Source organism: Chrysemys picta, chromosome 1 (assembly GCF_011386835.1).
Source record: "Chrysemys picta bellii isolate R12L10 chromosome 1, ASM1138683v2, whole genome shotgun sequence".
NCBI classification, from domain to species: domain Eukaryota; kingdom Metazoa; phylum Chordata; order Testudines; family Emydidae; genus Chrysemys; species Chrysemys picta.
In genome coordinates, this window is record NC_088791.1 from 340,580,803 (window position 1) to 340,652,891 (window position 72,089).

General features: G+C 47.0%; 1 long non-coding RNA gene across 2 annotated transcripts; it reads right to left on the reverse strand.

Annotated features, from left to right (window-relative positions):
* Window positions 1–1,849: 1,849 nt before the first annotated feature.
* Window positions 1,850–38,905, reverse strand: LOC122173725 (uncharacterized). Of its 2 annotated transcripts, none has more exons than XR_010597912.1 (4): window positions 38,805–38,905; window positions 33,881–33,958; window positions 5,329–5,644; window positions 1,850–2,234 (listed from the first exon to the last, which is right to left on the reverse strand). It is a non-coding gene; the product is annotated as an uncharacterized LOC122173725 (long non-coding RNA). The 2 variants fall into 2 exon arrangements; XR_010597911.1 differs by lacking the exon at window positions 38,805–38,905 and adding an exon at window positions 34,511–34,574.
* Window positions 38,906–72,089: the final 33,184 nt, after the last annotated feature.

Here is a 72,089-nt window from a genome sequence, read left to right on the forward strand (position 1 = left end):
GACAGTGAGTGATGAGCAAGTGAAGTTCCAGCCCTGCAGGACTTGCAGAACGAGGCGAATTCGCCCAAACATTCTCAGGAGTCTATGTTCAGATCGACCAATGTAGTTGCTTCGCACGCCCTCGTGCCCTTCTCATGCATTCGTTTTCCACCACTGTTTGAGCACCTGACTTTCAGCGAGCGAGTGTGCGCGCTAAGCTCTCACGCTCAAGTATTGGCACCAGTATGGAATGATGATCCTGTTACTGCCAAGTATCATATGGTGCTTGTCTCTGAGTATGTGTTTCCCTCCAATTCAGCTGCCTTGCGAAACCAAGTCTCCTTAGTACTTATGTGTCAAGTGAAAACTCCCGAATATGTTGTGGAAAACACCTTTTGTTTTTTAGGGGGGGGGAGTGTACGCTAAGTTAAGGGTACTCAGACTAATACCTAGCTCTTATCTTACCCATGGTAACAAATTAGCCCTACCAAAGGACCCAATCGAATGCCCACGTAAGTGGTCCTCTGGGGAACTGGATCAGCCTCAAAGCCTTTTTATAGTAGGTAAGTAGTAGTATCTCAAATTTGCAAATAGGGAAATGGAGCCATAGGTCCAGACTGCTCTCACGTCTGGTTTACCACAGTGTAACACCATTGACCTCAGCAGAGTTAAGCCCGACTTACATCATCTAACTGAAAGCAAACACCAGACCTGTAGCAGTTAGGTGACTGGTCTGAGGCCGCAGTGGGGAAGGTAGCAGTGGAATAAGAGCTCAGGAAAGCCTGCCTGACAGACCGCACAGCCACCGCTCCTCATGCCCATCACCTCAAGGGACCAGGAAGAAGATGTTTCTCCACAGCTGGCTGGGTGCATTCTGAGAATGTAGCAACTTGCTCTGAACCATCAGATGCTGGACATTGGGAGGCGTAGGGTACCAGACTGAATGGGCAAATGGTACAATCTGCTATGGAAAAAGCCTGTATGCATGGGAGAGTCAAAACCAGTAGTACAAGGGCCTCAAGTGGATGTGAAATACAGAGTGCAATTGGGGGGCAAAGTAAGTTACTGCAGCCCTGGAAATGGGGGATGGATAGCTTAGCGGTTTGAGCATTGGCCTGCTAAACGCAGGGTTGTAAGTTCAATCCTTGAGGGGACCATTTAGGGATCTGGGGCAAAAATCTGTCTGGGGATTGGTCCTGCTTTGAGCAGGGGGTTGGACTAGATGACCACCTGAGGTCCCTTCCAACCCTGACATTCTATGATTTCTCCTCACTGATCTGACCTCTTATATCAGTAGAGCCAATCTCAGTTGCATATTTAGCAGTGAAAGTGGCAGTGAATGAGATTTCTGCTGCAGAATTAGTGTAAATTATACCACAGGGATCAACACTGTAAATAAAAGATTCAAAGCAACAAATGGGGGAAACTTTTGCCTGTGACATCTGAAACATCGGGCATCAAGCTCTTCTCCAAACTAAAACGTCCAGCCATGAAAAAAATCCAAGAGAAACAGAGGAATTTCGCTAAACCTTTGCAAAAATACATTCACCTCTGCCAGTAAAAGCCATTCCTTCACGGCGCCATTGGGATAATTCACCCTGTGTCTTGTTCATCTGTCACCCCACGGGCTTGGGGGAGGGTGGGGGGAGGATTTGTGTGTGTTTTCAGCACTGGTCTGTATGTGTGTATATATATAAAGAGAGGCCCAGATTTTGGCAGAAGTCCCTGACTGGAATGAAATAAAACTTTGTTTTGTTTAAGTGATCTGGTTGTGAGGGGGAAAGAGAGAGAGAGAAGGGAAACAAATAAAGATAGTTAAAAAAGTGAGTGTGAAAGAAATACTCAAGGGAGGCAAATAAAGGACTTTTTTATTGCTAATAACACGTGTTCGGGCATGTGCTTTGCACATTGTTAACCCACCTTGAAACCGGTAGATTTTTTTAAATCTGTCTTCTGGATATTGAGTTATTACAATTGAAATATGAAAAAAATTGCTTTAAAATATCTCTTTTACAGTTCGCACAGAAACCCTGAAGGATGATGGGTGATTTCATTCCTTGCTGTGGTTATATTCATAAATCGCCCCAATGGGTCGGGTTGGCTGCATACATGCTGCTGCCTGTGCATCGGGGTTATACTAACAGGGTGGATGGTTTCAGCAGCTGTCACGCTGATGGTTGCTGTTCATTTCACCAGGCTGGTTCTGCTCTCAGAAACCAAACAGGATGGAATTTTATGGCAGTGGGGGAATAAACCTGCAGAGGGAATAGAGAGTAGAGGTCAGATTCATTCTGGCAGCAGGAACATTCCTGCTTGCAACAAGTAGCAGGTAAGGCCCCAATTCAGGAAAGCATCCCTACACCAGGATGCACTTAAGCACATACTTAAGTATGCCTCTAAACAGCGATGGATTTAAGAAATGCTTAAGTGCTTTCCTTGAATAGGGCTTTAAATATTTGCAAGTCACTGCCACCCAGGATTTAATTTGTGGGGTGTTCAGGACTGCAGTTGTGTGCCTGATGTATGTACTCACGAATAACTGAGTGCAAAAGAGGCCAAGGCTGGCTATAGCCCTTGGTAACTCCCTAATTTGCAAGAACAATGGCAATAGGGCCCTGGAACGTTGAAATTCATTTGTCCTGCAGGGAGGTTTCTTTCGCTGCAGGGTGAATCCCATTGAATAACACTGAGCTCCTGTATTTAAAAAAAGGCATTGCCTTCCTGCAGGACAGGTGCAATATTAGGGCTGTGATTATGTGCAGTCTGGAATGGAACTCTAGAAAACCTGCCCTATGGCTGTTTTTCTTTTAAATTTGCGTGCGATTGTAAAAGTAAGGGGATCACTAGTCTCTGCCAGAGCCAGATATAATGCAGGAATTCACACAGACCAGCCGCTCCTGTGTTTCTTCACTTTCTCCTCAATCCCAGACAGAACATCAGTTCCATGTAAATTTCCCCAACGTACTTCTGCCAATGCATCCCAGACCAGCGTAGGATAGAGCAAACCAACCTGTTATTCTATTATCTTTTCAGCTGGAAACAAACACACTGAGAAAGACTGTTCTTATGGCATTTGCTGGACAACTGGAAACCTCATGAAAAAGCCAGTTCTTGGAGATTTACAGCCCTGTTTTGCAGACCCAAAGAGTCTTGTATTTACGGCACAGAACAAAAAGACTCAGATAAGTATGCAAAGCTTTTGGTGCTTCCCTACCACACACCAAGCCTCTAAATGTTTTGAGTTTCACTCGTCACCAGACCCTACTGTGACGTTACTGACATAACCTGTGTCCGTATAAATCATTGTCGCAACCACCGTTGTATATTTGCATCAAGTATTGTACAAAGGTTGTCATGTAAGGTGTCTATGGAAAGGTTATGATTTGCTAATTATGATTATGCTATCTGTGTGTGTATCATTTTTGTAGTTGAGGTTATGAATATTGACTATGTATTTGTATACTGATGTGTTTTGATTCTGAAGTAGCCGTAGTAAAGCATTTGGTCAGCTTCTTGAGAAAGAAGTTTTCAAGTTAAGGGCCCAATCAAGAAACACTTGACTGACAATAGACCTTGGGAGACTCCAATCCACATAAGAAGTCTTCCTGGGAACATTCAAGATTACAGGTGGCAGCCATGTTAAGTACTGAGTCATGCATGAACATGTGACTTGGCCATGTGACTCCAGACTCCATTTTGCTTTAGTTTTCCACAGTCAGAACAAAGAGGTGTTCTTACACCTGGAAGAGACTATAAAAGGCAGCTGCCTCCTCTCCATTTTGTCTTCAATCCTGCTTCTAACCTCTGGAGGGACTTTGCTACAAACGGAAGCTCTAAACAAAGGACTGAATGACCCATCCCTGCTGTGGATGTACTCCAGAGACTTGATTTGAACCTGCAGTTTATTCCATCACTGTTACAAGCCTGAACCAAGAACTTTGCCATTACTGTATGTAATTGATTCCATTTCACCAATTCTAGCTCTCATCTATCTCTTTTTCCTTTTATGAATAAACCTTTAGATTTTAGATTCTAAACAGCGTGATTTGTGGGTAAGATCTAATTTGTACATTAACCTGGATCTGGGGCTTTGGGATTGGGAGAACCTTTTTCTTTTACTGGGGTATTGGTTTTCATAACCATTCATCCACATAATGAGTGGCATCGGTGGGGATACTGGGAAACTGGAGTGTCTAAGGGAATTGCTTGTGTGACTTGTGGTTAGCCAGTGGGGTAAAACCAAAGTCTTCTCTGTTGGGCTGGTTTGGTTTGGTTTGGTTTGCTTTAATAGTAAAGGGACTCCAGCCTTGGGCTGTAACTGCCCTGCTTTAAGCAAGTTGTCCTGAATTGACACTCTTAGTTGTGTCCCACCAGAACCAGCCTCGTTACACCTACTTGAAATCCACCACCGGTTACTCCAAGCGTCAGTGTCCCAATGAAGTGAACCTACTTAACTAGAATGATGGTTTCATGATATCAAACAACCCCCTTACCAACCCATCCAACAATTCTTCTGTCCGGTTACCATAACAACAGACATCCACACAGGGCCTTTCACTCCAAATGCTCGACAAACACTGCAAACTGCATATTTCAAGGATCAAATGACGTTAATGCAAAATTAAGGTTGCATAGTAGAAAATCACAATTACACAGGTTGTGGCCATGCATCACTCCCGCAAGCAAAAGCCACCCCAAGAGAAAGCTCAGTGGCTAAGGGGAAGGTGGGCCCTGCCCTGCCCCTCCACTCCAGCCAGCAATGCTAGCCAGGTGCAAATGGTGCCTACACCTCCCTAGTTGTATAGATTGCTAATATGCTGGCCAGAGAGGTTAATGAAGCAATGACAACAGTGGGTGCTAGGGAAACAGGCAACAACCAAGTCAATCGTGCTGGAGGCGAACTGTGCAAACATTTTTAAATAAACCCTTAATTGAGCCCTGGTTTGCTACCCAGCAGTTCCCCTGGGACAACCTTTGCGGTACCCGCCTCAGTCATTCTCTAGGTGCGCTAGTGAAGCATTGGTGATTGGCGGTGTCGCCCAAGTTTTGCTTTGGGGATTCATTGAAGCCTGAAATTCAGTGGATGTGAACGCCCCATGAAATAAAGTTCCCCAAGGTCCAGGCATACCTGACCCACTGAACTTTGCCCAGCTCCAGCCTGCAGTTTGTCCATCGCGTCTGAATGACAGCACAGCGCCAGCTGACACCAGGCTGGGGCACTGATTCGTAGCTGACTCACCAATAGCCACAATTTTCCCCTTGAGGTTTCCTTTCAGGTAGCGACCCTGTCTAGCAGCAAAGGTCACATCCCTAGCTGTAATGGCTGCTGTCGTGTGTTTCAATGCATACCTCTTCCGGGAAGCATCTGCTCACGCATGGTGAAGTCCAATCTCACAAAGGAACCTTGGGCTAGAGGCAGGCAGATATAGTATTTCAGACATGTCCCATGTCCCACCGTGGAACAGGTTAATCATGGACTAGATGAAAATGACAGTGTTGTTTGGCCGAAGCGAAGTCATTCACTGATGTGGTGCTTTGCACCCTTCATCTCGAATTTGGTGCCAGACGATGGCTCGTGGCATTCTGCCCACTGAGCTGTTTGCGAGCTACTGGCCGGTGTGGAGAAAGTCAGACAGAATCATTATTCTCCATCGTTCATTGAGCTCTGCAAGGAAAAACAGCCACAATCAATGGACAAATCTCAGCAGTGGTTTGTCAGGTTGGCTGGGAGTCAGCAGCCCCAGTGGAAGTAGCACAGCTACCGTATTACTATGTCTTAGCTTTCTCCTTCCAGTCAAAGAGAGACAAAACGCAGGGCTCTTAGAGCTGACAGCAAACCAAAGTGCTGCTTCTTCAGTGCTCGGAAACACTCTCTGTTAAAGTGAAAGCCAGAGATGGGCATGAGACACAGCGTATGGACCCCAAAGCTCAAGTGGTTTCAGGTCCAGGGTTATGGTTTGACCCTTCCCAGAGCTATGGGCCAGCCACAAAGTTCAGATCCAGGTCGAGATATGAACTTCCTCCACACTCAGCGGTAGGCCCATCTACAATAAAACACCACCGTTCAATGAAGCTGTCCTGTTATAAAGGTCTGGTGGATAGGGCACTGGACTGAGACTCAGGACACTGGGATTCAATTTCCAGCTCAACCACTGGTTTCCAGTATGACCTTGGGCAGGACACTCAATCTGCTCTGTGCCTCAGTTCCCCATCTGTAAAATGGGACAATGCTTCCCTACCCTACAAGGGGTTTGCGGAGGATAAAAATCCATTCATGAAGGGGAGGCAGTGTTGCCAAGTGGTTAGAGCACTGGCCCGAGACCTGGGTTCTATTCCTGGCTCAGCCACTGGCCTGCTGGGTGACCTTGGGCAAGTCACTTTACCTTCATGCTCCTTAGTTTCCCATCTGTAAAATGGAGACAAAGATATTGATCTCCTTTGTAAAGTGGTTTAAGATCTATGCAGAAAAAGCGATCTTTAAGAATTAGGTATTATTAAGTAACTTACCCAAAGCTACAGAGTAAATCACTGTCAGAGCTAGGGTTAGACTGCAGGCATCCCTGACTCCCAGTTTGATGCTTAGTAGACTAGATGACGCTGCTTCTGTCATGGTCTTGCCCAAATTTTGGCCTTGAAAATAGATGATAGATCAGCAACTGGCGCTAACGCTGATCCCTACTCCCTACTGGGAACGTGCCATCTTCTGTTCTCTGGTCTCAACTAGCAAGAGAGATGTAGCTCTGTCTAGTTTCGATAAGCCGTGAAAAATTTGGATGCTTATCCAGACTGCAAATCTTGGTTAAACACCAAGTGTAAAATCTCCCTCTGGGTGGTGGTGGTGGTGGTGTTTGTGATTCCAACCCAGCCTGGAAGTAGGGAGTTTAGAATTGCTTAAAGTTGACAAAAATGGGGAGGAGACACTTCTCTGAACCATGCGCTCTTCAGAAACGATTCCGAGTGACGGCGCGGGTCAGTAATTACCATAGCCCAGCTTGCTCAGCCAGGACCAGTCACTGACAGCGGGCATTGGATGGGGCAGAGCAAGCTGCTATTGTGGCATTTTCCTCTTCCTGCCCCCTCTCTGTAACTCACTACTGCTGAATTACTGGCCGTCACCCCTCCCTGCCCCAGCTAACGGCAGGTAACTGAGGCAGACAAAAACTCTTCCAAAAACCTAGAACGAAGATGCCAGAGACAGTGAAGCTGAATAGGAGGAGGACTCACTATAACCTAATTCCCCACAGGGACATTAATTCAGCTCACAGCCCGTGATATCTTTTATATGCTGGTGACACGCCGTTGTATTTCTCCTTTCCCCTGTATATCCATAACCCTGTCTTGTCCCTGTTTCCTCAAGGATGAAAGCCGATTACCTCCGATTAAATATTCACTTCTCTTCAGACCCCTCCCAAATGCCTTCGTTTTCTCTGCCCTCTTTTCTAGGTTGATTGTCACAACTGTAGTGGTCACTCCTTACGAATGGCGCCCACGGGACATAAGTCCAGGATTTGCAGTATTCCCAGGTAGCCCCAGTGCTAAGTATTTACGGAATTTTTGGCAATACTGGTGTACAGTAAGTTAATTTAAGACAACACTGGCAAGTTTTTAAAGGGTCCCTTATGTTTAGAGTTGAATATCAGCTTTCTTCCTCCTGCCACATTCCCCGTGTGCAGACCTCGCCTCATAAACATCTCACAGGGCCCCAAGTTTAACTTTGATACAGCAAGATTTCTGGAACATGCTCGTGACCTCACACCTTGACTTCTGCAATGATATTTACAGTGCAGTGTTTCCAAGAGAATTGAGGCCAGCTTCAGGGTAACGCATACTCAGCTAAACAAGGAACAGCATCTGAAGTCAACCCAGTCCTGATGCCCCACTTAGCGAGCCTGGCTGCATTCTTTGTCCCAGGATACGTCTACATTGCAGTCAGAGGCGTGGCTGCAGTTCAGGGAAGCAAACCCGTGCCAGCTTTAATCGAGCTTGTATGGCTAAAAATAGCAGTGACAACGTCGTGGCATGTGTGGGGGCTGTGTCGGAATTGCAAGCTCTCACTTTAAGAATGTGTGTGGAGGGGGGGTGGGGGGGTTCCCCTGCTCCTGCTTGCAGGCTAGAGAGGCTCTGCAGGGACGTATGCAGAGTCAGACGGCAAAAAGCCAGTCTAAAACAAGGGTGTGTGTCAAGCTGTCTGGAGTGGCTCATGCCATAAGGACCAACTTCAGGGCAGACTGTTAAGAAGCAGGGCACAACCCCCACATTGGGTGTGTTCTACACTGAGATCTCACCAACCTGGTGTCAAGTGAACTCCTCAAACACTACAACAGCTTTACCACGGGCGTCACAGGCAGTCCCCTTGGGCACTCCTCTGTCCTGCTACCCAGGCAAGCCTGCCTGTGTGATAGATGGCCCCTTATACCAGTGGTTCTCAACCAGGAGTACACATACCCATGGGGGTACACAGAGGTCTTCCAGGGGATACATCAACTCATCTAGATATTTGCCTAGTTTTACCACAGGCTACGTAAAAAGTACTAGTGAAGTCAGTACAAACTAAAATTTAATACAGACAGAGACTTATTTATACTGCTCTATATACACTATAAACTGAAATGTGAGAACAATATTTATATGCCAATTGATTTATTTTATAACTATATGATAAAAATGAGAGCGTCAGCAATTTTTCGGTAATAGACATAAAAATACAGAAGTGTCACAGTGCACTGATTTTGTAAGCAAGTAGGTTTTTAAAGGAGGTGAAACTGGGGATATGCAAGACAAATCAGCCTCCTGAAAGGAACCCAGTAGTCTGGAAAGGTTGAGAGCCACTGCCTTATACCACTAATCACAGGAATATTCAGGTTACTCCCAGTCCCAAAGGCCCAGTCACTTACTCCATGTCAATTGCACCTCAGAGCTCAAACCAAAGACAACACTTGTTGCCAGTCATATAATAAATTAAAGATTTATTCACTAAGAAAAGAAATGAGAGGTATTTACAAGGTTAAAGCAGGTAAGTCAATGAGTTGAGTATTAGGTTTCAAAAAGTGCTAGAAGCTGCTGTAATGAGCAAGCTCTGTGTCCTTTAGGGCTAACCCAAGCTGAGCGGCTGGGAATCCCATGCTTATGCTTAGAAGTCTTGGCCTCTCCCTGAGTCGAGTAGCATAGGGACACAGTTCCTTCTGGCCAGGGATTTTTAGTTCCTTCCTCCACAGTTCAAACTGATGGCGCCCGTCTCCTCTTCATCAGTATGGGGGTGGGGGGCAATCAAGAAAGTCTTTGTCCTTTGATGTTTCACATTGGCTCATTTGGTTTCAGTGGGCCTTCTGGTGCCCAGGATCAACTCTTTCCATTAATTAATGCTTCTTTCCTTTCCGACGAGTTACCCAGTTACAGAAGTTTACAATGCAAACACTCAGTATAACTTTATACCATGGAAAGCAGACATGATGAGATCAATACATGCAGCATCCTACAAGCATTTCATCAAGTCTAAACCCTAAACACATTCTTATAAAGTTAACATCTATTTTAACAGTGCTAACCCACAGGTGAGCCAGACTGGTTTCCAGCTATGCCTTGTTCAGTGAGGTGCAAGGGCCTTGGCATGAGCTGGCACCTCTTCTGCAAGCATTACAGGGTGAATTGGTCATCACTGCCTTAGGGAGCAGCTTGCTTTGTCTCTCTCTGGTCTTGGTTACTGGGTAGTATTGTTGTGGATTATAAGAATAAAAAGTAGTGTTAAGTTGCAAAAAAGAACTAGATATAATCCTGGAGGGTAGGTCCATCAATGGCTATTAGATTGGCAAGGATGGTGACCCTAGCCTCTGTTTGTCAGAAGCTGGGAATGAGCGACAGGATGGATCACATGATGATTACCTGTTCTGTTCATTCCTTCTGGGGCACCTGGCATTAGCCACGGTCAGAAGACAGGATACTGGGCTAGCTGGACCTGTGTTCTGACCCAGTATGGCCGTTCTTATGCTCTTAACCTTCCAGCAAGAGAGAGTGTTTTATGTTTGTATCCAGTTTCTCTATGTGTATACTGTGAACATAACAGCACACAATGCAGCATGAATTGCACAAACCCATCCAGGAGTCTGGCTACTTATTCATGTTGCTAGCCCAGACTAGGGTTTGTGCCGCCGCATCTTCCCTGTTATTTTTAGCCACATGAGCTAAATTACAGCCAGCGCAAGTCTGCTGACTGAGCTGCAATCATACATCTGATTGCAACATAGACAGCCCTTCGATCTCTGCAACTCTGCGCGCACGAGACAACAGGAAGCATGGCACTGAAGAGTGACCTCCAGGCTGTGCGGCAACTTTGAAGTTCCTGCTGATGCTTAACACTTGATGGCACATGCACTGGGCTTTCAAAATCTTCACCTCAGCCGCACTAATCAGCCCAACCTCTGCTCCTGGCCTTTTTCATTTTTAAGGCTAGAAATTGCATCCGAATGTTTGGGTGCAAGCATCGGATCCGAAACAGGGATATGCTCTAGTTCAAACTAGAATTAATTCACACAAGCCCTAGGGCCTGCTTTCAGGTGTGAAAGTAACTTTCAACACTTACCAGTACGGGGGCCGGCTCTGGCTGCCAGAAGGGGCGGGGCCTCAAGTGGAAGGGGCGGGGCATCAGCGTCCCCCAGCCAGCCCATCTGCACTGCCTGGCCCGCGCCGCCTGGAGCTCCAGCGGCGATTTAAAGGGCCTGTGGCTCTGGCCAGAGCCACAGGCCCTTTTAAATCATGGCCCCGGGGCAATTGCTCCTTTTGCCCCCTCCCCCCCCGTCGGCAGCCCACGGGGGGGGGGGGGGGGCAAAATGGGCAGCACTTTAAGCAGGGTCCTTTGCCGCAGCAGCGCTTTAATGTTGCAGCCCCTTTTGTGCCCCTCCATCGGCAGCCCTGCCGCTAGGGACCCGGCAGGACTGCTGATGTGGGGGGTGGGCGCAAAAGGGGTAGCGTCATGACATCCACTGAGTACAGGCCAGTACCGACGTCCACTTTTTACCAGTATGCTGTACTGGCTCACTTTCACCCCTGCCTGCTTTGTACAACCTAGAGCATCACAAAGGTCCGTTGTGGCCTTATAATCTATGAAAAATCAGCCTCCTGGACCTTCAGTCTTTTTCACAGAACGGCTCAAATTGCTGCTGATTGGCCACGGCTGCTGTTGATTTCCCTCTCACTAAACTGAATGGACATTGTTCACCATGACTTACAGTGAGAGGGTCAAATTGATCTTCAAAATCAATCGACTTGTGCCTGCTTTCACAGGGGGTGAATTTGGCCCCAAGGGTTGAAAAGATGCAAGGAAAGCTTGCTGATGACAACTAAAACGCTCTCCGGAGAACATGTGGTGCCCTCCCCCTCGTTAGTTCCTTTCGCGCCTTCTTTTTTCGTTAGCAATGTAGCCTCCCCGTTTGCTTTGTCCCCTGTAACCGGTGCTCCATTTACCAAGATCATTCTTTTCCCCGGAGCCACATTAAGCCACTCTCAGAGACACCATCTCAGCATTTTTATATCCCGCCTTTTAGCACTGTAATGCAAGCAGGGGGTTTTACATCCCAGCTCTTCTCCGTCACATGCAGCTTCGCTGATCCAAGTGAGGGATGGAGGCGTGTCATTGATGTCAAGCCTTTCATTCAGAAGAGGAAAGCCAATAAATTCTGCAGCAGCCCGTCTTGCTCTTCAAGGATTTTTCATCCCTGTTTGAAACCTCAGCCACTTTTCCAGCCCCATTGGAGTCAGACAATGATTTCTTCCCTGCAGCTCTTGCCTTGTTCCTTTCATGTTTTTCCACTGGAGAAAAAACAATGCCACCATCCCTGCAACAAGAATATGAAGATTGATCATTTTCCCCAACAGAAAATGACTTCATTCATTCGTTCTCTGCAAAAAAATTAAATCAGCAGTGACCCTTATAAAAAAAAAAATCGGATGGGCCAGATAAATCAGCGAAGTTCCACTGACTTCAGAGGAGCTATACAAACTTACATCAACTGAGTATCTGGCCTGTCGACGCTGGGTCTTCTTTCCCTTCACACAACAATAATACACCTCTCCCTCGATCTAACGCGACCCGATAGAACATGAATTCGGATACAATGCGGTAAAGCAGTGCTCCGGGGGGGCGGGGCTGCGCACTCCGGTGGATCAAAGCAAGTTCTATATAACACGGTTTCATCTATAATGTGGTAAATTTTTTTGGCTCCCGAGGACAGCGTTATATCGAGGTAGAGGTGTAGTATGAAATAAACCAGTGATTCTCAAGCAAGGGTACACATACCCCTGGGGGTACACAGAGGTCTTCCAGGGGGGACCCCAACTCCTCTAGATATTTGCCTAGGTTTACAACAGGCTACATAAAAAGCACTAGTCAAGTTGGTACAAACTAAAATTTCATACGATAATGACCGGTTTATACTGCTCTATACGTTGAAATTTAAGTACAATATTTATATTCCAATTGATTTACTATATGGTACATTATTTTTGAAAACTCCTGGCGATCGGGGGAGGTCCCAGATGACTGGAAAAAGGCTAATGTAGTGCCCATCTTTAAAAAAGGGAAGGAGGAGGATCCGGGGAACTACAGGCCAGTCAGCCTCACCTCAGTCCCTGGAAAAATCATGGAGCAGGTCCTCAAGGAATCAATTATGAAACATTTAGAGGAGAGGAAAGTGATCAGGAACAGTCAGCATGGATTCACGAAGGGGAAGTCGTGCCTGACTAACCTAATTGCCTTCTATGATGAGATAACTGGCTCTGTGGATGAGGGGAAAGCAGTGGATGTGTTATTCCTTGACTTTAGCAAAGCTTTTGATACGGTCTCCCACAGTATTCTTGCCGCCAAGTTAAAGAAGTATGGGCTGGATGAATGGACTGTAAGGTGGATAGAAAGCTGGCTAGATCATCGGGCTCAACGGGTAGTGATCAATGGCTCCATGTCTAGTTGGCAGCCGGTTTCAAGCGGAGTGCCCCAAGGGTCGGTTCTGGGGCCGGTTTTGTTTAATATCTTTATTAATGATCTGGAGGATGGTGTGGACTGCACTCTCAGCAAGTTTGCAGATGACACTAAACTAGGAGGCGTGGTAGATACACTAGAGGGTAGGGATCGGATACAGAGGGACCTAGACAAATTAGAGGATTGGGCCGAAAAAAACCTGATGAGGTTCAACAAGGACAAGTGCAGAGTCCTGCACTTAGGACGGAAGAATCCCATGCACTGCTACAGACTAGGGACCGAATGGCTAGGTAGCAGTTCTGCAGAAAAGGACCTAGGGGTCACAGTGGACGAGAAGCTGGATATGAGTCAACAGTGTGCTCTTGTTGCCAAGAAGGCTAACGGCATTTTGGGCTGTATAAGTAGGGGCATTGCCAGCAGATCGAGGAACGTGATCGTTCCCCTTTATTCGACATTGGTGAGGCCTCATCTGGAATACTGTGTCCAGTTTTGGGCCCCACACTACAAGAAGGATGTGGAAAAATTGGAAAGAGTCCAGCGGAGGGCAACAAAAATGATTAGGGGTCTGGAGCACATGACTTATGAGGAGAGGCTGAGGGAACTGGGATTGTTTAGTCTCCAGAAGAGAAGAATGAGGGGGGATTTGATAGCAGCCTTCAACTACCTGAAGGGGGGTTCTAAAGAGGATGGAGCTCGGCTGTTCTCAGTGGTGGCAGATGACAGAACAAGGAGCAGTGGTCTCAAGTTGCAGTGGGGGAGGTCCAGGTTGGATATCAGGAAAAACTATTTCACTAGGAGGGTGGTGAAACACTGGAATGTGTTACCTAGGGAGGTGGTGGAGTCTCCTTCCTTGGAGGTTTTTAAGGCCCGGCTTGACAAAGCCCTGGCTGGGATGATTTAGCTGGGAATTGGTCCTGCTTTGAGCAGGGGGTTGGACTAGATGACCTCTTGAGGTCCCTTCCAACTCTGATATTCTATGATTCTATGTGGGCCAGGACCCTTGCTGGTGCCGGGGAGAAAGAGGGAAAGGGTTGGTGGGTCTGGCAAGGCTCCCTACCCAGCTCCATGTGTCCCTGCAGTTCCTAGGCAGTGGAGGGGCTGGGGGCACCATTCAATGCTCCCACCACAAGTGCCGGCTGCGCAGCTCCCATTAGCCAGGAACCGCAGTCAATGGGCAGGGGCGGGAGCTGCGGGGGTGGGCAGTGCGTGGTGCACTGGCCCCTCCGCCGCCTAGGAGCTGCAGAGCCATGCCAGTGAGAGCCAGGGGAGCCCCCCACCCCAAGGTAAGAGCTCCCTCGGACCCGCCAACTCCCCCCCCCCCAGCCTTGAGCCCTCTCGCGCACACCCACACTGCTGCTGCTGGCTGACTAATAGTGGCAATTAAGGATAGTTTTCTATTTCTAAAATTGGATTCACAAGACACTGTTTTATCAAGACACCACCCTGACCCCTCTACCTGTTCATTGCACTCCTTTCCCTCTACCCTTTGTTTGCCTAGAAGTTGTAGGCTTGCTTCAGGAATTACTGGGTGAAATTGCATGGCCTGTGTTATACACATCAGACTGGACTACTTAATAGACCTTCTGGTCTTAAAAAATCTATGGAAAAGGCTTGGGACAGGAGTCATGCCTTCCTTTAGGTCTGGGAAGCACCTAGCACATTGCGGGTACTACAGAAAACAATAACTTAAATGCTGCTGCTCCGTGCTACTTCCTTTATTTTTTAGCCCTAAGGAGGCCAACACCTAAAATGCTGGAAGTCGGAGCTGGCGCATTTCATCAGCAGCTGCCTTCGCTGCTCCTTTTTTACTGCATTTATGGAAATCATATGCAATGCCCCCGTAAGCAGGCAACTGACTTCGTGACAGCTCTCTTGCCCTGATGCAAGTGTAACCCACTTGGTGTGGTGCTCTGTCCCCCTCTAGTGGTGATGGCAGGGCCACAGAGAGAGGCTCATGGGTTTACATGCAGCGGTCTCAGAGCATGCAGGCAAGTTCAGGCTGTTCACACGCACACAGGCTTGGGCAAGAGCAAACCCTGACTCATCAGGCATCGTGCATGTGTAACCCACTGGCCAGGGTCAGTGCATGCTACACCCACCAGTGGGTTACACATGTGCAAGTCAGGTACACGCTAAAGCCACATCTTAGCATGCAGGGGTTTGAAAGTCTGGACCATGGTACTCATCCATGAAACATCTGAACAGCCTGGATGGGTACGTACTCATGTCCCTACCTTCTCCCACTGCCCTGCTCTACTTTTAGCAGGATAGCTCGATCAGAGTGACTGTCTCCTCAAACTGGGAATCTGCCCCTAGTAATAAAATGGAAGGCAGAAAACCTTCCCAACCACGAAAAGGCAAAATCTAGAGGCCACAGTGGGTTTCTTTAATGTAGTGGGTGCCATGACCCCTGGGTCTCAACCCAGATCCACAGAGTTCCTGGAGAAACAGAGTCATCACACTCCAACCCACCATCCAATGGTGGACTAGAACCAGGCCTCCTTGAAGCCCAGCTCAGATAGAAGGCTCCATCTCTGGGCCCTGATTGGTGGAACACCAGAGCTCCTGATTGACTTGTTCCTCTGACTTAAGCCATGAGGAAGAACAGGAAATCGTCTGTACAACTGGGTTCCACCCTGCTTTGGACTGCTCACCTGGTATTACCTGCTCCTGACCTCCCCTCTTCTGCTGGTTTCTTGCATCAGCCTATTTACTGGTATCCGACTTGTGCTTCCTGATTTCCAGATCATCTCCTGACCCTCACCCCTGGTTTCCTGACTTAGTCAGATACTCAGTTCCTGTGCTCCTGTTCTGAACCCTGGCTGGCATGGGAACCCAGCTCCTGCCCTGTGCTAGCCACTAGACCTGGCCATCCTGTCTTGGGCTTGACAGTTGGTACTTGAAATTAATTTAGTGCTGGCAAAATGTGCCAAGTCTACAGAGGCCTTCAGTCCCTTCGGCTATTTAGCCACGGAATAGACAACATGGGCAGCTGATGTACATGTCTGGCCTATGTTTCCTCAGCAACCAGCCTCAATCCTGACCAGCCGGGGCCCCACCGAGTGATGAGAGAGTAGAACAATCTGCATGGCTATTTACTGCTTGGCCTCCTTGCACTGAAATTGCTAACAATAGGGGCCAATGAGTGCCTTTGTGATGGTCATTGCTGCAACGTGGATATTTGTGCAGTGGTCTAAGCCAAAGCCCATTGAAGTCAATGGAAGTGTTTACAGTACACTGACTTCAGGTCTTAGGAACCACACTGAGGTACCAACTCATGACACACAAGCCACCAAAGAGCAATCTGATGGTGAGCGAGCGAAGCTGTGCACACCATGAGCACCAGGAATGTGTCTCGATGTAAGGTTTGAACAACAGGAAACTGGCAGGCTTTCAGCGTGAAAAGGCACAAACCCTAACAAAAACACACCACCTCTGAATGCAGATAAATCAGGTGCTAGAAGATTAACTTTTCACCAGTTAAATGCAAACAGCTTTGCTCTCATATGGTAACTGCAAAACATTTATTGCAATGACTCTGAGGTTCCTACAATGACAATTATTTAAATGGATGTGAGCGTGGAGGGCATCAGTTAAAGATATTTGCCAGAATCAGCCTATGTTTAAGTTATGCTGACAGCAACTGCATAATGACAGCGCAGAATCCAGATGTTACAAAAGAAGGAATACCTCAGATGGGTCTCTGCTTTTTCTCCCTGGGACCTAGTTATTTAAACAATGGGCCAGATTCTCAGCTGGTTTAAATCAGCATAGCTCCATTGAAGTCAATGGAGCTACACCATCTGAAGATCTGGCCCCTTAACTTTAAAAACCTGGAGGGAAATCTTGGCTTCATTGAAGTGAATGGCAAAATTCCCCATACACTTCCCTGGAGCCAGGATTTTGCTCCTGGGGAAAACATACCAAATGGGGAAGTCCCATCAGCTATCACTCTCTTTCCCTCCCTATTACTATCTCTGCATTCTCGCTCCTTTCTTGCCAGTCTTTTCTGGTCCCCGGTATTGGACTCAAATCACAAGACTCTCTAAAACCAGTGCTACAACTTCAATACAATCCAAGCACCCCCATAAAGAGCTAAACAACATAGCGGGAGCTTGTGACTGAAAGCACCCCCTGTAGTCACGCCCAACACGCTATTGTAATAATCTTTGTACAAAATATGCTTTCTGAGGCATCATTTGAAAACTAACGCACTGGTCAATCATAGCATGAGGAAATGCGTGTAGCAACATTCTCTGTCAAGTTCTAAACACGAGCTAAAATTCGGTCTGAAATGTGTTTACCAGACAAGTCAGGGTAAACCAGTTTTTCAGAGACTAAGCACAAGCTTAGAGCCATGACCTCTAGGCAGGTGCCTTCAAAGTTGCTGGGCACTCAAGTGGCCATTTTTTGGCAAGGAAGGGGAGCAGGAACAAACAGATCTGCATCTTACCAAACAACAACACAGAACCTCTGTCACCACGAGATACCATGACTCAAATTAATTCCCACTGTGAGGTTAATCTAGGGGTAACCCTTAGGGCAATGCATTTTCAAAAGAGACTGAACTATAAAAATGAGGGTGCAAAACCAGCCCAAGTTATCTCTCCCTATCCATCTCTCTCCCTTTCACCTAAGACGACAAAACAAACAGACTTCGGGAGCAGATCCTGGCCTGAGCATTTGGTCAGCAAGGTTACTGGGAACATGTGGTAAAGGACTTCTCCTTGAACCAAGTCTAGTTTATGTTTTAGTAGTAGGAAGTGTTTTATCTTTATTTCTCTTGTAATCCAGGAGACGGCCAGACAGTGCAGAACACACATTTTGGGAGGAAATCTGGGACTGGGAGTGTGTTGAGATCACCCTGCAAGTGATAACCAAGGCTGGTGGAAGCCAAAGTGTGACTGGCAGGCTGCAGCTACACACAGACACTCAGGGTGTTACCTGCATGCTGGAAGGCTGTTTGCGAACAGCCCAGGTGGGAGCTACAGCAACTAAGCAACATGAGGCACCCAAGTTTGCAGGGCAGAGGTGAGACACAGCCCTTCACTGGTGTGGATTGCACAATGGAATGTCACGGAGATGAAATGTTGATCACACTCATTCTGGATAGTCACTGCCCATCTCATATTTATGCAGCTGTGTCATCTTGTTGTTGTTATAACTGAAGCTAAACAGGCTAGGACAGGGTCAGTACTTGGATGAGAGACCTACACGCTCTGCTCAGGTGCTGATGGTGGTCTGTAGTGGCACTCAACCAATGTCCTACCATGTTATTAGAGGACAGAGCTGCTGAAGGTGCCCTTTCTGGTGAGATATGGAGCTAGTGGCATCTGTTGGAAGAGTAACACGGTATGAAAAAGATTAGCCTGTTTTTTTTTCTGACCAAATTTCAGCAAGGGTAATTACATACTACAGTAACTCCTCACTTAACACAGGTTTCAGAGTAGCAGCCGTGTTAGTCTGTATCCGCAAAAAGAACAGGAGTACTTGTGGCACCTTAGAGACTAACAAATTTATTAGAGCATAAGCTTTTTTGTCTGGATGCATATGCATCCGAAGAAGTGGGCTGTAGCCCACGAAAGCTTATGCTCTAATAAATTTGTTAGTCTCTAAGGTGCCACAAGTACTCCTGTTCTTTTCACTTAACACTGTAGTTATGTTCCTGAAAAATGTGACTTTAAGCAAAACGATGTTAAGCGAATCCAATTTCCCCATAAGAATTAATGTAAATAGGGAGGGTTAGGTTTCAGAGAAATTTTCTCCAGACAAAAAACTATATATTATATAGATATACACACAGTATACATTTTAAACAAACAATTGAATACTGTTCACAGCTATGATGATTGTGAAGCTTGGTTGAGGTGGTGAAGTTAGAGGGTGGAAGAGGGTGGGATATTTCCCAGGGAATGCCTTGCTGCTAAATCAGTGGTTCTCAAACTTTTGTACTGGTGATCCCTTTCACATAGCAAGTCTCTGAGTGCAACCTCCCCCCCTATAAATTAAAAATATTTTTTTATATATTTAACAGCATTATTATAAATGCTGGAGGCAAAGCAGGGTTTGGGGTGGACGCTGACAGCTCGTGACCCCCCATGTAATAACCTCGTGACCCCCTGAGGGGTCCCGACCCCCAGTTTGAGAACCCCTGTGCTAAAGGATGAACTAGCACTGGGCTGAGCCCTCAAGGGTTAATACATTGTTGTTAATGTAGCCTCTCACTCTACAAGGCAGCAGGAATGGAGGGGAGGGGAGACAGCACAGCAGACAGAGACAGACACACACACCTTGTGTGTGGGAGAGACAGAGAAATGCACACTGCCCCTTTAAGTAAGCTGACCCACTCTTAAGTGCATTGTCTTGGATCAGGAAGTTGAGACAGCAGCTGCTGCCCCAGGCTCTCTGTCTCTCTCCATCTGTGTCCCCTCCCTGCTCTATATGGAGAAGGGGTAAGCAGGGTGTAGGAGCAGGGGGGAAGAGGGACACCCTGGCATTAGCCCCCCACACACCGCACAGCAAGCAGGAGTCTTGGGGAGCAGCTCCAAGGCAGAGGACAGGAGCAGCATATGGCAGTGGGGGGAGGGACAGCTGCAATTGCTAGCCTGCTGGGCAGCTGCGGCACAGGGAATTTAGGGGAGCGGGGAGCTGATAGGGGGGCTGCCGGTCCACGCCCCCACCAGCTAGCTGCAACGGGCTGCTCTTCCTGCAAGCAGTGGACAAAGCAGGCGGCTGCCAAAGACGTTAGAAGGGAGCATTGCACAACTTTAAACGAGCATGTTCCCTAATTCATCAGCAACGTTACAACGTTAACCAGGACGACTTTAAGTGAGGGGTTACTGTACAGATTCTTCTCGAAGTTTTGACTGGACTCTGTGGTAGCGGTTATATATTCGTTTAAGCTTGTAATGAGCTTTGGGAACCTTCGGGATGAAGCTTCATGTAAAGTATCATTATTGCAATCAGTCTGCTAACAATGCTCAGTCTAAATATTTATAGTACATTGGTTCTAGCTCCGATCTCACGGTGCCATGGGCTCTGATGCTGGCAATGGCTTGCTGTGAAATCCAAGACCATTCTGGCAGGCACTTATGTTTTGATCCTTATACTAAGGATACTAACAAACAGGAAACTATGAATTAACAAGGGCCAAATCATAAGCTAGTGGTAAATTCCAACTGACCTCAATGGAGCTGCACGGATTTATAGCAGCTGAGGATCTGGTCCTGCATAGTTACATTTACTTAAATATATCGAGATTTAATTTTTGTTGCTGTTTACAACATTACTACGTAGCCAGGAAGTAATCAGCTCAGGCCATTATCATTATTTGCATTGCAGTGGCACTTTGGAGCCCCAGTCATGGATCGGGACCCACTGTGCTACGTACTGTACAAACACAGAACCAAAAGATGGTCCCTTCTTCAAAGAACTTACAGTCTAAGTACTTCATCGACAAGTGTGGACAAAGGAAAACCCGCAGCCCAGCTTTCTGCCATCTTCCCACCGCCGTCAAATGGATTCAGATGAATTTCGGAGGAAGACGCTGTGAAAGCAGCTACAATTTCGAACACTGTTGGATTGTGACAAACGACTCACTAGCTCAGAGGAGAAGTAGCAGCAGGAGGGGCGGTGGTACCACTGACCCCTGAGCCACCGAGGTGATGGGCAAGTGCTTCCAAGCCCATCAAAGCAGGGAAAAGTAACCACATTAATTTGACCAAATGCCTATGCTGTGAGCATTAACGGGTAACAAGATCCAGCACGATGTCAACCACCGCTGTGCAAAGAATGCACAGGGAGAGGCAGAAGGGGAAGGAGAGAGAGAGAGAGGACCAAGAAGAAAGAAAAAATCCAGACTGAGCCATTCCCTAGATGGTAGGATCAAGAATGAGAGCAGCCAAGTAGGTAAACATGAAAAAAAAAATCCACATTAGCCCCACAATAAGGGCAATGGCCTTTTCCTTTCCTAACACTCCCCCTACTGAGCTGCTGGAAGTAGATACAGACGCTCCCTGACTTACGCAAGTGTTCCGTTCTGGAACGCCTCGCGTAAGTCTAATTTTGCGTAAATCGGGAACGTATACCCGACAATTATGCAAAAAAAAAAAAAAGCGTACGGAACTTTTTCCGTAAGTGAGGATTTTCGTAAGTCGGGTTTGGGTAACCCGGGGAGTGTCTGTACAATAGTCTTATCAGTGCTCCTTGTCTCAGGGTATGTCTACACCTCAATAAAAGACCTGTGGCTGGCTTGGGTCAGCTGACTTGGTCCCAGAGCCCAGGCTCCAGCCCTGAGTCCCAATGTCTACACTGCAATTTTATAGACCTGCAACCCAAACCCTGGGCCAGATGCGGCCCTGCCGTGGGTCTTTTATCACAGTTGTGTAGATACATAATCTCTGTGCTTGGGCATCATAAGACTCTCCTGACCTAGTTCTTTCATTAGAGATTAGATAGCAAATTGAAGTAACTCCTCTCAGTGGAACCACCCCCGTCAGGGGATGACAAGGATGAGAAGAAGTGGAAGAAGATCTAGCCAGGGGGTTCTCAGTGCTCCTAACAGGAAAGGCACCAGTTTCTGAGACTCATGTCAGAAGTCAATAACCCATGCTGGGTGTGGTTCCAGGGACACCAGTGGAATTGGCCACCATTTAGGAATTCAGAGGGTTGGGTTCAAACCCAGACTCCGAGTCGCTGATTGTACAAGGGTTCACTGGGGCTCTCCCCTCTCCGGGGCGGCCAGGAGCCACACCGCCTCACTACACTGGTCAAGTCACCTCATTCCCCCTTTTGTAAAATGGGAATACTCCCCTGCCTCACAAGGTTCTTGTCAGGATAAAATCCATTCACGACCATGAAGCGCTCAAGTACCATGCCCTTGAGGGCCATATAAGCACCTAGATACATTTTCATAAGCAGAGGATTCCCTCCCCCACCCAGTATTTAGTTTCAATGAAACCAAAGGCAGGGCCTGATCCTCTGTTTACACTTCACATTTTCCCCTTGGAACTAGGTTTTAGCCTGGTGGTTTGCTTCATTCTTACATTCTTTTAGTTCCATCCTCCCAACCAGACTCTTGTGTAAACAGACAATGACAAACTTCCACGAAAACCTTTGTCAAACCCTCTCAAATGGTGGTTTGTCGCATTCTTCCATGAAGCAACATCTTACGGGCAGTACGCAGGACATACCAACAAAGAAGCCAAAACCAGCCGCCGAGCAGCCAAAACCCAGTCAAAATTGCCAAGACCAGTGTCTGAACTACCAGACCCGGTTTAAGAATGATCCTCACAGTGACAGACCCACCATTAACAAGTAAATATCATGCAGATGGAAAACTGGCAAGTCCTCTCTCTGTCAGTCAGGGGCATCTGAAAAAAACCTGAAATGAAGAGAGAATGGATGGTCTTGTGGTTAAGGAGCTAGAACTGGCGTTCGTGACACAGGCTTCCAGTGTGATCTTGCACAACTCACTTCATCCTGCTGTGCCTCAGTTCCCCATTCATAAAATGGAGATAATGATACTTCCTTTGTCTGTCGTGTCCATTGTGAGCACTTGAGGGTAGTGACTGTTCCTTGCTATGGATATTTAAAGCACTTAGCAAACCGGGGCCCGCATCTTGGTTGTGGCCCCCAGACACTCCGGCAACAACTTACTGGACTCGTCTCTGAGCAGCACCGCTAAACTGAATTGCCCAGAATGTGGAAATCCTGCGGTGTTAAAGACATAGGAACCAAATCCTGCTTCATTTAACGCCTGCCCCCTCAACCCCCCCAACTCTCCATTTCTATTCAACCTCCATTCGAAAAAGACACGGAAAATGGAGGCGGAAACCCTCACCGCCATTCCTAGTCATTTACTTTTTAGATCTCTATTCTTTCATCATTTGCTCATGAATCATTCTGACATGTGGCGAACCTATTGGTGTATTTGGAATCTTCTCTGTTTTTGGTCGTTTACAAGCAACAAAAGTAGCATGTTACCCTTGGCACTGAAGTGGCCCATTAGTTACTGGGGTTTTCATTTAGCATCAGACATAAAAGGCGGAGAGTTGAATTTTGAAGTCAATAACCTTAGTTGAACTATCACTGAATAATCCAACAGCGCACAAGGGACAATTTACACTGACTTTGCACATGCACACCCTGGCAGTGCCAAGGCTCAGGAACTAGTTCATGCCTTCTCACTCAGACATGTAGGAACCAGCAGTTACTGCCAGCAATCATATCACCACCGGATTTCGCCTTGCTAGGTTTCAAGCTACGCAGCGATAGGTGTGGCTAATAGCTAGATGGGAGAACCTCCATTAATTCAGCAGGTGGCACTTTTCTGAGTCAGACCTGAACCAATACCACAACATGCTCTTAAAGTGTTGTAGGAGCTTCAGTCTTCCAGATGATTATCTTCCAGTTATTAGCTATCCCCTGGCACTCCTTACAAGAATATGGGTGTTGGCCACAAGACCTCACTGTGGCTAACTCCACTCTGGCTCCTTGCATTACCCCTGCAGTTTCTACCCTCACCTTCTTGTACAGAGTTGCTGCAAGTTGGTAAATAGCGGCTGCATTTCAGTGGTGGGTGAAGTGGTTCCTAAAGGTGTGAGCCAACAAATGCATATGCTTGCAAGACCCTGGCTCAACTGGGATAAGTAGAGTTATTTGTGGGTGTGTTTGCAGATTGAGTGCTCACTTTCCAAGATGTGCAATGAAAGACACTAGGATGCAAGATGCCATATGGGCACTGGGATGAGCACTATACAAAACCCTGATGAGTCTCCCCTACAGAGAGGTGAGGGTAGCCATTTATTTGGGGAATCTTGGCCAGATGCTGTTCCAGGGCAGGTTGCCAGGTCAGTCTAACAAAGACATTTTCCATCAGAGCTGCTGACCGGAAACCCCAGCTGGGGAACGGCAGGAGTAGCTGATACAGTTTAGTTGTGTCACATGGTGGCTGATCCAAGCCAAGATGCCTATAAGACAGGATCAGTGGACAGATGATGAGCCATGACTAACGCTCACAGTACCAAAATATGCTTGTCATATTGTTACCTTGTTCCCCACCTCTTCTTTCCCATCCACTATTGTAATCTAGAGTAAGATCTATGGGGAAGGGGCCATCTTTTTAATAATGGTTTGTACAACATTCAACATCATAGGGCTCTGAGTGGGACTGAAACACAAATAGTAATTATTAAATTGATCGGCAGTTCTCATAGCTTCTACATTTTAATACAGAGATCGTCTCCTGGGTGACCTCCCTTCCCATCACATAAGGCCCCCTCGGGGAATGATTGCAGTTGCTTTACATGTTAAAATAATATTAGGAAAGTATTTTAAAGTATATTTTAGCTTAATTTATTGGAATTTAGCAGCTGGAAATACAGAGGAGGAGCCAGCTCTCCGCAGACCACCAGCAAGTGATCCGCAGACCAGATTAGACAGATGTAAGTGATTATTTTGTTTTGCACAAAATACCATCTTTGAGACCTGGGACCAGCTTCTGCTGTCAGTTACACCATGTAAATCCAACAAAACTCCATGGACGGCAATATTATTAATATTACAGTAGCATCCAAAGTCCCCTACCATGATCAGGGTGCTATTCTGCTTGGTGCTGCACAAACACATACGAGACAGTCACTACCGCCAAGAGTTAGTCCAGATTTACACGGATGTAACAGAGGTCAGAATTAAGCTACTAATAGTCTTCTTCTAATGGCCAGGTCCTTAGCTTGTGTAGATTGGCATAGCACCATCAGACTAAAAGGAGTTATGCTGATGAACATCAACTGCGGATCTGACCCCAAATCTTTTACAATATGTTATAAGAACAAATAACAGTACTGACTATAATGGTGAGTACATGTTGGCCACTTTACACCAATAGGCTTTTGGATATCACAAGACTTCCTATATTCAGTATAGACAATGACCACCAAGCATTAAGAATTAAACCTAGCAATATCTAGAAGCAAAACAATTCAACATCTCCAGACATCTGGATTTTTTAGCCCAACAATACAGAAAAAAGACCACCCCCTTTGAGGGACAGGGATGTGACGCTGGCAGACCAGTTGCCAGCTCATGCCAAGGCCCCTACGCCCTAGCTGAACACTGACAAATACATACCTGGAAAGGAATTTGGCTCACCTGTGGGTTAGCATTATTAAAATAGGTATTAGATTTATAAATGTGTTTAGTCTTTATGAAATTCTTGTAGGATGCTGTATATATTAATCTCACTTAACAATTGTACCCCCATGTTATAAGGTTAAGTATTTGCATTGTAAACTTCTGTAACTGTGTAACTCAAACAGGAAAGAAGCATTAATTAACGTAAAGGCTGGCTTCCTACAGAAGGTGTTCGATTCTGCACCCAAGAAGGCCCATTAAAACCAAATGAACCATTGTGAAACAAAGGACAAAGACTCTGTTGATTTCTCCCCACAACACCCATGAAGAGGAGACTCCTCATGCCCTAGGACTCATCCCATCAATGTGAACTCTGGAGGAAGGGAATAAAAATCCCTGACAAGAAGAAACTGGATCTCTATGATGATTGGACTTTCGGAGGGAAAGATTTCTAAGCATAAGCAAGAGATCCCCAACTGCTGAGCTTGGGTTAGCCCTAGAGGACATAGAGAACTTGCATATTACAGCAGCTTCTATTACCTTTCGGAACCTAAGACTAACTCATTTGTGTGTATGTTTACTTGCTTTAACCCTGTAAATAACTCATTTATTTCTTAGTTAATAAAACTTTAGTTAATTTATTATAGGATTGGATACAAGCGTGGTCTTTGGTGTACTATCTAAGGTGCAAGGACCTGGGGTAAGTGACTGAATATTGCTGGGATTTTTGGTAAGGGACCATCTTTCACTAAGGCAAGCTTACCTGGGTGGCAAGATAGACTGGAGTACCCAAGAGGACTGTCTTTGACTCCCAGTTAAGGCTGTTATAGGATCTGAGGAGTTCAGTTTTGTGCCCTGCTTCTTCACAGTCTGCCCTGAGGTTGGTACTCATGCTCCTGAGCCACTCCAGACACCTTGGCAAGGGCCAGAGCTTCAGCTGGTGTAAATTGGTGGAATCACTGGAGCAACACCGATTTACGCTGGCTGAGGAACTGGCCCATCATGTGACTATGAAATATGCCTGAGCTTTTTATATTAAAAAAAAAAAACACTTTATGGTGTCCCTGTAGCAAAGAGTGTGATTCTGCTCTTCAGTTATACCCGTGTAACGTCACTGACATCAATGGAATTACTCCCAGTTCACACCAGGGTGGAAAGAATCAGCCCCAGCAATTAAGCTATTAAATGGAAAGTGAATTATATGTAATATCACTAGAGCTGTATAACACTATCATTCTTTAAGATCTCCTGAGTGGTAGATGGGCCTGTATGTTTCCTTGGGAGTCCTGTGTTATCTTTAGAGATTACGATGCATGAGCTCTGAGCAGCCAGACAGTTGGGAGTGCCAGGAAATGGCTAATTCACACTGATTTTGAAACAAGAGACATGATAGTTTAACGGAAATGAAGAGGAGGAAGCATGCAAGATCTGGGCTTGGGAAATGAAGCCGCATCAGAGTCCTCTCACTCCACAGGACTGGACGGGACCTCCTGGGTGAGAGTCCAATCCCCTGCTATCACAAACAGCCCCATCATATACTCCTGGTCAAGCCTATCAAGCTCCATCTTAAAACTAGTTAGGTTTCTTGCCCCCACTGCTCCTATTTGGCAACTGTTCCAGAACCTCACTGCTCCAATAGTTAGAAACCTTCTAATTTCCATCTTAAATTTGCTAATGGTAATTTATCCCCATTTGTTCTTGTGCTATCATTGTCCTTGAGCTCCAGGAGCTCTTCTCCCTTCCTCATGTATAGACAGGGGCATAAAATTAGACTCTTAAACTACATTAGCAGTTGTATTACAGTAATGTCTAAAGGCACCAGCCAGGATCTGGGCCCCATTGTGCTAGGCACTGTACCTATGTGTCTGTCATACCTCTAACCATGGTTGTCAGTTTTCTCTGGGCTTTTCAACCTCAGCCACAGGGAGTGGTTAGTTCAACTCTAGCCCATCCCTATTGATATGTACATTGGATCACGGTACTACAATTTTGGGGGTGAAGAGAGGAGTAAAGTCACTAAGTAACAAGATGATGCTCAAGCCGCATATCAGAGAAATTCTTCCGGTTTTCCAATACTGGAGTCCAGCATTTTAACCTTGGAACCTTGTTTCCCTTCAGCTTTACCATTAACTTGATCAGGAGTGTTTATTTTCTGCAGTCGTTCCCTCTTTATAACTCCCCCCCAGTGAAAAAGATTATTAGCATATGCATTAGAAAAATACATGCATGAAAGTGATCCACATGTACTAAAGAAAATGGTTAATAGATGCTATCGCATGTCATCCTCTCCGACCAGTCTGTGATCCCTGCCTCTAGGTGTCAGAAAAATGTTGTATAAGGTTCTGCTGAGAGTCAGGGACAATTATTTCAAGCCAACAATGCATTAGGAGAATTTAGCCTCCTCCTCTGGCAAGGTGGATAGCAGGAGCAGAACTTGGCACGGCTGAGAGCGGGGAGGACAATAGTGGTTTTGTGTCACCTTTTTTGCCCGCCCTTACAACCTAGAGCGGAATCAGCCCCCAACACAAATGAAAGCATCTTCAAAGCTGCTTTCTACTCCGTATGGCTGCAAGAGCCCCAGAGGGCCAGTTCTGCAGCTGGGGACAGCCAGAATGCAGCGATGGCTGTTCAGCCATATGCGGACACTCTCTATTCTGGATTGGAGAGGTAGGGCCAGCCGTACCAACCAACCCTGTGCCACAACAAGAATCCCTCTGTAGGTGCTTCAGTGGGCTGCTTTGCACTGCTAGAGAAAGGCTAGAATGTTGTCAGCCTTCTGGGTGAAGAAGGCCCAACAATCTTTAGACTAGGAGAATCCTGAAGACCATGGGCGGCAGGTGAACCCCCACTTTGGGAGGCTAGCCTGCCGGCCCCACCCCTTCTGCCCAAAGCCCAGAGCCCCGAACCTCCCCCAAAGGAAAAGCCCAGAGGGCCCCCCCCAAACGGAGGAGCCCCGCCCCCCCCGAATAGAGGAGTCCCGCCCCACCCAGCCACTGCTGCCCCCCCAACCCACTGTGACCCCCACCCCCAGCACCAGACCGAGCCTCCGGTCCTGCCCCCTCCCACCCCCCCGCTCGCCAGGCCGGCCCCAGGGCTGCCAGAGTCGGGTTGGCAGCCTCCCTAAGCGCTGTGCCAGCTCCAGCACCATGCTGAGCCACCCCTCCTCCCTCTCCCCACCACCAGAGTCGGGCAGAGTAAGCCACTGGCAGCCTCCCTGAGTGCCAGCTCCTCCCACCCCTGAAGGCCCCCCACCGAGCCACCAGCCCCAGCATCGCCCAGCCGAGCCTCCTCACTCCGCCAGCCCGTCCTGAGGAGGAAGGACGCGGCAAGCAGCGGGGACATTTGGGGATGGAGTGTAGGAGGCAGTGGGGGTCTCGGGGAAGGGGCAGACACCCCAGCCCAGTTGTCCAGTCGCGGGTTGGCGGCAGTTCCAGGGAAGGCAAAGCTTCCCTGGCCTATTGTACCCACCACCCATGCTGAAGACATCTCACAAATCAACACACAAACCCCCTCTGCCCAGGTAACTATGAGGCTTTGTAGTAGACTACAGAGCCTTTAGGTCCCACTTTGAATCCAGCCTAGGTGAATGGTAAGTACTATTTGTCACCGGTGATTACTGTTTGGTGACCAATGTGGAATGACTTCCTATTAGAGAAAACTGCCCCAAACTTGGCAATCCCATCAGAAAAGCCAAATCATCAATGAACCATGGAAGCTACTCCTTCACCCCTAGAGATTGTATACTGTATTTTCAGATTATAAGCTCTGTGTCAAGAATCTTTCTTACATGTACATAAGCCACCTTGCAAGCTTACAGTGGCATATAGATAATCATAGGAGTGGTCTTGCCAGGGCAAATCTTCTGCCACACTGGTGGCCCAAGGGAAGCGTGAACAGCAGCTACCCAATGCTATATCTATTCTGTGCACAGCCAAAGAACTGCAAGCTCCAGAGTGGTTGTTACAACATCACTCACAAGTGCTACACTCTGCTTTAAAATACCATAAAGAATCCAAATATAATTAGTGGCTGGGTTAAAAACAACATTCACAATGACATCCAGTATCGGACTGGAAAGGATTAGCTTGTTTCTGATGACTTATTGCACTACTCTGTTACACAACGTAGCCTCTAACTGGCTTTCAGAAGCAGGTTTAAACTTTCTATACCAATAACTAGTGTCCAACCCAAATATATTTAGTACAAACGAGAAGCAGAGGGAGCCGATTAGTGGGCACGGTACACTGCCTTCCCACATGTTCCTTTGAGTGGTTAGACATGTTCCCAACAGCTCCTGTCTCCAAGGACATTGCTTTGCAGTGGAATGTGCTTTGTAAGCCGTGGCGAGGGAAAATTGATTTGTTGCCTCTAGGAAGGCAACAAGTCCACAAACATGTGGACAAGGGGGATCCAGTGGACATAGTGTACTTAGATTTCTAGAAAAACTTTGATAAGGTCCCTCACCAAAGGCTCTTAAGTAAAGTAAGTTGTCATGGGATAAAAGGGAAGGTCCTTTCATGGATTGAGAACTGGTTAAAAGACCGGGAACAAAGGATAGGAATTAATGGTAAATTCTCAGAATGGAGAGGGGTAACTAGTGGTGTTCCCAAAGGGTCAGTCCTCGGACCAATCCTATTCAACTTATTTATAAATGATCTGGAGAAAGGGGTAAACAGTGAGGTGGCAAAGTTTGCAGATGATACTAAACTGCTCAAGATAGTTAAGACCAAAGCAGACTGTGATGAACTTCAAAAAGATCTCACAAAACTAAGTGATTGGGCAACAAAATGGCAAATGAAATTTAATGTGGATAAATGTAAAGTAATGCACATTGGAAAAAATAACCCCAACTATACATACAATATGATGGGGGCTAATTTAGCTACAACAAGTCAGGAAAAAGATCTTGGAGTCATGGTGGATAGTTCTCTGAAGATGTCCACGCAGTGTGCAGAGTCGGTCAAAAAAGCAAACCAGATGTTAGGAATAATTAAAAAGGGGATAGAGAATAAGAAGGAGAATATATTATTGCCCTTATATAAATTGATGGTACGCCCACATCTCGAATACTGCGTACAGATGTGATCTCCTCATCTCAAAAGATATACTGGCACTAGAAAAGGTTCAGAAAAGGGCAACTAAAATGATTAAGGGTTTGGAACGGATCCCATATGATATCCCATCTCCTAGAACTGGAAGGGACCTTCAAAGGTCATCGAGTCCAGCCCCCTGCCTTCACTAGCAGGACCAAGTACTGATTTTGCCCCAGATCCCTAAGTGGCCCCCTCAAGGATTGAACTCACAACCCTGGGTTTAGCAAGCCAATGCTCAAACCAGAGGAGAGATTAAAGAGGCTAGGACTCTTCAGCTTGGAAAAGAGGAGACTAAGGGGGGATATGATAGAGGTATATAAAATCATGAGTGATGTGGAGAAAGTGGATAAGGAAAAGTTATTTACTTATTCCCATAATACAAGAAATAGGGATCACCAAATGAAATTAATGGGCAGCAGGTTTAAAACAAATACAAGGAAGTTCTTCTTCACGCAGCACACAGTCAACTTGTGAAACTCCTTACCTGAGGAGGTTGTGAAGGCTAGGACTATAACAGCATTTAAAAGAGAACTGGATAAATTCATGGTAGTTAAGTCCATTAATGGCTATTAGCCAGGATGGGTAAGAAATGGTGTCCCTAGCCTCTGTTTGTCAGAGGGTGGAGATGGATGGCAGGAGAGAGATCACTTGATCATTGCCTCTTGGTCCACTCCCTCTGGGACACCTGGCATTGGCCACTGTCGGTAGACAGGATACTGGGCTAGATGGACCTTTGGTCTGACCCGGTACGGCCATTCTTATGAAGGGGAACAGGTTGTTTTCCAGCCCAAAAGGAGACACAGCAGAGATGTGAACAAAGTGGCAGGGACAGGTCAAAGGCTCATGTTTGAGCTGCAACCGAGCAGAGCCCAACCCAGCTCAGGAGGGGTGTCTTGGTATCCCTCCAGGGCTGGGGTTCTTCAACTATCAGGCCCAAAAGCAGAAGCCTCAGGGCTGCTCTACTTTACCCCAGCTGCTCTTGGTCCCCAACAGCCCGTTCCAGCAGTCAGGTCATCGTGGCCACACCTCCTAGACCCGGGAGCAGTGTCGGAGCCACTACGATGACTCTTTGCCACCCAAACTTTCTCCTAGGCAAGGAGGGTCCTTGAGTAGCTGGTTAAGTAGGTTTTACAGACACTGTCTGCAAGGAGAGTGGCAGGAAGCAAAGGGGGCATATCCAAGACCCTGAACCAAAGTCTTATCCCCCTTGAACAAACAGCTCTACTCAACCTTCCCAAAGTGCAGGGGGAGGAAAGAGGCAGAAAACAAGTAGCCATAAAGCCATAGGGGATGCCATTAGCACAGCTTGGACCCCTTGGGGCTAGGCCTGCAGCCACAGCAACTCCTGTTCATAGCACAAGGTAAAATTGTTTGCCACACTTGTTGTTGGCAAGTTATTTTTCCCAGTGCATGGATTTTATACCTTAAGGTGGAATTTCATAACAGTGTTATCTAGGAGGCCTTGAGACAGACTTTCAATGGATCTGAGGGAAGCCACAATCAGTCACTTGGTACATTTGAAAAAAAAAAAAAAAACACACATCACCACACTGGATGTTAGTATATAGGTCTATTTGTTAGCCTGGGATAGAATTTTGGGTTTGACTTTTTGATACTCATATCTTATACTAATATGTGTAAACAAAGGACAAAGATGGTGTGTGTTGCTTCTGCCTAGTCTGATAGATTTGTTAGTACAATGGGAACAGATAAGATTGGTTAAAGTGTTACTGGAGAGCAGGCTTTAAGAGTGCCTCAACCCCAATCTCAAGGCAAGGTCAAGCAACCAGTTGGGAGGGGGAAAAGGGGCTGGGGGGGGGGAGGTATAAAATACTAAGATCAAAGAAATGCCTGTCCCTGACCAGCACAACCTCACTCCTCCCATGGGATACAAAAGGGGTTGGACTGTGGGCATGCAGCACAGGTATATTTGGGCCTGCTAAGAAGGAGGATGGGGGGAAATGAGAATGGAGACACAGGCAAGGCTCTGCGGTGTCAGAGCTGGGGAGGGGGACACTGGGAAACAGACTCTGCCGGCGTGTAGAGCTATGGACATGTTCGCTTGGAACGAACCCCAATAAACATCACATTGCCTGAACATCGGACTTCTGCTTCCTGTCTGTGTGATAAGAACCAGGGGAGGGGGTGAAGGGAATGCCTTTTAACACTGCACAAAGCATTATTACATGTACCCCAATACAATACTCCTCTACTGGCAAGGAGATAGACTGGATGGCTTAACAAGTCTATTCTAACCCTAATTTCTATGACCTATGAAGAAGGCTCATCTGCTAAGATCAGGCGGGCATATCTCACTAGATAATTTTCCTGTAATTGTATGAGATAGGAATAGGCATTGACAAACCTTAGCCTTCCCTCTTTCTCCTCCTAGGTTTTATGCTGTTGCTTTCCTTTTGTCCTACAAACCGTCACTTACTACCAGAGAACTGACTAAAACCAGCTTCGGTAAGCCTGGAAGACACGGTCACTCACCCACCTCTCCGCTGAGCGCAGAGCATCCTGTTGATGGAGGAATGAATGGGCCAGAGGGCTGATGTGAAGCAGATCATTTTTGCTGAGCCCTAAAATCCCTCTGCAAGCTTTGATGACGACTTGTGGTTTATGTTTCATAATTTGACTTCCCAGAGAGTGCCGAGGGAGCGACACAGTTTTATACCAGTTGAGGATCAGATCCTAGCTATGTAATGTACATGTTTGTATGTCCAGTCAGTCATGTTTTATCTTAGAGACATGACCAGCCATATTTTTCAGAATGAGGCTAGACGCTATACTGAGCGCAAATCTGAATGGCAACAAGAAGGGCCAATAAGCAAGAAGAGATGGTGGTGAGGTACCTAGTTCTACTAGGGGTGGAGGACAGGAATCTGGCTTGGAAGAGTAAAAGGGTGGGGACACTATTGGGCTTCAGGGAGGGAACCAAAACATGGCAAAGGAATTGAAAGTTAAGGCCCTATTGCAGAGAGTCAGCATTAACTCTGAATGTCCTTGCTTTCTGCAGCGTCACCAGATGTTTGGGATTACTGCAAAGCAGACTCTGGTGTGCGGGTGTTGATTAAATCCTGAGCTTTCTCTGAAAAGAAAGCAGAGCTGCCAAGTACTCTTCCTAAAAAAATGCCCCGACACAGCATAAAGAATTCTACTAGTGCTGCTGGCCCGTTGCATACTGACACCAAGCCCCATTTAAGGGGAGGAACTGTATCCCTTGAACCAGCTCCGTTGTTAGGTTCAAACCCTCCCCCCCCCCAGTGATTTATTTTGACACGTTTAAATACACCTCTACCCCGATCTAACGCTGTCCTTGGGAGCCAAAAAAAATCTTACTGCATTATAGGTGAAACCGCATTATATCGAACTTGCTTTGATCCACCGGAGTGTGCAAACCCCCCACCCCCACCCCAGAGCACTGCTTTACCGCGTTATATCCGAATTTGTGTTATATCGGGTCACGTTATATCGGGGTAAAGGTGAAATACATTTTAAAAACAATACATGTTATTAAAAATATTTGAAAATTTATTGTGGCCCTGCCTGTGTCGGATGCTGAATTTACAAATACAGACGACTGGGGAGAGTAAGCGCTACATTACTTTAGCCATCCATACAGTGGGTGACCCCCAAGCACTGACCGACCCCATGCTGGAAGGAGTACCCCTGAGGCAAATGCACCCTTTTAATAACTGCTACCCACCTCTCTCCTTACTCGGTGTGTGGCACAGTCGACCAAGGAGAAGATGCGCATGCAATGCCACCGGACAAGCTTGATCATCTGCAAAAAGGAACAGACTAAGCCAGTGTGTAGAATTAAACCCTGTAACGGGGTTGCGCCCACCTCTCATGAGCGCCTCCTGGTCAAGTGCGTGTACCTGCACACTCTCTCTGTTTGTGGTGGGTCTTTGCTGACTCAGCCCTCCAGCCAAGTCATACACAGTCTGTCTGTGAGATCAAAGCAAACCCCTTTCAGGGTTCAAGTCCAACAGGGGCTTTTCTCAGTGCCCTCTGTAATGTCTCTCTGTCTGTTCCTGCTCCAGAATAGAGCGGTGCCCCAGGGCTCCTTCCCTGGAGGCAATGCCTTTGCTGGCCACAGCTCTTCAGCTTGGCCACTACAGTTCAGTCCCCATTTTGGAGTGCCTCAAAGTTCAGGCCACATTCCCAGTAGCTGGGGGTCAGTGGGGAGACCCAGGCTCACCTTCTACTCCAGGTTCCAGCCCAGGGACCCTAGAGATAGCAGCCATTCACAATGTCCCTTGAAATAAACTGCATTGCTGCTATAATTCCCTGGGCCACTTCCCTGTGGCTCCAGCACATTCTTCACTCTTACCTCAGGACCTTGTCCTGGTGGAGTCCCAGCACCATCCACTCTCCTCCAACTCCAGCAAGGACCTGAACTCACATTGGCCCTGCAGATCTTCTTATACTAGCCTGCTGGGTCCTGATTGGCTGCTTCCCACACAGCCGCTCTAGGCAGCTTGGAGAACCTCTCTACTGCCCTTTTCTGGGGCAAAGTGTGGCAGGACCACAAAACCTCCAGTAGGGGGCCTCAGGGCATAGTCCATCCCATCACAAATCCATACAGGTGTATTTTCTCTTGTTAGTGCCATTCTGCATTTTACACTCTCATATTAGTTGCTTTACCTGCTAAGCCTTTTTGTTCTGTCCTCTGGGCATGTAAATTACACCCACTTGTAACTGTTTATTCTGATGTAGCTATGTGTAACCATCATTTACTTCACCTCTGAATTTGGCCCACCTAAGATGAGGAAAGGCCTTTTATAGCAGTGCAGGCAACACATCCCATTCACAGCTGCACATCTCTAGCTTGGCCAAGTGCCGATTTCACAGTGCATGACATTTTACCTCCATGCAGAGGGCTAACAGAAGGCCTATGCCTCTTTCACATGTCTCAAAATGAAGCTTAAGGGGGATTTACATGGTGCATAGGCCTATGCTGCCCCTCTGCACATGGGTGAAATATCAACCCCCCATATGTGTGTATATATATATATATATATTATATTTACACAACTCTAAGAGCCTCACTACTGCACTTCATCTGATTCTCATTGGACTATGCAGAGGTGGGTATCATGACGGGGACATAAGGGGTCAGGCCTAATGACTACAGCCAGAGACAGGAGCTACTGGTCAGAGCCAGAGTCAGAAGCCAGGGTCATGCCAAGGATTAGAGGCAGAATTGGGAGGTAAGAGTCGAGCCAGAGGTCAGAGCCAGAGTCGGAAGCCAGGAATTGAGCCAGAGGGTCAGAACCAGACTTGGGAACCAAGAATCAAGCCAGAGATCAGAGCCAGAGTCAGGATCGAGCAGGGCTGGAGCGGACTGAATCAGGGCAGGAACAAGGCTGGAGGCAGGCCGAGAATAAGGCAGGTCTAAGCTGGAGCAAGGCTGGGAACAAGGCAGGCACAGGAGCAATCGCAGCTGTGGGCATAAAAGTTGAGCAGCCAGCTACCTTCAGCCAGCCAGGTGGTCCGGGCAATCAGGCAATCCTGTTGCAACCCAGCTGAGCTCATTCATCTGCCTGGAAGCTGAGCCGGATAGTCGTCAGCCTCAGCTGAAGGTTTTCAATCCTGACAATGGGGATTCCAAGTCTCTGACACTGCAGCATCTTACCACCCAGCCACTGAATCACCCCTAAAGCAATACAGCTTTTCTAAGCACCATCCCTTTCAATTTTCTTGCTGATACATAATGGGCATAATACAGAAGTGTCATCAATTACTGATAAACAGTTAACTTATAGAAGGAGTTGAGTATCCTGCTATCACTATTTATTTAGAAGAATCGACTTAAGTGGAGAGTTTTATTGTACTGAAATAATGCAATACTGGAGACAGCCTGTAGATGGTGCTATGGTTTGTGTAAGTATTATGTGTAGGGAAGGGCTTGCTAGGAAAAGTTTAGACTAAAAGAGAAAAAGAATACAGCTTGGACAGGTAAAACCCTTCAGAGGCCAGTGGTATCCACAGCCTGTCTGTGCAACTATCCATCGGCTCTTCATAAACATTTAAACCCAGAAACAGACGTCTGTCTCACACCCCTTTGTTCTATCAACACAGCCTTCTCCATGCCATCAGCGGGAGAAGAATGTAGCACTGGTTTTGCTCGGCTGATCACAGGGTGGGAAATATTTCTTCCCTGCTCCAGAATCTGACATATATTTCAAAGAAAGCTTTGTGGGAGCCCAACTGTGCATCACTTTCTATCTGTCTTCCTATACTATAGCGACAGGACTGAGTTGGAATCCCAGATTTCAGCACTGGGGGGAATTCATATCCAGGCGTCATGGCTGAGAATCCTCTCTGAAATATGAGTGTAAGAACCCAGAGCAGAGAAAACTGACTTTGCAATATTCCAACACATTAAATAAAGAGGGTCAGACCCTCAGCTGGTTGTAAATTAGGATTGGCTTCCATGGGACTAAGCTCATTTGCACCAGCTGAAGTTTTAGCCTTCTATGTACACACTCAACATCTCTACTGGTCAAGAGCTACAGATGTTCCTTCACAGCCTCTGCACAGGAGCATACACACCCCATGGGATGCAGCCTGTTGGGTTCAGAGCAGTTCTTCCACCCATGTTCTAGTTCCCTGACCTCCTACTTCATCCTTCATAGCTCCACAGCCCCCCAGAACTCTTTGGATCCTCAGTGCTACCAGTGCCCACATAGCATGGAGGCAAAACACACCCACTTCCATCAGTGCCTGGCCAGAAGATTTTGCCCCATCCTTTTAGACACAAACCTGGCCCTGGTGAGCCATGCATTCATGACCTCCAGGCTTTATTGTTTCCACTCATTATGTCTAAGAACAAAGCCATACACTTTGAAAAGCTTCAGCGGGTACAGAACAGCTAGCTTAGCAACACAGATTGCCTGACGACTCCAAGAGGACTGTCTCTAGCTACCTGACAGATCATGTCTCCCTCTGTGACCATAGCCTCCCGCTCAGCAACATTCTGCTGGAGCCAGGACATTGACAGCTGGTAGCAGATGGAACTTCCCTGGGAGCTGGGCCTAGACTACAGAACTCCAGCTTTGCCAGCCTCACACATACAAAAGCCACAGAAATCATAGAAACATTGGGCTGGAAGTGGAATGGACCTCGAGAGATCATCAAACCCAGCCCCTTGCACTGAGGCAGGACTTAGACCATCCCTGACAGGTGTCTGTCTAATCTGCTCTTAAACACCTCCAACGATGGGGATTCCACAGCCTTCCTTGGAAGCCTATTCCAGTGCTGAACTACGCTTATAATTAGAATTTTTTTCCTAGTATTTAACCTAAATCTCCCTTGCTGCAGATTAAGCCCATCACTTCTTGTCCTACCTTCAGTGAACATGGAGAACAATTGAATCCCGTCCTCTTCATAACAGCCCTTGACATATTTGAAGACTATCAGGTCTTCTCTTAGGGGACGCATACACTACCCGCTGGATCGGCGGGTAGCGATCGATCTATCAGGGATCAATTTATCGCATGTAGTGTAGATGTGATAAATCGACCCCCAATCGCTCTCCCGTCGATTGCTGAACTCTAGCTCGGCGAGAGGTGGAAGCAAAGTCGACGGGGGAGCCATGATGTGCCGCGAGGATGCAAAGTAAGTAATTTTAATTCGATCTAAGATACGTCGACTTCAGCTACGCTATTCTCATAGCTAAAGTTGCGTATCTTAGATCGATCCCCCCCACCCCCAGTGTAGACCAGGCCATAGTCTCCTTTCCTCGACACTAAACATACCCAGTTTTTTAATCTTTCCTCACAAGTCCCACCCAAAATCATGGAATTGGCTTAAAAATCATTAGTTTTAAAAAAAAATAAAACTGGGTTCTTTTTCTTTACCCTCAGGTTTTTGAACCTTTAGGGTGCACTATATTCACCTTTTCAAGCCTCTCTCTGCAACCATGAGCACTAGAAAGTTATTTTTTAAAAAAATGAAGTCTGAGATTTTCCACATATTCACAAGACTCCAGGAGCTGAGGCTTTAAGAAATACACTAAATATCATGAGAGTTGGCAACCCTGGGACTCACTCCTGAAAGCAGTAACAACAATCACAGAGCTCACTGCTTTCAGACCCAAATGCAAAACTAATTTATTAAACCTAGCTGTCCCTCTGAAGAATCAGACTTTTAGTGTCTAATGCTGGACACCTAAAAATTGAGGCATCTGAAACCAAAAGCCACTTTTGAAAATGTTGGCCTTAGTCTTCAATAAAGTGTCATATTAAAAACTAGCTTATCTGCTTAATTAAAAAAATAAAAAATATACATTCCCCCCTCCCCTCAGACTCACTCTCTTCCGTCCAAGCGGAAAGCAAAACTTTCTGTCATTATTACTGCCAAACCCTGAAAACTTTAAAAAAATCTAGTCTGGCATGAAAGGTGTCTTCATTTTCTATGTCTTTCATTCCCCGCTCTCCCCCCACACACACCCTTTTAAACACAGCTGTATGAATTTCTCCTGAATGCCAGAGACTGAAAAGGAAGGTTGGAAAATTCTTCATGATTATGAGTTTGAGCAGATACAACCTGAGAAATGTAGATGATGAAAGATAGATCTATAGTTTTAAGTTCAGCCATCCAGTCAAAATAAGGTTACTCACCGGAGATGCCTTCTAATAACTTATATTTATGTGGTGCTTTTCATCCTGAAGTGCTTTAAAGACTCTGCACAAGAGGGATCATTCACCCACCCCCACTAATACAGTTTGGGTGGAATGAATTAGCCACTCTGTGTCAGTTACACAACACTTCTTAGAAAGGAAATTGAAAAACACAGAGCCAGTTGAATATAAAGAAGACAGAACATGCTGGGAGCTGGAATTTTTCCAGACACCCCAACACATCCAAAAGTACTATAGGCTGTTTCAAGGAACATGGATGGTCAGGGCAGTGATTTTACATCCATTTGAAAGTTGGCATCCCCAAGAGCACAACTCTCCCAAGCACCATGGTAGGACGCCTTGGTTTATCTCACCTCAGAAGGAAGAGCTCCAAGATTCTGCAGAATCTGGATTTTCCTTGGAGACCAGTCAGAGCTGTGGGTGCGCAACACTTTGCAGGAACAAGTCTGCAACGGGTCATCAGGCCCATGTTTGATTAGCATCAGCCAGCCAATGAAATCACAGGTGGGGGGTGGCATGAGTGATGAAATGCTGCCCAAGGCCAACTTTTATGAGAGAAAATCACATGATTCTATTTGCCAATGTTATCTACAAATTAATCAGAATAATATAGGGACTGCTGTACTTTTTCCCTCCTATGTCAGTCATGGTGAATAAGAGGCCAGGGATTGATATTTTGGATTTCTGTAGAATCGTTCACCTCAAACGCTGCCAAAGTACTCCACAAACTATATGCATTGCATCATACTAAAAAGAGTATTTCTTTCAAATGGCTGTTCTGTTAGTGGTTGTGGGGGAAAGCCAGCCAATTAGCTCAGAGTGCATTATTTGTATGATGGCAGAACCTCTGAGCCCCAGGATACTAGGAGCTGTACATACATGGTAAGATACAGTCCTTTCTCCCAAGAGCATACAATATAAATATACAAGGCAGAAAGGGGGAGAAGATAGGAAGCATCCCTATTTTACAGATGGAGAATGTAGCAGAAAGAGGTTAAGTGACTCACCTGAGGCCACATTAGAAGTCTGTGGCAGACGATGGAAGAGAACTCAGCTCTACCGAGTCCCAGACAAATGCCTTATCTGCTGCGCATGCATAGGCGCTGACTCCATGGGTGCTCCAGGGCTTGAGCAACCACGGGGAAAAATTAGTGGGTGCTCTGCACCCACCAGGAGCCATGCTCCCCTCCCCACCCCACCTCACCTCACCTCCGCCTCCTGCCCTGAGCGCGCTGTGTCCCCGCTCCTCTGCCTACCTCCCAGTGCTTGCCACCGCCAAACAGCTGTTTGGTGGCGTAGCAAGCTCTGGGAGGGAGGGGGAGGAGCAGGAACGTGGCATGCTCAGGGGAAGAGGTAGGGCCAGGGCGGGTTTTGGGGAAGGAGTCGGAATAGGGGCAGGGAGGGGGCGGAGTTGGGGCAGGGACTTTGGGGAAGGGGTTGGAATGGGGGCAGGGCAGGAGTGGGAGGGGGGCCGGGGTGGAGTTGTGGGGGGCAGAGGGGGTCGAGCACCCACTGGCACGAGTAGAAGTCGGCGCCTATGCGCACATGCATAATAGTGTGAAGTTTTGGACAAGGACACGGAGAGATGCCCACATTCATACCAGAAGTGACATGGGATCTTTACTTTCCACACAGATGCTCAGTCAGCAAAGCCTTTTCATGAGGTCACACTGAGCAAATAGCATAGCATTGAAGGGACCTACCACAGGAGGACGAAGGGCTTGGGACTTGAACGTGTGATTTGAGGTATTTCACAACTGAGGCTCAGGTCACTGGCCGCCCTCTCCTAATCCACGGCTGTATTACCTCGTAATCAGATTGTTATGAAGGTAGCTCAGTCAGAATACACCTACACTGCAATAAAAGACTCACGGCACAGCCGCAGCTGGCCTGGGGCAGCTAACTCGGGCTCTCGGGGCTGAAAATTGCAGTGTAGACATTCGGGCGCAGGCTGGAGCCTGGGCTCAGAAACCCTGTGAGGGGGGTGGGTCTCAGAGCCCAGGCTCCAGCCCGAGCTTGAGCCTCTACATGGCCATTGACCCGAGCTCTGAGACTTGGTGCTGCAGATTTTTTATTGCAGTGTAGACGTGCCCTCACATTAAGCACTACGCCAATGCGAAATCTCAAGCCCCCTTCGTGAGTCTGATGGATTGAGACTGACAAATGAGGGAGACATGGAACGACCAGCAGAAAGCCACGTGTGTACAGCTGATTCGGCAATGCGAAAAAATCCCCATTCTGTATGTCAGAGAAAAAGGCGCTTTGCTCCAGGCCCAGAGAGGAATGTGGCAGATTATGACAGAAAGACCTAAAACATCTGTAAAACATCAGTTAGATTATATTCCTATTGCTTAATGCCCAGCTTTGTTCGGTTGAGCATTAGCAACAACTCATAGCTCCCTTACCTGTAATGCTGGTTTACTTTAAGAAAGCATTAGGGTAAAGTTGTCTCAGCAAGGCCTTTCCTGCCTGTCACCGGGGGGATAAACAGACAAGTAGTTACAAAATCTGACTGCGACTGTCAAAGGCTTCCCACTCCAGGAGAGGTTTTCACATTTTTAAATAATAAATGTGAGGTGGCAACTCACCAAAAGGGCAGGGCCAGTGTTTCTCCTGTCGGCCAAGGCTGATGGGCTTAGAGGATCCGTAGGGTAGTTGTCGTGCTGAAAGCTGCCAGCACTGCAGGTGAGTGTTGGATCCAAAGACAATGCCAGTCCTCATTAAAGCCCATGGGTGTGCCGGTCATGCTCTCTCAGGTTCAACAGAAAGCGCAATAAAGCCCCTTTATGTAGTGAGACAAGAGGGGCTATTGCCCAAGATGCTAGGCCGCATGGAACTAAGCTGTGTGAACTGAAGGGTTTCCCTGAGTGCAAACACAGTGGCCAGGACACTGGCTACAAGCTCTTTGTGTTGGAGGCAGAAAGCCAAGCCAAGGAGTTTTGTGGTGAGCCTGTGAGGGAGCAAACCGACAGGGCTTGTTTGGGCACGGAGTTCACTGGAGTGGCAGATGAGGGGATTTCTGAACAAGGAAACCACCTGCTGCTTGTTTCTGCTGTGTTCAGGGGAAACAGGACCGGGTGTCATTTTCCCCCTAAAGAAATAAATAAAGTTACATCAAGAATACACCCGACTCATATAATACATTTCTCCTCCTAACAGAAACAGAATCCTGCAAGCCTTCGAATGTTGGCTCTCCACTTGGGCCAAAGGGACAACAGTCGTGATCAGCAAGTGTTGCTGATCATCATCAAAGGGCTCCACTGCAGTCAACACACTGAGGAGTAGAGTCTCAGAATTCTGTGAGTGGGAACGGACATTTGGGGATCCCCGTTCTTCAAGAGGGAAATGGACTCACACACCCTCCCCCCAAATGTAGTGCTGGAGAAAGGTGCCAGTCAGTGTGAGTGCCGCTGAGGGAGGCAAGGGCCCTTCGGCACAGATGACAATGGCCCACCCACAGAGAAGAGCAGCTAAATAAAGACTGAGGTCAACAGATGGCTTGGGGACAACTCAGGAAGGGGAGGGATGGGAGTTCAGCAGGAGGATGTTAGAAGGTGAAACTGAGCAGAGAACTCTGGACAAGGGAAAGGAGCCAGACTGACAGCTCTGGAAGCTGAAGTCCTCCATTCACCCACAGAGAGCACAAAACCAACCTGCCAATGGGCCTCGATTCTGAACTGGAATACTTCACATCTACGAGATACGAGGATCTCCTATTTCTGTGCCTTTTCACAGTGCTCACTGTCACAGAGCCTGAGAACCCCTCAATGTTAATCAATGAAGCTTCACAACATTCTTGGGAGGTGGATAAAAGATGATTATCCCCATTTTACGGATGGGGAGACTGAGGCACGGGGAGACTAAATGATTTCTCCCATGGTTACACAAAGAATCAATGGCAGAGATGCCAGTTTGTGACTCTCAGTCCTGGGATTAAACCACAAAACCAACTTCTCCCCTATAACTATTCCCATTTCTCAGTCCATGTAGCCTTTGGCTCATCTGCTGAAGCTGCTAGCAAGAATTTCAGCTGAAGTGGTGGATGGACACTGGCCCAATAGATACTAGAGTTGAACCTTCAACTTATTTCACACAGCCATCAGATGGTATTAACTTTCACAGACCATGAACAGGGACTGGAATTTCAATACAACCTAGAGATAAAAAGTTCCATCTCCCTCCAGTCCCCTAAGCTTCCCCACTACCTAGCTGGTGCCAAACAATTTTGTAGGGGCTGAAAACTGGTTTGTGTTTTGTGTGCACTGTTAGGCAAGTCCTGGAGTGGGAAGGCTGGATTCTGGGTTCATTTTCCGTTCTCAGCGCTGCCACTCAGACAGAACTGCAGGTCCCTAAAATAGGTACAAATAATCATTAGCCAAAGAGGGCTTTGAAAATTTGCCTTGTTTATGCATTCACTGGAGGGTCTAAATCCTGGTAGAGCTTAGAAAAATCCGCCGTTTTCACTAAGGAGCTTTTAACTCTGCCTGGACAAAAGTGCCGCAGAACAGGATAATAAATAAATGTCATGCCACATGTATACACATTTTCTTTCTAGGCTGTTTTCAATTTCTCCTTTCAGGCGTGTTTGCCCTGATGGCTCCCTTCCCCAGCTGTATAAGAAACAGCTTTGGCCCGTCTCCGAAAGCTTTCCAAACAGAAAACGTATTCATGTCCTGGACTTCAGAATGAGTAACCTTTCGCAGCCACAGACAGAAGTGGAATGGAACAGCCTGTGTCATCCTACAATCCTGAGTGTGTCAGCCTAGGTCCTTTGCGCCGTGATAGCTTTCTGTGTGAATTTAGTAGTGGGAACAATACCAGAGAGGGCCTCCTGGAGACAGAAGTCCTCTCATCGCAGAACTTGTATAATGTCGGCATGAGCCAATTATTATTATTTGTATTACCATAGCGCCTAGGAGGAGCCCCAGCAAAGGACAAAGTATAAACACTGACGTGCCACAACCTGACCCGGAGAACCCACCGCTAGGGTGACAAAGCAGTTCAGTCTCTATGGTCCATTATATCAGGTTCAAACTTAGAATATCATAGAATATCAGGGTTGGAAGGGACCTCAGGAGGTCATCTAGTCCAATCCCCTGCTCAAAGCAGACCAATCCCCAACTAAATCATCCCAGCCAGGGCTTTGTCAAGCCTGACCGTAAAAACCTCTAAGGAAGGAGATTCCACCACCTCCCTAGGCAACCCATTCCAGTGCTTCACAACCCTCCTAGTGAAAAAGTTTTTCCTAACTTCTTGCCCTTGACTTCAAGGCCCTACATAACTCCAGTGCGAGCTAGACCAAGGGCTCCAGACAGACAGGATAGACAGAATTCCAGTCACTGGCGACAAGCTGGATTCAAACTGGTGCATCAGACCAATAAACCAGGTCAATGTGTATGGCTGAAAGTGGGCTTAGAGGAATAAGAAGGCAGGGCCATGGTACTACCCCTGTCAGCTCCAGGAGAAACGTTCTGTGCCAGCCCAATGGACAAAGCAAATTGTTCACCCCTCATGCACAGGAATCAGCACTAAGGAAATTAGATGTGCCAGAGGCACTATCTCCCAGCTGCTCCTCCAAGGGCAATGCAGCTGTGCATTTATGACCTGGTCTAAAGGCCGGAGTCTACATGGCCCATAGCAGCTGGGGAGAGGAAAGACCTATTTGACCATCCATTCCATCCCCTTACCAGTGCCAGATTGTTCCCCACTGTACATTTACAAGCCTGGTCTGTCTTTACATTTGCCAAGTGTTGGGGTTGCCTCCACTCCCTCAGGGAGGCTATTCCACAGCCACACGGACCTGCTGGTTAGCAGGAGAGGCTCCAAAGCCACCCCATCTGTATTCCACAGAGCACAAAGCCTGCCCTTGGTTCCAACCATGTTCTTCATAAGATATGAATAGATCATTTCCATCATGGCCAGCCATGGGAAAGCTGGCAAAACAGGGCTGGGAGTAGGGACATGGACCAGGTCCCCCACTGCCTCGTGCACATGGCGGTACAGTCAACCAAAGGGAGCATGGCCAGTGTCCATCCAGCAGTTGTACACACGGCCACCTCCAGCATGTGCTCTCAGGAACGGGTGCCGCATGGCAGCGTGGGTCCCACCAAGCAGTGGAGCTCCCTGGCCGGAGCCATGCTGCCATTGGGCGACAGGCTGGCTCTGGGAAATGACTCACAGCCAGGAACGCTCCATTCCCCTAGAAGCAGCGCACCTCCAGCAAATAAGTGCACAAATCCATCCCTAGGCCCCGCCCCCACACCACCCCTTCTTCCCAAGTCCCCACCCTTACATCACCCATTGCTCTGAGCCCGCACCCTTGCACTGCCCTTACCCCGAGGCTCCATCCCCATGCTGCCGCTCCCCTCCAATACACTACCCCTCCCCCCGCTCACTCCTCTCCGCCCCCTCTCCCCATTGCTTGCCCTTACGGCCGATAAAAAGCGCTAAGCCTTCCCACTTGTCCCCTGGCCCCCCTGTTCTGATGCCCCGACTGGGAGTGCTCAGTACTGAAGCACCTTGCAGGGTCAGACCTCACATCAGCAGTTCCAGGCCGCAAAGCGCAGCAGAAAGGTGAAAGGGTTTTCGGCTTCCCGTGGTCACCTGCGTCGTCCATGGACGCCCCGGGTCCCTCTGCAAAAGGCAACGGTCAAGATGAGACAAAGCGTTCAGGGAAGACGTGTGATCCAGGCCCTGCCGTTGACATTCTCGGGTGCGTTATACGTGCAATGCCAACTGAGATGCAGCCCCAGCGACCGCATGGATGACCCCGGTTGCTGTTATTGGGATCAAAGAGATCTGATCACAAATAAGTGGCTGGCGCTGTATTTGCTGCGCATGTTAGGAAAGCGCACAGAGAGACGCCGTTTTGTTTGGGTTTGCTTATTTTTTTAAATCTTGGCTGCGCTTTCCCTTAGAACAATAAGCTGATCTCTCCGCCCCCCCCCCATCCCCCTTTTAAATGATATCACAGCAATAAAACACTCTGGGGTGAGTTTTATCAGGCCATTAATACCCAGCATGGGTGGGTGAAGGCAGGAGGCCACACCGCAGCACACCCCGAGGCGGCCATTAATGCGGCCCATAAAACACACCCTGTCGCGTCTTCTGGCTTAATTGTCAAATGGTTTCCAGATTTAAGCCCTCTAAATGGAACCTTTTAGAAGGTCCAAGTTCATTAGGTAACATCAAAAGCCACGTTAAACAGAGGATGTGGGAGCTGCCATTTCAAACTCATCCAGGCATAGATCAGCATAGGCTTCGCTAGTATTTTCCTTTATATTAGACCCACTCAATTAAAAAAAAAAAATAGAAAGTGGCTAGTAGACAGAAATTGAACACACAAGAAATTGGGGCCTCTTTCCTTGGGTTTGGTTCAGATCTACCTCTGCCTATCAGTTAAGGGAGCCTGCCAGGAGGTGAAAGATATCGTGTTGGGAACCTGGCCTTGATTTTCAGTACTGACTAAGGATTTTGGATGCCTTAACTTTTGGGTGCCCAGCTTGAGCTACCATAAAAGGGCCTGATTTTCAGAGAGTGCTGAAAGTCCTCTGAAAATCAGGCCCCTTTAAGGTGTCTCAGTGTTGGACAGCCAGAATCATTAGTCACTTTTGAAAAACATGGGCCCTTCTTCTTTCCCTTTTGCACCTTATTTCTGTTTCTTTCTCTTGCTCCCTTGGGGCTGGTCTACGTTACAGATTGAGGTCAGCTTAACTACGTTGCTCAGGGCTGTGATTAATTAAGTTAAGCTGACTTATACCCCTACGTAGACACCACTTGGCTGATGGAAGCTGTGCCGCTGTAGCACTTCCAGTGCAGATACAGCCAAAAATACAAGCCATCCGTGGAGTATGGTCCCTATGAGCAGATTACTCTAGAATTGCCCACATCAGAGTTTCTTGCAGCTTCATCTGAAGCAGCTGGTACTGATTGCTGTCACAGACAGGGCACTGGAGAAGATGGAGCATCAGTCCGATCTGGTATGACAATTCTGGTGCTCCGATTGTTTGGAGATGAACTAGAACTAAAATGCATTCCGTCCACCAGGAACATTTGTTGCTCATTGGTGCTAACCACTGATGCACCCATGACCATGACAAATAATGGCCATGTGACATCATCCCTGGAAATACAGCCAGGCTCTCCTGCTATGATGGAAAGATTGCCCTGGAAAAGTCTAGAAGAATCACATTACATTTCATGATGGAGAAACAAGGAAGCCTTCCTAGCCAGGACAGAACGGAGATAATAATATATGGCATGGGCTGATGCTAACAGCTGCTCTTCCTCCTTCTCTGGGTGAGGGTGTTTGCAGTGGAGATTCTGCCGAGATATTAAAGGATCCTCTGTAATGTGGAACTTTCAAAACAGTCGCTGAGTGCGGTCTCGGTGTCTCCCATCAAATCCTGGATCTGCCTGGTGGCCTCGTGACGTGGCCCTGCACTGCCATGCAGGAGACTCCAGTTCAAGCTCCACTCCTGTTTTCTCACCCCGAGGGCCAGCAGTGGGTGGGGAACACTTTGGAGGCAGCGTTTCCGCAATTTATTTGCCTTTCAGACTTGTTCCTTGCACGATTCCTCCCACAGAAGATGGCATGCAGCTCTTCTCCAGCCCCATCCTGCAAATGGACATGTGCAGCGTCCCCCTGCTCTGGCACAGAGGTCAGTGAGGCTCCAGATAGGTGCCAGGGTCTTCCTGGATGGAACAGTGTCGAAGTAAAGCCCCGCAGCTGCGCCTGCTCAGTACTCTGGACACCCTAACCGGCCTGATTGGCCGACATCCTGTTCCAGCCTCACTCCTGCCTCAGAACCAGTCCTGCTCCTGCCTTCCCTGACTCCTGGAAATCCAGCTCTGATCCTCGGCTCTGCTTCCCGACTCCAACTCCGCCTCGGCCCTTGCTCTGGCATTCAGACTCAGAGCACTAGGCCTGACTTCCTATGAGTCAGTCCCCTGACAAACAGCATGAAGGAACAACGGTGTAGAGGCAGCGTGATCTTGTGGTTAAGGCACTGGATTGGGATTCAGGAAAACTGGGTTCATTCCCAGCTCTGACATGGACTCCCTATGTAACATTGAGTGAGTCACTTAACCTCGGTGCCTCCGTTTCCCACCTGTATAACAGCAATACAATTCCTTCCTTTGTCTTGTCTGCTGACCATAAGCTCTTTGGGGCAGTGGCTGTTTCTCACTAGGAGCTTGTACAACACTCAGCACATCATCCTCTTAACCTCAGCTGGGACCTCTACGCAGTAGAGATGATAACAGAAGAAATTATCTTGCCTGGTAAACAGTAATACACAGAATACCACGATGTAACGGTACCGGAGATTTCTTTTCCCCTCCAAAGAGATAGTGTGTGTGTGTGTGTGTGTGTGTGGTATGTCATTATTTCTCTTCTTTCCTTTAAATTGCTACAATGTTCTATCTTTCCAGCTCCTTCCCTAGGATAGAAGTGGGAATTTTTCCCCCCATATATGGGAGATGAACTAAACACCCGAGTGACTTCAGGTGATTGCAGCTCAGCTAGTGTTGGAAGGAAAGACAAGCGTCTTCCAATACACACAAAGGGTCATGTTTAAATTGAAGAATCAGTGGTTGTGCCTCTTTCAGGCTTGAATTTGAATGAGTCAATGGCCCCCCCCGCCAGCCCAACTGTGGCTAATTTCACAGGTGCAGCTCTAGGTCCTCAGAGACACCCTGGGTAGTTTTCCTGTAGAAATGCTCTGTAGCCAAGCTCCAGGTTTCATTTCAGGCAGAAGTGTCACCAAACTCAGTAGCTAAAGGAAGAGAAGTGGCTGGGCCTGATTCGGATTCCGCTCACCTCAGTTTTACACCCCCCAGTGACTTCACGGACATTATTCCGTTTTACATCGGGGCAAGGCCCCAACCCAATTCCCACTGAAGTCAAAGGGAGACTTTCCTGTTAGCTTGAATTGTACAGGGAATTGTTCAATCAGGTCAGAATCAAGGCCAAAGTTTGGTTGTATTGAGTTTCATTTTGTTTTCCTATTGCCATTCAATGTGGATTGGCTTTAGCATCTTACCTTTACAAGCTCTGTAATCTGGCTGGTAGAATCTATATCATTATTATTAACGTGTAACCCGCTGGGCTCTGTTGTAATAGAAATGTGTCTTTGGCACACATGCAATGCCAGGCAGAATGTGTGTTTACCACAGAGCCCTTAGGCGTGTCACACCAGCATACGGCAGGAGCAATTCCCCTGAAGTCAATAGGGTTACACCAGCATAGAACTCACATGGGCGAGAGGAGATCCAGGCACACTCTCCTATGATGACAGCTTTCGTAGGAAATAGCCATGGGAACGACTGCACTCCCTCACAGAGCTGGTGGAACACCGCCGCCAGGAATCAGACATCCACACAAGAAATGTGGTTTTCATTCCTAAAGCACGACTCACCTGCCACAGACACTGACTTGAGAGAGACCCTGCTGAGTATTATTCACACTCATTGGGAGCCCTACACCCAGGGCACCTTTTTACGATACCTCAGCATAAAGAAAATCCAGTTACCACACCAGATTTCAAGTAGTACTGAGAGGGTGGGGGTGGGGAAATCTATAAAACATGTGTTTTTCAGTAGGACATTTTACCTCAGACTAATTCATCATTTTCCATCTACCCTGCTGGGCCTGGGCAGCGGGTCATCAGCTGAGGCCTCCCTTCAACCATATTTTCACAAGTGATCAAAGGGCTGGGGTCTGGAGCTTCATAAGCTTTCCTGGCTGGAATTATCAGCCAGCCAGAACATACGACACTGTCTGTTTGAAAGCTCTTGTTTTCCATCCCTTTGCAGCATGTTCATATAACTCCCAGTACAGAACACCACAAAGCAGGAAGATTACAAGTGAGGTGAGCAGTTTTTAAAGCAAAAAGAGGACATCAATCTTCTTGGAACACAGACAGGAAACATTAGGATAGGGATAGATAAAAAGACAGAAAATATCATAATGTCACTATATAAACCCTTGAATACTGCCTACGGTTCTGGTTGCCCCATCTCAAAAAAGAGAAATATTAGAACTGGCATAAGTACAGAGAAGGACACCAAAATGATTAGGGGTATGGAACAGCTTCCATAAGAGGAGAGATTAAAAAGACTCAGACTGTTCAGCTTAGAAAAGAGACGACTAAGGGGGCATACGATAGAGGTCTATAAAATCATGACTGGTACTGGAGAAAGTGAATAGGGAAGTGTTATTTACCCCTTTACAAAACACTAGAATCAGGAGTTACCCAATGAAATTAATAGCCAGCAGGTTTAAAACAAACATAAGGAAGTACTTCTTCACACAACGCAGAGTCAACCTGTGGAACTCCTTGCCAGAGGATGTTGTAAAGGCCAATAGTATAACTGGGTTCAAAAATGAATTTGGTAAGTTCATGGAGGGTAGGTCCATCAATGTCTATTAGTCAAGATGGTGAGGGATACAACTCCATGCTCTGGGTGTCCCTAAGCCTCGCACTGCTAGAAGCTGGGACTGGATGACAGAGGATGGATCACTCAATAATTGCCTTGTTCTGTCATTCCCTCTGAAGCATCGGACACCAGCCACTGTTGGAAGACAGGAGTCTGGGCTACATGAACTATTGGTCTAACCAGTATGGCCGTTGTTATGTTCACAGTCCTTATTTAAAGAGACACTTACAATCATGGCTCAAAAAACATGTAGTAAAATGGTTGGATTATGAGTGTAGAAATCGACTTATATGACCCTAGCCTGCAACAGAGTCAGTATGGATGGAACCTTAACCTGCATGGATTTTTATGTGGGCACAAGGGTCTGCCCATGAAGATCTGATTGCAGGATTGTTGCCTAAAGGATCTTAGTAAAATGCAACATAGCTGCACTGCACACCAACGGATCTTGCTGTGACAAGCTGCTCCTCTGCAGATGTGCAACTGCCCTCGGTCATTTTTAGTCATTACTCCTATTTGTCGAATGTCAGCTGTGAGAAAAAACAGTTACTTGCCTTTTTGTTCCTGTTGCTCTTCGAGGTGTGTTGCATGTGTCCATTTCACTCTTGGCGTGTTCTTGCCTCGTACGCAATTATCAGAGAACTCTTTTCCCCCTCAGCGGTACCTGTCAGGGCAGCTTGAGTCAACTCTTCTGTGTGACGCCACTTCATGCTGGTATGAGAGTGCGGAGCTGCCCTGACCCTCCTCAGTTCCTTCATATTGGATGTACTGATAAAGAAGGGCAGGACAGTGGGTCATGGAATGGACATGTGCAACACATCTCCAAGAACAACAGTTACAGAAAGGTTTCAGGGTAGCAGCCGTGTTAGTCTGTATCCTCAAAAAGAACAGGAGTACTTGTGGCACCTTAGAGACTAACAAATTTATTAGAGCATAAGCTTTTGTGGGCTACAACCCACTTCTACAACTCTATATGCATCCGAAGAAGTGGGTTGTAGCCCACGAAAGCTTATGCTCTAATAAATTTGTTAGTCTCTAAGGTGCCACAAGTACTCCTGTTCTTTTTGAGTTACAGAAAGGTAGGTAACCGTTTTTTCCTCCTCAAGTGCTTGCCCATGTCCATTCCACTGTAGGTGACTCACCAGTGGACAAACATGAATGTGAGCTTAGAGTCTACCTGAATAGTGATTGAAGAACAACCTGTCTGAAACTGGCACCATCCCTTAACTGATGGGAAATGGCATAATGAGAAGTAAAAATGCAGACTGATGACCAAGTTACTGTTTTGCAAAGATCTAAGATTGGCACTGAAGTTGCCTGTGCTCTCGTATAATGCACCAGTACTCTAGCTGGTGGAGTTTGTGCTTCCAGTTAGCCAACTGGAAGCACAAACAAATGCACAATTAGATCCAAGATGAGATCCTCTGGGTGGAGACCAGTTGGCCCTTGACCCTGTCAGCAACCTTAATGGACAACTGTGTGGAGGATCTAAAAGACTTAGTACAATCCAGGGAGAAAGTGAAAGCCTTTCTCACCATCCAGTGAATGAAGCCTCTCCTCACCCCCAGGCACATGTGCTTTCAGAAAGAATGTCGGCAAATAGATTGCCTGGTTACCATGGAAATCAGAAATTACCTTGGAGGAAATGTTGGGATAAATTTTGTCCTTGTGGAAAATTGTACACGGGGCTTTGACATAAGGACTCTCAACTTGCCCACACTTCTGGCTGAGGCAATTGCCACTAAGAATGCTACCTGCATAGAGAGAGCAAATTGCGAGGGATTCAGATGGCAGTCCCATTAGCTTTGCTAGGACCAAACTCAGATCCCAAGGGGGAGAGGATCTTTCACCTGTGGGTGCAGTCTGATCAAGCCCTTGATGAACCTGGTGATGATTGGGTTGGAGAAAAGGGACCTAATATCCACTGGGGTGTGAAAAAGCCAAGATGGCAGCCAGGTGCACCCTTCCAGAGCTAATCGGTAAACTCTGCTGTTTCAGGTGAAGATAGTCCAGGGCAAGGCTCAGGGGTGCATTGTCTGGGGATACATCTTTCTGCTGGGACCAAATGGAGAAATGCTTCCACTTAGCCAGGTAAGTGCCTCTAGTTGAGGGTTTTCTACTATTGGGGAGTATTTCCAGGAAATCCTTAGAACAAGATCTTTTGTCTAGCATCAACCATGAAGCATCCAAGTTGTCAGGTGAAAGTCTCATAGGCTGAGGTGGAGCAGGCAACCGCGGTCTTGAGAAATTAGTTCTGGATCCAGCAGGAGAGACAGCGGAGGTTGGATTGACAAGGATAGTAGAGTTGAGGCCAGGCCAATGCTATAATGATGAGATGAGCCTTGTTGTGCTTGACTGTGTAGAAGATCCTGGGCAGCAAGGGAATCAGAGGGAAGGCGGATAGGAGGGGGCCTTTCCAGGGCAGCAGGAATACATCTGTCAAGGAGATTGGGCTGAGACCTCTCTGGGAGCAAAACCGATGGCATTTTCTGTTGGACTTTAAAAAAAAATTAAAATTAATGGAGATATCCTATCTCCTAGAACTGGAAGGTCATCAAGTCCAGCTCCCTGCCTTCACTAGCAGGACCAAGTACTGATTTTGCCCCAGATCCCTAAGTGGCCCCCTCAAAGATTGAACTCACAACCCTGGGTTTAGCAGACCAATGCTCAAACCACTGAGCTATCCCTCCCCCCAGAGGAGGGGACTTTGCTGTAAACAGGTCCAATTGGGGACCTCCCCAGTGCAGGAAGATGGATCTGGCGATGTCCAGATGTAGAGACCACTCACGGTGATCGGAAAAGGTCCAGCTCAGTCGATCTGCCAGCATTTTCTGCTTCCCTGGGAGGAAAGCTGCTTGATATGAATTAAATTGGCTATGCAAAAGTTCCAGAGGCAGACAACTCTGCCCCTCCCTGCCTCTTTATGTAAAACACAGTTGCAGAATTGCCTGTTAACATTAACAAGTTCTTCCCTGCTGTATGTTGGAGGAAGGCTGAACAGGCTAGTCACACAGCTCTTAACTCTGCCATTTATATCAGTCATTAGATCCTGAGATGTCAAGAGACCTTCAGTCTGCACAAACCCCATGTGAGCTCCTCACTCCAGATCTGAAGTGTCCATGACTAAAGTCAGGGTTGGTGGGAGAGGGGGGGGGGAGTAGAGGGACCCTCACAAAGTTTCAGAGGGTCTATGCACCAATCCAGGGATGACTAAACTGATATAGGCACCCAAGCCATCTTGTCTGGATGGTGTCATCTTAGGTATACACAGACACTAGCCATGTCTGAAGCTTTCTGAGCTGTAGCATGGTGTGTTGAACCACATAGGTACATGCTGCCCCGTGAGCCAGGAGGCAGTGGCAGCTGCGTGCTGTGGTAAGAGGATATGCTTTCAGATGCAGCACCAGATCCCATACTCGAACCTGGTTTGTGATTATAAGGCTCTGGCCTTTTGGGATCTAAGACCGCACCAATAAACTCTGTTCTTTGCACAGGTTTTGGAATTGATTTCTCCCAATTCGCTAGGAGCCCCAGGGCATCGAACATGGACAGGACCATGGAGATGCTGGATAACACCTAAGCCTTGGACTGACCTCTGATTAACCAGTCATCCAGGTACGGGAACATGTGGATTCCTGATTTCCACAGATGAGCTGCCCTTACCACCAGGCACTTTGCGAACACCCAAGAAGTGGCTGAGAGGCTGAATGGGAGCAACATGAACTGATTATAATGGGACCCATGTACCGCAAATCTGAGAAGCTGCCAATGGGTGTGTCATATGGTGACGTGGAAGTAAATATTCTTTAAGCTACGGGCAGCATACCAGACCCTGTGTTCCAGGGAGGGAATAATCAAGTCTAGGTTAACCATCTGGAACTTCAAGAATATGTTTAACTCGCTTGGGTCTATAATAGCCCTGAGACTCCCTTTCACCGTGAGAATCAGGAAGTACCGGGAATAGAAACCTTTCCTGCTGAGGGACAGTGGAACTTCCTCTATGGCCCCTCACTGAAGAAGTAACTGGATGTCCTGCCGAAGGATGATCTTGAGAGAGTGGTCCCTGAAGAGGGATGGGGCAAAGGGGTAGAAGTGAACGGCAGGGAATATGCCACTTCTACCGTACTTAAGGCCCACTGATCTGATATTATTTGGGCCCAAGCTCTTAGGAAGTGGGATAAGTGGTTCGAAAACAAAAGGTGGGAAACAGAAGGAACTATGGACACAGGTACACGGTCCTCAACCAACATATCAAAATGTTGCTTTGGACAAGGTGGGTGGGCGGAATGAGCCCATTGAAGCCGAAGTGGAGGGCTATGGTAGGTGCCTTCTATAATCCCTCCCCTTTCTTCTTGACGGATCTTGAAACTGAGGAGGAAAACCATGGAGTCTGTATGGCTGTTGCAGATGGAACTGTTTCCTCTTTGTCACTGGAGTATAGATTCCAAGAGATTTTAATGTTACCCTGAAATCTTTTAGGCTTTGGAGCCTATCATCCATCTTATTGGAAAACAAAGAGAGACCTTCGAAAAGGAGGTCCTGCGTGGCTTGCTGGACTTCCGGTGGGAGTCTGGAGAACAGTAACAATGAACATCTTCTCAGTGCAATAGCTGATGCTATGGTTCAAGTCACCACATCTGCACCATCTAATCTGTCCTGGAGAGAACTTCTGGTGACCAGCTTTCTCTCATCTACCATTATCACAAACGCCTGCTTACAATCCTCTGGCAGCTTGTCTATAAATGTTATAATATTCTCCCAGAGGGTAAATTCAAACCGGTTCAGGAGGGCCTGTTGATTTGCAATCCTGAGTTGCAGACGACCTGTAGAATAAAGTTTGAGTCCAAACAAGTCCAGCCTCTTTGCGTCTTTGCCTTTTAGCATCGATGCTTGGTACCCCTATCTCTCCCATTCATTAACAGCCATCACCACCAAGGAACCCAGGGGACGGTGGGAATACAAATATTCATATCCCTTACAGGGGACATAGTACCTCCTTTCAGCTTGCTTTGCTGTGGGAGATAAGGAAAATGGCGCCTGCCATAATGCCTTGACTGGCTCCACAATGGCTTCATTATCGGCTGGGGCTGCCGATACCAAGATGACCACCAGCTTGTGTGAGCTTTCACGCAACTCCTCTGCCTAAATATCCAGAATGGAGGCCGCCGTTCTGATTGGGACTTGGTGAGGACTCCTGCGTTCTGGAATCACTTCGCCTCCTCAAAATGCCACAGGATTCTGAGGTGGTGGCTGCTCCATTACTTGCAGTGGGGGAACTGCCAAAGATGGGTCTGGGTGTTCGGTACTGGGTACTGGAGAACGGTGTTCTTGATGTCAGTGCCCACAGAGAGGGCTCAATACACTAGAGATGGCTGGAGGGGAGACCTAGCAGGAAGGGGGACACCCCACAGTGTCCAGAATGACTGGGATATGGGCTTGGGACCCAACCTTAGCCGGGCCATTGCCCTTTAGAAGGAGCATGCCAGTGCTGAGATGGCTAAACTGCCCATGGTTCCCATGTCTCTGGAGGAGGAGATGTGCTCTGTCCTAGGTGGGACACCAAAGATTGTGCCTCTGAATCCAATGACAAAGACTCTGAACTGTCCAACACTGGAGGAGGAGAACCAGTCACTCCTGGACAGAGGTACCCCGAGCCTGAGGAAAATGGTACCAGAGAAATCATCGCAGGCTTGCCCTTAGACTCCACAGACCTTTGCAGAGGGCTTGGTAGATAGCAGTAGTATGAGTTCCTGACACAGTGAGGTAAGAGCCTCAGGCTTCAGTACTAACCTTGAGGCTTCTTGCACTGCCAGGGATGCTGGTCCAAGAAGCTGAGCAAGTCTCGTGCGGCTGGGTAGGCTTCTGGGGTGATTGGGAGCCAGAGACTCGACGGACCTGGCACGGGCTCCAGAGGTAGCGATCCCTTCTTTTTTTAGCTGAAGATTTCTCCAGCGAGAGAGACTCCCCAGCCTGGTTCCTGGGGTCTCTGCCTTTCCTATGCTTAGGCACCGGGACAACGAAGCACAATACTGAGCCCGAGGAAGGCCTAAGCCTTTTCTTCAGTACTGGCGAGTGAGACCAAGGCGCCACAGACCCCTCTGGCATGCTCCGAACCAAGGCTAACCTACTCGGAGCACTCACCTCTTGTGATGAGTCCAAGAGGGGCCAAAGTGCTGCCTCTATGAGTAAACACTTGAGCCTCGCCACTCTACCCTTCTTTGAGCACCAGTCCATTTACAGGGTTTGTGTGCGGATCACTGACCAGCATGGGTTTAGCGCAGTGGGTCCCAAACTTTAACAACCTGTGAACCCCTTTCACTAAAATGTCACGTCTCACGAACCTCTCCTAAAAATGGATATTTCCAGGGATTTTCAATTTTACCTGAGTATAAATTATAAAAGCAGTGATCTTGGAAATATAAAATTTGTTTTTAGGACATGTTTATTCACACTATTATTATTTATCATTACAGTATTTTTATTACATTATGAAAACGGCAACACTCTTCCAAGATCTCACTTTCGTAGCTTGTATCACTGAATAAGTCTGTTTCATCAAGGAGTGTGAGATGTGAAACAGTATGAAGGTATTTAAGAAGCTTACTCAAAGTTCCTCCCACACAAGCATTCAGGTCTTGAGTAGTCCAGGCAAACAACACACGTTACAAAGCTTAAACTTGTTCTTCATAATAATTTTAAAAACAGTGCTAAGTGCCTATTTAATTTTAAAAACAGCAAAAAAAATCCACCTCCCTTTCCATTTCTTATAAGGAGTCTTGAAATTTAAATCTCCTCAGTGTGACATATATGCTTGCTTTGATCTGCATAGCTCTTGGAAGTCCAAGAGACAGCTCTGTCCACCATTAGGGAATTTTTTTCCGAGAACCCCCTGTAACATTTCGCAAACCCCAGTTTGGGAACCACTGGTTTAGCGCAAGTGCAGGAGGACTTAAACCCCAGTGAGCACAGCATTGTTCCAGTACTGAGCCTAGTACTGAAAGGGAAACTTAGTCCAAAGACTAAAGTACCAGTATAACTAGCTAGTTAACTATCGAATTCCTAACATGAAGAGGGTATATACACCAAGGACTGAGGGAAGAACTGATGATAAGTATTCTAAGATCGTTCCGACAACCATCACTGGTGGTTTGAAGGAACTGAGAGGGGTCGGGAGTGGCTCTGCCCCCTTATACCAGCATGCAGTGGCGTCGGACAGGAGAGGGGGACCCAGCCGCCCCAACAGTTACCACCGAGGGAAAGAAAGTTCTCCGATTATTGTGCACAAGGCAAGCACACGCCGACAGTGGAATGGCCATGTGCAAGCACTTGAAGAAGCTTATTGCATTTTTGCCTCTGCAATGGGGATCCTTCACTGATTAAAAATTACCATCATTCAACAGCCCCTCCGCCTCTTGTTTTCCAGAGAAAGCCTGGGACTTGTATCCTTCCAAATGCATTAAATTTTCCATTTCTGGCCTCAGCAAGGGAGCTGGGAAAAGCAACCTGACATGTCAGACATCCATAGCGACTGTCAATTGGTGTATCCCACTGTACATTACATAGTTACTACTTTGCAATGCAGCCTTGGTGTTTCCAATTACCCTGATGTGCTACTGACGCACAGAGAAAGACCCATTTCTCACCTCAGGAGACTCACCGGAAACCACCCTCACCCCTCATTCTTTCCCAGCCTCTTTGCTGAGTTACAGTAAAAAAAAAAAAATCTCGAATCTCCCTCAGCCATCTGTCTCGATGAGCAACCGGAACCTCACGCGTAAGGAAGCCATATGTGCACATTAAGACAGAACATGCCGGATTGTTTAGATGTGAGAGGCAAGCAACACTGTGGGACGTGGCATGAATCACCGCTGTGGCTGGGTTATATCTTGTGGGCGCCCCATAATGATCAGCTGTTGCCGATTACTTGGTGGGAGATTTTTACTTTTCCCCATTCTTCCCTTTTTATAGAATCCAGTATTGCATCTTCAGCACCGTGTGTCTGTTCCCCAGAGAATACCCCTGATGTTACGATAGTGCTCCAGCAACCGCATTGAAGAAGATAGTGAGTCACTTTCTGTCTCAGGTCACACATGCCCTTACTGAAGTCAATGTAGCTTCACAGGCATAAATGGATGAAGAATGTGGCCCAGTATGTTCAAGAGCTCTCCAAGTGATGTGTTCCTCAAAACTACTGTTTCTAGTTAGGAAACATTTAAAGATGGATAGATTGACAAGTAGACAGACGGAGAGTGGGTGGAAGACCCAGGATCCTACTGCCGTAGAAAGAAACATCTCATAAAATGGCAACCAGTACAGTATTATAAATCACATTAAAGAAGATTGACCATCTGGCACTAAACTGCAACAGGCCTTTCCTCAGCGATGAATAACAGAGTACCTTACATTTATATAAACAACAAGGAGTCCGGTGGCACCTTAAAGACTAACAGATTTATTTGGGCATAAGCTTTCGTGGGTAAAAACCTCACTTCTTCGGATGCATAGAGTGAAACTTACAGATGCAGGCGTTATTATACGGACACATGAAGAGAAGGGAGTTACCTCACAAGCGGAGAACCAGTGGTGACAGGGCCAATTCAATCAGGGTGATGTAGTCCACCCAGAAGTCACCTACTACATGACAGGCCCAACAAGGAAAATAACAGAACACCACTGGCCATCATGTACAGCCCCCAGCTAAAACCGCTCCAGCACATCAACAACGATCTACAACCTATCCTGGAAAATGATCCCTCACTCTCACAGGCCTTGGGAGGCAGGCCAGTCCTCACTTACAGACAGTCCCCCAACCTGAAGCAAATACTCACCAGCAACTATACACCACACCACAGAAACACTAACCCAGGAACCAACCCCCATAACAAACCTCGTTGCCTACTCTGTCCCCATATCTACTCTAGCGACACCATCAGAGGACCCAACCACATCAGCCACACCATCAGGGACTCATTCACCTGCATATCTACTAATGTGACATATGCCATCATGTGCCAGCAATGCCTCTCTGCCATGTACATTGGCCAAACCGGACAGTCTCTACATAAAAGAATAATGGACACAAATCGGACATCAGGAATGGTAACATACAAAAGCCGGTAGGAGAACACTTCAATCTCCCTGGACATTCTATAACAGAATTAAAAGTAGCCATACTTGAACAAAAAAACTTCAGAAACAGACTTCAAAAAGAAACTACAGAACTAAAATTCATTTACAAATTTAACACCATTAATTTGGCCTTGAATAGGGACTGGGAGTGGCTGGCTCACTACAAAAGCAACTTTCCCTCTCCTGGAATTGACACCTCCTCATCAGTTATTGGGAGTGGACCACATCCACCCAGATCAAATTGGCCCTGTCAACACTGGTTCTCCACTTGTGAGGTAACTCCCTTCTCTTCATGTGTCAATATATTAATACCTGCATCTGTAATTTTCACTCCATGCATCTGAAGAAGTGGGTTTTTTACCCACGAAAGCTTATGTCCAAATAAATCTGTTAGTCTTTAAGGTGCCACCAGACTCCTTGTTGTTTTTGTGGATACAGACTAACACGGCTACCCCCTGATACTTTACATTTATATATAATCTTTCCTCCTGAAGGTTATTAATAAGCTTTATAAAAGGATGTACAGACAGACACCCACCATTGAAATGCCTCCACCTCTGGAATGAAACATGGCATCTGTTTAACACCATCCAGCCTAGCTGTTTAAGACAGGAACTGAAACACATCGTATCCAAATTGCAGGGGGGATGTCGGTGAGCAGCATGATGCTGAGTGGTTGTATTTTACTAAATAAAGTGGATGGTCCCCTGGCTTTTGAAGCACTCCCTAACACAACTTATTTTGAGGTTACAAACTTTGGCCAAGAGTTTCGAAAGTGGCTGGTGATTTTGGAGGCCCAACTTGAGATACCGTAAAGGGGCCTGATTTTCAGAAAGCGCTGTGCACTCCCCCCCTCTTCTGAAAATTAGGTCTCTTTAAGGTGTCTCAAGATGGGAACCGAAAATGGCTGGTCACTTTTGAAAATCTTGGCCTTAATTCTCTACTTCCTTAAGGGAAATTGAAACAGAAGCAAGGAACCTACCCAGGTTTAACCAGTGTAGCCCATCTTCAGTCATGTTATTTCCCCTAATTACAACACTTAACTCTGGGATAAAACCAGACAGACAAACACACAAGAGAAAAAGGAGAGAAAACAGGCTCAATCAGAGAAACTTTGCTTCTCTGATCACATTCCTTTGTTTTCCACTGTCCTCCCCCTTCTCTTCTTGGTCATTCATCTAGGCAGCCGCTCTCACAGGTGTTGACAAAGCTGCCAAGTGCAGCTACAGTAGCTTTTAAGGTTCACCGAAGTCCACTAATTCTTCGGCAACCATGCCATGCCGTTAGAAACGACTGCAGAGTTCTGTAGTTCATGAAAATTCCAGGAATATTAGTTTAATAATAAGTCTAGTCTGTCAGTGTCAGTCCATTACAGACCCCCAGCCAGGCATTTTAAATCCAGGACAATGAGAGAATATTGTAAAGTCTCCAGGCCGCAAGCCTGGTTTTCTTTGAGAAAGAGGAAAATTAATAAGACAGGCCAGAGAATGGGAAGAAGTCCAGGAGACAAAGCAAAAGAATGAAAAAAGATGGAAGGAAGCCAGGGAGGGAAGGAGAGAGATTGATAAACTGCTCTGCAGAAAGGCACATTGCTAACTTTGTTTACCATCTCATGGTACGAAAGCATGCAGCATTAATAGCCTTCGACACCTTGTAAACTCAGCAAAACTAATTTCGCAGCAGAGAAGTGCTTTCCCAGAAGTCTCCTCTTTCTTGCTTAACATGCATTTTCTACGGCTGACACGTCCCCTTTCATCGCAACAGCAGAATGTGAGCTGGAATTTTTTTTTGCCAGGCCAGGACGCCTGGGCTAATGCCTTTAACTCTTGCAAAGAAAATTTCTGTGAGTTCGTTAATGACCCCAAGTGCCTTGTAACACCGTGCTGGGATAACGGCTCAGGAGGTAAGCTCACAACACCCCTGCGAGACAGGCAGTGGCTATTGTCCCTGTTTTACAGCTAGGGACACTGAGACGGAGAGGAGTTAAGTGAGTTACCCAAGGTCACACAGCAACCCAGTGGCAAAGCTGGGAATAGAGTAAAGGAGTCTTGATAAGTAGATCCCTGGTCTAACCCCTAGACAACCTTCCCTCCTTTTACCCACCCTTCACTTCATGGTAAGCTAAGGTGATGCCATCCAAATGTTACAGCGTATACCCCATAGGAATGGCAGGCATTCCATCCATTCCTACCAATGGACAACGTCATTAAGCGCCCCCATCATAAGGAGCACGGGGACAGCCCATGAAGGGCCTAATCCAAAGACAGTAACACCAACAAGAGTCTTTCCATTGACTTCAGCAGGCGCTCGATTGGGCACTAAATGCTGCCACAAATAAATAGCTGGCTTGCATAGGGAACTGATGGCTTTCCATGAATGAAATATCCCCCCCACCACCCACATATATGTTATTATCATTACTTGCTATAATGCCTTCTTGTCTTAGACACCAGAGAGCCCTGAGGAATACATGACTGATGCAGATATTAAAAACAACTCCTCCCCTCCCCTCCTTGTCAGTGTAATAGTATCATGATTATTGATTAGCAGTAGTCAGGAGTAGGCCAGGCCTGCAACAATTATTATTTATTGGTATTACAGTAGCATCCGGAAGCCCCAACACAGACCAGGGCCCCAGTGCGCTAGGGATTGTGCAAACACACAGTAATTGATCACCTCTGCTCCACAGAGCTTACCGTTTAAATAGATAAGACAGATGGGGAAACAGAGGCCCAGAGAGGGGAAAGTGACTTGCCCAAGGTCTCACAGTAGGTCAGTGGCAGAGCTGGGAATAGAAGCCAAGTCTCCTGAAGCCCAGCCTGGTGCCCTATTGGCTGGCTCAGCCTGCCTCTTAGACAGTGCAGATCAAAAGACACAGTCCCTGCCCCTAAGATTCTTTTAACAGCTGAATTTTGGACAATGGCCAAACCACAGGGTGGGGACTGGGGAGGCAAGACGGGGGTTTGAACAATAAGATGCTGCTACTACTCAGCTAAGGATAGTGCACGGCAAGGTGCAGCAGGGTTATTTTTATTTAACGACATGTAAAGACATCAATGACCAGGTCTGAATCCCTGCTCACTTTCACCAGGGTGAATCAGGAGTAATTCCACTGGAATCAGGTGTACACAAGTGGAGAACCATGAGCCAGCCCCTCAGCCGGTGTGTGAATCAACATAACCCCACTGACGTCAACAGAGCCTGGCCAATTTTCACCAGCTGATGTCTTTGTCGACTCGCTCCCTGAGGCGTGGTGGTAGCAGAAGTGCTCGTGAGGGAGTGGGGGGACGATTACAATGCAGAGAGGATCATGGTCTTTCTGTCCAGTTCTTGGAAGGCAACAGGAGTCAGTGCAGAGACAGTCGTGGGAGAAGCCAGCCTCAAAGTTGACATCTCAGATGGGGCAAAGGGAGACAGTCGGAAGTGATGCAGCAAGAGATTAAGTTGAGGCGCAGGCAGCGATGGAGTTATGCAGGGGTATAATAGATCCGGGCAACATTTTTCACACAAAAAGCTTTTATTCAGACAATGGCCCTTTTTGGGGGGGAGGGTGGGGGTGTACAATTGTTGGCGTTATTGAAATTTCCCCTTTTTTCCATTTTATTGTTTGCTGAAAGTTTATCATGATCATTATTGAAATTGTTCATTTAACAAAATAAACGGCTGCAACAGAGTGCCCCCTTCTGGCCTGGAGTGGTCCTGCAGGCACACTGTCACCAGTTTCTCTCTTTTCAGAGCTCCTCAATAAACTCCACACAGGCTTCTCTCTCCTGGCCAGTAATACCGTCTTTAGTTGTCACAAGCCACTCAACATAAAGCCTTTAACATCCAAATCAAAGTCTGTATAGGTCAAAGTCCAGATTTCATATATTTATCTTTCCCCATTCTTCATCAAGCCCCATAGGTGCTGGAACTAGGGGTGCTGTCGCACCCCCTGGCTTGAAGTGGTTTCCATTATACCCAGGATTTACAGTTGAGTCAATGGCTCTTAGCACCCCCACTATACACATTGTTCCAACACCCCTGTCAAGCCCTCCCAGGCCCACCTGCCTGGAATCTTTCCCTGCTTGGCAGGCCATCCCCAGCCCAACCTGGCTGGAGTCTCTTCACCCCTGGAATCTCAAGGCCTTCTTGCAGGAGCTTCTCCAGGCCTCTGCTGAAGTCTCTCCTCACTCACTGACTTATATATGCCAGAGGCCTGACTGAGTCACACGACCCATTTCCCCCACTTGGGGAGACAAGATGGCTGATGTTACCGGTTGGGCTGACACCCATCTCCCTTTAAAGGTCCAGCCACCGTGTGACAACCCCCCACATTTTCTTACAAAAAAAGGTGTTTTCGGGCAACAAAATTTTTTGAAAACAACTTTGGTTAAAAACAAATGGTGGAAAAGTTTCAGGAAAACAGAAACAGGTCCATTTCGAACCCTGCAAAACAGAAACACCTTCACAAATATTTTTGTGAAATCATTTTCCTCTTCTTCAACCAGGGCTAGGATGTGGCAAGCTAACAGCTCGCAGTGCTGAGCCCCCTCAAGTCCCTCGGGAGGCGCTCGTTACCTAGCAGGTTCAGGCCGTGAGGAGGGAGAATCGTGAAGGCCACTGCTTTGGTGAAAGAATTGCTGCAAGCCGTCATGCTGGCCAGTTTAAGGGGCCATTGTCAGCCTCCAGTTTTAGTTTATCCTCATCTAGGGTGACCAGATGTCCCGATTTTATAGGGACAGTCCCGATTTTTGGGTCTTTTTCTTATATAGGTTCCTATTACCCCCCACTCCCTGTCCCGATTTTTCACATATAGGTTCCTATTACCCCCCACTCCCTGTCCCGATTTTTCACACTTGCTGTCTGGTCACCCTATCCTCATCTCCTGCTGCTAAGTGAGTAACATGATCCAGCGCTCTTCAAAGAAGATAGATTAGCAGACACCATAAATGTCAGTTTCAGAGCATAACCTGGTCATGCGACCTCTGCCATGTATGCCTTCCCTACAGGCTCTGTCACCCGGCTCTCCTTGGTGAATCTCACATGGCTGATATATGTTTCAGAAGTAGTCAGTTTTCTGCTCTCCAGCTAGGTGCAGCTGCTGACTTCCTGACCCTTTTTGGTGGCAAGGTGAGAATCAAGACCGAGATCAACCCCCAGCCTCTCCAATGAAAACAAGGCAAAGCAAGCCCTTGATTCCTGAGTCCCGGTCAATGAGGTCCATATGCAGTCTCGCAATGCTTAGCCATCCCCAATTCAACAGCTGAAGGATTCTTGCACAAATAGAATCACGTCAAACCTGAAGTTCTTTTTTACCCACTGGAAAGATGATTACGAGGGCTGGGTGACCCTTCAGGTATTAAAACAAACAAAAAAAACCCAATTCATGAATCTTGACCTCAGCTGATGTAAGTCTGCGAAGATCCACTTACTTCAGTGCCATTGACTTCAATGGAGCTACGCCAATTTGTGGATGATTTGACCCATAGTTTACAGCAATAAGTGTATGCTTTGGATAATGTCACCATTTTTGTTACACACAGACGTGCATTGAAAAGATCCAGCTATCACGTAAAGGATACTGCCCAGCAAGCGAACTAAGGTCTCTTGCCAGTTCTTGGAATTCAGGGAGATTAGGACAAGTTACAGACTCATTCAACAATGGCTCCAAACGGCACATTGGCCCCACGGTAGCAGTGAAAGCTCCTAGTGATACAGAGGAGTGATAAAAGTGCCGCAAGGGGTCAAAAGAGAGAATTCTCCCAGTACAGGTGCAGCATAGAGCCAGTACAATTGGCCCTTACAAGCCCTATCAGAGGCAGGACGGAGCATGGAAGAGGGCATATCCAGGGTGTCCCCTTAGCACAGCTCACTATGGGGATTCTGGGCCCTGGTATAGCCCATAGGCAGCTGGAAATTAGAACAACCCTTGGGGTGACTCTATTTTACACTGGACAGCACAAAGATGGCTGAAAGCCATTTTAGCCCCCTGTTCCTTTAGGCTGAAGGCACAGCACAAAATCTGACCCTCCGCAGTTAAAAATGGTGCGACTTTCAACAGAAAGTGTAAAAGTCTATAAAGAGGCACGGTAATCTAAGCTGTTCCCAGTAACCATGTAAACATGTGCCTATAAATATATATTAACAGTCCACATGTTTCTGATGTGCAGCACTGACGCTGGCATACTTTTTTTTTTAAAAAGACTATAAGTCAAAATACAAATTTCCAGCCTTCCCAGAACTGACCTGATGAATCTGGGAAAGCTTCCAAAAGCATCTGCCGCGTCAACAGAGGGCGAGGAAGGCAGTTTATGGGGAGCCTTTGGCATTTGGAACTGATTGGGCAGGATTTCTGCAACATTGCTGGAATAGCTGGGGGCAGGGCCACGTGGTCCAGGCTTATCCTGCTGGGGTGAGAACCTGGAATCAAGAGTGGCAGTGGGAGGGGGGGAACGATCTCATGAAGGGCTCTAAAATAATACACGCCGGGGTTGCGATTTAATGAGATAGTTGTTAAATGTTACTGGAATATGAATTGATTAGAAACACATTGGTGTCTAACCCTGTAACAGAGACAGAGCCGTTGCCATTGTTAAGTTCAATAACAAAGGGTTTAAATAAATAATTGGCACATGGCCCCAAACTCCCATCCCAGAAAACAGCACAAGCAGTCGCCCCGTACACTGGGGATTTCCTTCTGGCCAGAAGGGAAGCAAGTCTCCCACCCAGGCCATGGAGGGGTGAAGGGCAGGCATAGGGTCTAGCCATTTGCCCTCATCCTCAGCATGGGGAGAAAATGGCTGACTGCTGGTGGCTCTACCAGCCTCACCCCTCCCATGCCTGCTCCCATGACCCTGCTGAAAGTTGGGATGTAGGGAATACACCCCTTGCACAGGCTTCTCAAATGCCAAATTCTGCTGCCAATAGTCCTTAGGTGGCCATGGAGTCGGGACAGCATTTGCCACCTTAGCACATATTTGGGAAGCCATGATTCTGGTCTCCCACCCAATGCTGCAATACAAGGAATGACTCCACGGAATGTCCTAACTGATATACACCAACTAATCCCCCATCTTGTGCTTTGCTACAGACCACCAAATCACACTAGGGAACAGGGTGATCGGCTCCCTACTGTACCTATCTATAATGTGTAGAGGAAAAAAGCTGGGTACTTCATTTGAGTGACACATGCTGGAGGTCTCACGCTGGGATTTTTAAACATTACAGATGACAATTTCCTAACTCAAAAAGTGTTGCAGCCAACACAGGGGAATTCTTGATTAGACCTTGTCCTAACAGATACAGAAGAACTGCTCACAGAACTAACAATTAATCGTAGCTTAGGTACAAGTGATCATGACTTGACCAGATTTATAATGTGAAAGCAGACCAGTATACTTGGTGCTTTAATGGGGTCAATTTCACAAAGTTGAAAACAATTATGAGCCAAATCAGCTGTTAGGAAGAATTGCATCAGAAAAAATACGAATGATAATTGGGAACCATTTAAGAACACCTTACTAGCGTCACAAAAAAGGCACAAGCAAGAAAAAGGGCTGTGCTGGATAAAAAACTGACATGGTTTAGAGCAGAGGTGAAGGCAGCTATAAAATATTTAACAAATAGAAGGAAGGGGAAGTTGATAGTAATGAATATAAATCAGAAGTTAGGAATTGTAGAAATTTGGTCAGGGATGAAAAGGGACACAAGGAGAAATCTATGGCCAGCATCGTCAAGAACAATAAGGAGTTTTTTAAATATATTCAGAACATAAAGACTCCTGATAATGATTAAGAACTAATAGGTCTCAAAATGTATTGTAAATGGGGAATCATCATTAGCGGGTCTGTTTCCAGTGAGGTCCTGCAGGGATCGGTTCGTAGCCCTACACTATTTAACATTTGTATCAATGACCGGGAAGAAAACATAAAATCATCATTTGAGAAAGTCTGAAGATGACACAAAAATTGAGGGGGTGGGGAGGAGAGAGGTAAATAATGAAGAGGAAAGGTCACAGATTCAGAGTGATCTGGATCGCTCGGTAAACCGGTGCAAGCAAACTATATGCATTTTAATAGGTCTAAATGTAAATGTGGTCAGTAATATAGAATAATAGGCCATACTTACAGGATGGAGGATTCTATCCTGGGAAGCAGTGATTCTGAAAAGGATTTGAGGGTCATGGTGGATAATCAGCAGAACTTGCGCTCCCAGTGTGACGCTGTGGCCAAAAGGGCTAATACGATCCTCAGAGGCATAAACAGAGGAATATCAAATAAGAGCAGAGCGGTTATTTTACATCTGAGTTTGGTACTGGTGCAACCACTGATGGACTCCTGTGTGCAGTTCTGGTGCTCACAATTCAAGAAGGATGTTGATAAATTGGAGAGGGTTCCAAGAAGAGATGGGAGAATGATTAAAGGGTTAGAAAACCTGCCTTAGAGTGATTGAACTCCTTGAGTCTATCTATTTAGTGTAACAAAAAGGTTAAGGGGTGACTTGATTACAGTCTGTAAGTACCTACCAGTGGAACAAATATTGAATAATGGGCTCTTCAGTCTAGCAGAGAAAGGTCTAACGCAATCCAACAGCTGGAAGCTGAAGCTAGACAAATTCAGAAAGGAAATAAGGCATACATTTTTGAAACTGAAAGTAACTAGCCATTGGGAGAACTTACCCAGGGTGGTGGTGGATTCTCCATCACTGACCATTTTTAAATCAAATTTGGATGTTGTTCTAAAAGTTCTGCTCTTGGAATTATTTTGGGGAAGTACCATGGCCACAGGAGGTCAGACTAGATGATCACAATGGTCCCTTTTGGTCTTGGAATCGATGAAGCCAATAGAGTTACAGCATGGTAGAGCCGGCATAATGGACCAATCCGATGGCCACTGAAAACAATACAAGTCCTTCTACTGAGGGAGGCCTTATGTGAGTTTTAGTCTCTGTAGTTACTGTAAAAATTAAAGGTTACGTCTACACTACGGGGGGGATCAATTTCAGATACGCAAATTCAGCTACAGGAATAGCGTAGCTGAATTTGACGTATCTGAGTCGACTTACCCCGCTGTGAGGACGGCGGCAAATCGACCGCCGCGGCTCCCCTGACAACGGCGCTTACTCCTACCTGGGCTGGTGGAGTACGCGCGTCGATTCGGGGATCAATTTCTACCCGCCAATCCGGGCGGGTAGTGAAGACCAGCCCCAAATCTATATGAAGTCAGGCCTGGTTCTTTTCCCCCTTCCTCACTTAGGGCCTGATCGACAGCCTCTTTAATTAATGGACTTCCAGTCCATTAGTGTATGCAACGTAATTGTAACCATGTCAGTCCCAGGATATTAGAGAGACAAGAAGGGGGAGGTAATATCTTTTATTGGACCAACTTCTGTTGACAAGAGAAGTTTTCAAGCCACATAGAGCTCTTCTTAACCTCCTCTTTTTCATCCCATGACTGCAGAAGTGTTAACGGGCCACTCTCCCTTGAATAGTCCCTGAGAATATGTGCTGACTAATTATATTAAACAATCTATTCCACCTGGCATTTAGCTGGGACACTAGGAGTACCTTTCCCATACCAGAAGATGAGCTCTGTGTGGCTCAAAAGCGCATCTCTCTCACCAACAGAAGCAGGTCCAATAAAAGATATTAGCTCACCCACCTTGCCTTTCCAGTCCATTAGACAGTCCACAGCCTTAACCACAGGACCAGCTCCTCTTGACCTCATCTTGTTTTCAACTTAAACTTAACAAGCCAAAATTGAATTCATGATATTTCTTCTGCAACCTCTTCAGTGGTCCCTTTGTGTCAGAGTCTGTCAATCAGGCCCTTAACTTGCAGGTCATATTTGATTCCCCTCTGTCTCTCTTCCTCTTCCAAAGTATCCTGGCAATGTCCAAATTTTGATCTTTCTTCCTATCCGTCATGTTAAGGTCTGTCCTTTTCTCTCTATCCATACAGTTACAACTCTCCTACAAGGTCTCATCACATCCCACATGGATTTAACCATTTTCTCAATGGTTTCCCTGACACCCGCATCACCTGCGTCTGCTTTAAATCAATGCCACTACTAAGGCCTAGTCTTCACTTACCGGCTGGTCCAGCGGCACGCCATCGATGTTCTGGGATCGATTTATCGCGTCTGGTTAAGACGCGATAAATCGATCCCGGAAGTGCTCACAGTCGGCGCCGGTACTCCAGCTCGCCGAGAGGAGTACGCGGCGTCGACGGGGGGAGACTTCCGGCCGCGTCTGGACCGCGGTAAGTTCGGACTAAGGTACTTCGAATTCAGCTACGTTATTAACGTAGCTGAATTTGCGTACCTTAGTCCGAAGTCCGGACTAAGTGGGGACCAGGCCTAAGATCATCTTCTTTGCCTGTCTCACTGACCTCATGACCCCCACTAAGTCCCTCCTACTGACCCACCCCCTTCCCCATTGCATTTTCAAGGTTCTGATGGTTGTCTTCAACCCCTACATCACTCAGCCCCTCTTCCCTTAATTGCCTTCGTTTCTTATCAACCTCTCCCCGCAATTTCAGTGTCTCCTGGATTTCTTCCACACTGGCCTCTAAATATAGAGTACATTAATAAAAATCCCTTTACCACAACTACCTACCCCTCAGCCTGTTATTTATATACCACCCTCAGCGTGCTGGGTGCAGTAAACAAGCTATCAGTCCATAGGACAGTCACCCATTTATTATATGTTTGTACAGTGCTCAGCACAAAGGGGCCCAACCTGCTTGTGGCCTTTAGGTGCTACCAAAATACAGACAATGAATAGTGGTTAATGATATGGCTACATTATTGCCTTAGAAGACTGAAAAACAAACATCATTTCCAAACCTTACACTAAATCTTGGCCAATCTCACCATGGGTCAAATGGGGGACATATCGTTGGGCCAAACCCTATAATGACAAAAAGTGTTAGAGACAACTTAAAATGATAGAGTATTATTTACTGATATTACAGTAGCGCTGAGCTGAGATCAGGGCCCTCTTGCACTATGCACTGTACGTATACGTAATAAGAGACATTCCCTGTTCCAGAGCGAGTACAGTTTAAAGACAAGAAAGAGAAAGGGCAGGAGATGGGGAGCTGAAGCATGGAGCGATCAAGTCAGGAATTTAACCCAGATCTACTTGAGTCCCAGTATGGTGTCTTAGCCACCAGGCCATCCTTCCTCTCAGGGTATTGACTTATATACCATGATTGATATTTAATATAACTTCAATTTCAGTGTTCAGCATTTTCAATAGATGTAATTTTTTAGATTAAAAAAACAAAACAGATTTGAATTGTGCAGAGAATAGTCATTCTATTTTATGAGGTGGGGGGGGGAAAAAGAGAACAAAATTTCAAAATTCTCTGTGAAAGGAAAAGCCCGGGTGTCCCTGACTCGGGGACAGTGCCCCTAGCTGGCTGCCCGCCTCAGAGTTATGGACCCTGAAAACCCTGGCTGCCTGGGAGCCATAGGCACAGGAAGTAGAGGTGCGGGGATTTTGCGCCCAGTGTCCCGGCCCACGCCCCTGCTGCCCAGAGCTCCGCTGCCGACCCTGGGTCCCACTCGGCCACGTGTTCCGCTCAGCCGCCGGCCCCGTGCCCAGGGGCTTTGCTGTTCGCTCAGGGTCCCACTTGGCCACCAGCCTTGGGGGCTCCACTGCTGGTCTTGGCCACCGGCCCTGCATGTGGGGTCCCAGCCGCCGGCCCCACACCCAGGACTCTGCACCCACCCTTGGCTGTGGCCCCAGCCTCTGCTGCCTTACCCCTGTCCGCGTCCCCCACATCCCCCGGAGCCACGGCCCTGCTCCCGGCCCCAGCTCTAGGGGCGGTGAGGAGCGCAGACAGCTGTAAGAGGGGTGCAGCTCAGGCAGCACCCCCACTCCAAAAACTGTTCCAGTGCCGCTGCTGGGAGCTGGGAGCCTGGAATCTGGTGCTCCCAGTCTTGTGTGTCCTTATCAGCTCTCCTGGAGAGCTGCAGATGAGCCAGGACCCTGGGACGGCAAGCTGGCAGGAAGCCAGACGGGTTCCTGGCTGGGCTTCATTGGAACACTGTCTACATTCCATCAGACCTTCGCTGAAATCAAACGGTCTGCCAAACGTTTCTATTTTGATGAATCGGCATCTTTCGATGGAAAACATTTGATCAGAGAATTTCCACTCTGCTCTAACACAGATATTGCCAAGTTTAGTAGTATCGATGAGTATGAGTCTAGAAGAAAGATCCTTTCCAAACACAGAATAGTCGGACTGAGGATTTAAAGATACAGAATTAGAGCTGGGGCCAAATTAGAACATTTATCCTGGCTCTCACAAACCTTGGAGACTGAGATCAAATGGGGCTTAGCGTGAAACAAACCCTAGCTTTGGTTTCACAACACTAAAGCCTCACAAAGATTCACAACACTAAACAGTCTGGCTGATGTTGTCTGGACTGGTTTTTGGACCTGCGTCTCTAACGTTAACCAACCGATAGAAAAAAAACGAACAACAATCAAAACTCCCCGAACTAAACTCACACTGCTGTTGTTTCTTTTATAAAAGTTACTAGTTTTGTTTCTGGAAGGCCCCCAACCCAGCAAAGCAATTAAGTACATGTGTAACTTTAAGCACATGACTAGTTTCCTTGACTACTCACGTGCTTAATGTTATACACGAACTGCTAACATATTCGAAGTGCTGCCACAATTCAGCTTCAGGAAAAATAGCATAGT